This window comes from Nerophis ophidion, linkage group LG03 (assembly GCF_033978795.1).
Source record: "Nerophis ophidion isolate RoL-2023_Sa linkage group LG03, RoL_Noph_v1.0, whole genome shotgun sequence".
Lineage (NCBI taxonomy): Eukaryota > Metazoa > Chordata > Actinopteri > Syngnathiformes > Syngnathidae > Nerophis > Nerophis ophidion.
This window is the reverse complement of record NC_084613.1, coordinates 69,373,962-69,446,050: the sequence shown is the minus strand read 5'-3', so window position 1 is coordinate 69,446,050 and position 72,089 is coordinate 69,373,962. Positions and strand designations below refer to the sequence as shown.

General features: G+C 40.9%; 1 protein-coding gene across 2 annotated transcripts; it reads left to right on the top strand.

Moving 5' to 3' along the window:
• The first annotated feature begins 42,740 nt into the window (after window positions 1–42,740).
• Window positions 42,741–65,842, top strand: LOC133549981 (protein delta homolog 1). 2 transcript variants are annotated; one of them, XM_061895939.1, is made up of 7 exons: window positions 42,741–42,874; window positions 42,954–43,005; window positions 43,110–43,182; window positions 43,330–43,387; window positions 48,370–48,500; window positions 50,689–50,830; window positions 63,991–65,841. In XM_061895939.1, exons 3-7 carry the CDS (start codon window positions 43,125–43,127, stop codon window positions 64,784–64,786), a joined length of 1,185 nt encoding a protein of 394 aa, XP_061751923.1. In that variant the 5' UTR covers window positions 42,741–42,874; window positions 42,954–43,005; window positions 43,110–43,124; the 3' UTR covers window positions 64,787–65,841. The 2 variants fall into 2 exon arrangements, with proteins under 2 accessions (XP_061751923.1, XP_061751924.1); XM_061895940.1 differs by lacking the exon at window positions 42,954–43,005 and having other exon boundaries at window positions 42,754–42,874; window positions 63,991–65,842.
• Window positions 65,843–72,089: the final 6,247 nt, after the last annotated feature.

Below are 72,089 nucleotides of genomic sequence, written 5' to 3'. Positions count from 1 at the left end.
GGCCTTGGCAGTCAGCAGGGCAAGTCTGGACACAACACTGATAAAAGCGGCTTGCAATCTTCTGGATTGCTAGCTCTGCACCAATACAGAAATACCTCTTCAGCACAAATTGGCAATACTTTATAGCAGGGCACACCTACGCGGTGCCCGCGGGCACCAGGTAGCCCGTAAGGACCAGATGAGTCGCCCGCTGGCCTGTTCTAAAAAATAGCTCAAATAGCAGCACTTACCAGTGAGCGGCCTCTATTTTTTCAATTTTTATTCATTTATTAGCAAGCTGGTCTCGCTTTGGTCGACATTTTTAATTCTAAGAGAGACAAAACCCAAATAGAATTTGAAAATCCAAGAAAATATTTTAAAGACTTGGTCTTCACTTGTTTAAATAAATTCATTCATTTTTTTACTTTGCTTCTTATAAGTTTCAGAAAGACAATTTTAGAGAAATAAATACAACCTTAAAAATGATTTTAGGATTTTTAAACACATATACATTTTTATCTTTTCAATTCCTTCCTCTTCTTTCCTGACAATTTTAATCAATGTTCAAGTAAATGTATTTGTTTTATTGTAAAGAATGATACATCCATTTCAATTTAATTCTTCATTGTAGCTTCTGTTTTTTCGACGAAGAATATTTGTGAAAGATTTCTTCAAACTTATTATGATTAAAATTCCCAAAAAATATTTTGGCAAACCTAGAAAATCTGTAGAATTAAATTTAAATCTTATTTCAAAGTCTTTTGAATTTCTTTTAAAATTTTTGTTCTGGAAAATCTAGAAGAAATAATGATTTGTCTTTGTTAGAAATATAGCATGGTCCAATTTGTTATATATTCTAACAAAGTGCAGATTGGATTTTAACCAATTTAAAACATGTCATCAAAATTCTAAAATCAATTTTAATCAGGAAAAATTACTAATGATGTTCCATAAATAATTTTTTTAGTTTTTTCAAAAAGATTTGAATTAGCTAGTTTTTCTCTTCATTTTTTTGGGTTAAATTTTGAATTTTAAAGAGTCGAAATTAAAGATAAACTATGTTTCAAAATTTAATGTTAATTCTTTGGGTGTTTTCACCTCTTTTAAACCGTTCAGTTAGGTGTTTTTTTCATCATTTATTCTCAACAAAAAACCTTCCGTAAAAGGAACAAAAATGTACGACGGAATGACAGACAGAGATAACCTTTTGTATATATATATATATATATATATATGTGTATATATATATATGTGTATATATATATATATATATATATATATATATATATATATATATATATATATATATATATATATATATATATATATATATGTATATATATATATATATATATATATATATATATATAATTTTTTAAAGGTAAATTGAGCAAATTGGCTATTTCTGGCAATTTATTTAAGTGTGTATCAAACTGGTAGCCCTTCGCATTAATCAGTAACCAAGAAGTAGCCCTTAAATTCAAAAAGGTTGGTGACCCCTGCTTTATAGTAACGGCCCTTAAGCATAAAGTTATGATGATAATATATACATAATTATTCTAACAGTAACATTGTGGGTGAAACCTCCCAATCAAAGTATTACAAGAAATAAAATGCAGAAAAAAACCCTGTAACGTTAGAGGGAAAAAGGCACAGTATTTTTAGATTAAAAGTGTAGGTTTTTTCTGTTGCTCCCCCACGCTGCTTCTACTGCTCCGAAGACAGCAAGGACTTGACTCGGTGAAAGAAACAATGTTAGTATGCCTCCCCGCTCTTCTTGAACTGCTCTCGTGGATGGGTTGTGTCCGCCAGAGTCATTTCGTAACTTTAGATGCCGAGGACACATTTGCTAGCGATAGCTGTAGCGAGCTGACGAGACCAGCTTGTAGCAGCCCTAAGCGTCCTACAAGCCACAGTGAATAGATTTAGCCCTTTAGCTAGTCCTACACCCCAGTCTACCGCACACCACACCTTAGTCATAGGGGGACTCGATCACCCGAAACATAAAGTTTAGTAAACCAGCCATAATTAAGTGTATTCCCGGGGCCACATTACCTGATATTGAATCTAGTCAAAGGGAGCTGACTTGTAACAGGCCTACTAAGACTCACACCACGAGCTACGCGAACATAGTTGTACAAATCGGCTCCAATGACATAAGGATGAGACAAGTCAGAGATTATAAAGAGGAACAAAGGTATGATAAGTAATCTGGCTAGAAAAATGTCTAGGCATCAAGTTTTTGTTTCTGGCCCTCTGCTTGTGGGAGGCAATTATGAGAGGTACAGCAGATTAGTCTCGCTTAATAAGTGGCTGGCTAATTTTTGTAGAGAACAGGGACCAACGTTTACTGATAATTTGCCCTCTTGCTGAGGAAGGATGACCTTCACCCTAATTGGGAAGGCGCCATCATTCTTTCTAGAAATTAAGACAACTATTTGAGTCAAGCTTGACTAACTACACCAGAACAAGCTCGGACACAGGCAATTACAGTGTCTGTTAGTCCGGATGAGAAGTGAGTTAAGCTAGAACTGATCAGCGCCAGACTGGAAAATTCCTCCGCACATAGCATTTCTCATAGAATAATACATATGCCACATGATGTTTTTTCTGTAGGGACTGTGCCAGAGGTGAACATGCTTTCTACTCAGGTAGCAAATTGTGACGCGTTCAATCTATCGCAGCACCAAGCAAATAATCTCAAGATCCCTATCATAACAATTCCTAGATGTGATCAAAATTATTTATGGCGCACTACACAAAATTAGCGTAATGTTATTAAAGGCCTACTGAAACCCACTACTACCGACCACGCAGTCTGATAGTTTATATATCAATGATGAAATATTAACATTGCAACATATGCCAATAGTTGACTAAATTGCAATTTTAAATTTCCCGTGGAGTTTCTTGTTGAAAACGTCGCGGAATGATGACGCGTGCGCGTGACGTCACGGACTGTCAGGAAATATTAGCTCAGCACCAATTACGGCTAAAAGTCCTCTCTTTTTATCGCATAATTACACAGTCATTTGGAAATCTGTGTTGCTGAATCTTTTGCAATTTGTTCAATGAATAATGGAGACTATAAAGAACAATGCTGTTGGTGGAAAGCGGTGTATTGCAGCTGTCTTTTGCACCGAGTCACAGCCGGTGTTTCTTTGTTTTTAACACAGAGGGGTCAAGCGAACATGTTTCTCTACGTCAACCAGCATGTTTTTGGATGGGAAAATTGTGATATATATCTTACCAGAGACATCATTGGAATATTCGTCCTCCTGCAGTAGCTGTTTAAAAGGCAGCTGTGAGCTTGGCTCTTCGGCTTCTCTTTGAGACACCGCGTGTTCACCGGAGCCATCCTACCTCACTAAAAGACTATTAAAACAATAAGCAGATTAGTGATCTTCCATAATTATCCTAGTAAATGTGTCTAATTACATCTGAAACGCTCACACTGCCGCCGACCGGAGCCGTCGCTTTTTATTTTATTTTCTTTTTCTTTTTTTTTTTCTAGTCCTTCGCTATCAATATCATCATCCATTAATCTTTCATCCTCGCTCAAATTAATGGGGAAATTGTCCTTTTCTCGGTCCGAATAGCTCTTGCTGCTAGAGTCTCCCATTATAAACAATGTAAGGACGTGAAGAGCCCTCACCCTTGTGACGTCATCGTCTGTGACGTCCGGTAAAGGCGAGGCTTTTTTATCAGCACCAAAAGTTGCAAACTTTATCGTCGATGTTCTCTACTAAATCCTTTCAGCAAAAATATGGCATCCCCGTTTAAATAAGAAAATCTCATTTCAGTAGGCCTTTAATATAAGTACTACGGACACCGTTGACAAAAATGCCTCAAAACAGCCCACTACCTATAATATGGGCTATTTAAACATCAGATCATTGTCTCCCAAAACGTTATTAGTTAATGAAGTCATTAGAGACAACAATCTTAATGTCATTGGTCTCAGTTAAAGTTGGCTAAAACCAGATTAGTTTTTCCTGCTTAACGAGGCATCTCCTCCGAGCTTTAGGAGTGCACATATTACCCATCCTCTTAAAGGGGTTGAGTGGTTGCATTAATATCCAATGAAAACATTAACCTTACCACTAACCTAAGTAATAAATATAAATCATTTGAGGTACTTACTATGAGGTCTGTCACACTGCTACCTCTCTATCTGGCTGTTATCTACCGCCCACCTGGGACCTATTTGGACTTTAACAGTGAATTTCCAGAATTTGTCGCTGATCTAGTCATGCAGGCAGATAAAATAATAATAACAGAGGATTTTACTATTCATATGAATACCCCGTCAGCGCTTCAGACTATAATTAACAGCTGTGGTCTTACACAAAGGTAAATGAACCCACGCATCGCAACGGTAATACGATAGACCTAGTCGCCAGAAAAAAAGGGTGAAAATAGGGTTTTGGAAAACCAGGAATTCTGGAAAATCTTGGAAACTTTTTGAACTTGGAAAAATGATAGTTTGAATGAGCATTATAAGGGAAATATGTTCAAGGTGAAATAGTTTGAATCGGTTAAAACATTTGAAATTGGTGGACGTTTGAAAAATGGCCGATTCATTTTAAATGGAAAAAAATGTACCGAAATTCTGGGAAATCTGGGAATATTTGGAATTTGTCAAGGGAAAGCGCGCGATTCCCGAATAGGTTGAACAGTTTGAAGTTGGAACGGTTTGAATTGGATGTAAAATGTGGAAGGTAGACCGCGCAAAAATCTGGAGAAGAAGAAGAAGTAGAAAAACCGCTTTGGAGCATTCAGACAATATTTAAAGTTGCGAGTAAAAACAAAATGTTGTAACACCACTAGAAATACCTCATCATTTTATGAGAAGAGTCATGATTTTACAAGAAAAGGTAGTCATGTTACAAGTAAAAAAATTAATATTTGATTAGAAATGTTCTGTGTTTGCGGGATGCAAAGCTGTGCACATATTACCCGTCCTCTTAAAGGGGTTGAGGGGTTGCATTAATATCCAATGAAAACATTAACCTTACCGCTAACCTAAGTAATAAATATAAATAATTTGAGGTACTTACTAGGAAGTCTGTCACACCGCTACCTCTCTATCTGGCTGTTATCTACCGCCCACCTGGGACATATTTGGACTTTAACAGTGAATTTCCAGAATTTGTCGCTGATCTAGTCACGCAGGCAGATAAAATATCAATAACAGAGGATTTTGATATCCATATGAATACCCCGTCAGCGCTCCAGACTATAATTGACAGCTGAGGTCTTACACAAAAGTAAATGTACCCACGCATCGCAACGGTAATACGATAGATCTAGTCGCCAGAAAAAAGGGTGGAAATAGGGTTTTGGAAAACCAGGAATTCTGGAAAATCATGGAAACTTTTTGAACATGGAAAAATGATAGTTTGAAAGAGCAATATGAGGGAAATATGTTGAAGGTGAAATAGTTTGAATCGGTTAAAACATTTGGAATTGGTGGAAGTTTGAAAAATGGCCGATTCATTTTAAATTGAAAAAAATGTACCGGAAATTGGAATTCTGGGAAATCTGGGAATATTTGGAATTTGTCAAGGGAAAGCCAGCGATTCCCAAATAGGTTGAAAAGTTTGAAGTTGGAACGGTTGGAATCGGATGTAAAATGTGGAAGGTAGAGCGCGCCAAAATCTGGAGGAGAAGAAGAAGAAGTAGAAAAACCAAGTTTGAATGGTTTGGAGCATTCACACAATAATAAAGTTGCGAGTAAAAACTAAATGTTGTAACACCACTAGAAATACCTCATCATTTTATGAGAAAAGTCATGATTTTACAAGAGAAAGTAAAAAAATGTATATTTGATTAGAACTGTTCTGTGTTTGCGGGATGCAAAGCTGTGACATAAACTCAACTCTCATATGGATTGTTAGTTGTAAATATGGAATGAAAATGAATTATTTTATTTTGTTTTAATGACACAGACAAGACCAATGTAGAAAATTGCTTTAGTAAAGCCAAATAACACAAAAATAAGGACTGACACTGATGCATCACAGCGTATCAGATCGTTTATCTTCTCTTGAATGTGGTGACACACCTGTTCTGAACCAGCAGCACATTTCCTTCTTTAATTCAAGTCACGACTTTTGACAAATGGTGACTCCAGTCCCCTGCATTTGCATCGTAGCATTGTGCTGCTCTTGTGTTGTGTAACTGCCATCCTTTTCTCTGCGTCTGTTTTGTTAATGTCGTCGCAGTCGTTTGTTTTCCGCGGAATTTTTTAAATTGTGCCCTCGTTTGGTGACAGATGAGTGAAAAATAAGACAATTGGCCTAGAATTCCATTTCTGGGCGCATGTGGTTGGTATGGCAACGTGGCCCCAAAGGAATACAGAGGTTGTGTATCTAAAGCTTTGTGCAGACTGGTCCAAAAACAAGGCAGACAGTGAGATTGCTGAGGGGTTTGGGGAGGTGGTTTTGGGGTTTGCGCTTCAGGAGGACTTGGTGCGTAGTAAAAAAAAAAAAAAAATGAAAAACACAGCTTGATTGACAGGTCAGCACCAAGTACCACCGACATTGTACAAGGGTGAATCTCTTGTATTCTCTTATTTTTATTCACCGCTCAACACTGTGAACAAAAAAAAGTTGTACATAAGCCCTGAAAAACAATATAAAGCTAGCCAAACCCAGACCAGCATCTATTGCACTGTAAACAAAGCACAGATGGTTGACTCACTCAAAGACCCAGAAAGGTTGCATCCTCACTTAAATTTCAATCAATCAATCAGTCAATCAATCAATGTTTTTTTATATAGCTCTAGATCACAAGTGCCTCAAAGGGCTGCACAAACCACAACGGCATCCTGGGTAGGGCCCAAATAAAGGCAAGGAAAAACTCACCCCAGTGGGACATCGACAATGATGACTATGAGAAACCTTGGAGAGGACCTTAAATTTCAATGGTCAATTCAACGTCACAACTTGACTTTGTTTAAACGTCGTCAAAAAACACGTTGTGTTTGTGTTGTAAAATATTGGTTGGGAAATGAAACCCAGTATTGATTACACGTCGTCAAAAAGCACGTTTGGTTTGAGTTGATCAACGTCAGGACCCAATTCAACAAGTTCTCAACAATGTTTTAATGTCTTGTACCTGCTCGGTTACTTATCCCACACTAGGGTTAATTACGTTGTTGTAGTGCAGAAGAAAAAGGTAATGAAAACAACAACAAAAAAACATTGTAATAAATACTACATAGGGTAGAACAGGGGTTAGTGCATGAGTCTCACAATACAAAGGTCCTGGGTTCGATCCCCGGACTCGGGGTCTCTCTGTGCGGGTACTCCGGCTTTCTCCCACCTCCTAAGGCCATGTCTACACTAAGTCGTTTAACCCCTTAAACAAATAATTATTTAGCCTGAGCCCCGTTTCAGCCACACTGAACCAGCGTTCAAGGTCCCCCTCCTCGGACAAATTTTTACACGGCTAAGTGCACCGTGTATTTCTTGAATCTCCGGCACTTAGCTTTGTATGGACTAAATGATCATTTACAAAGTGAGTTGGGAGAGGAAGTGACGTCAGAAAGAACGCGTCACAGCCAGCTTCATATTAAAGCGTTTTTTCGTAACTCGGAGGTAAACACTGGAAATATGAAGGTGAGTCATCCAGACATGCCCGTGTTTCTCCTTTTGTTGTACAGACGCTTGTGGAAATCACATGTATACCTTTAAGAGAAAGCGATTGCAGCTATCTGGGATACAACACTTTTCAGATGGAAAGAGAACTTTCCAGCTGTGATTCTACTTAGCGAAACACTTCGTCCATTTGTCGAAGGAGAGTAAATGAGAATGCGGGCTCCCGTGGATGTGATTAAAAAAAAGTAGTGTGTGCTTTGTATTAACTGGTCATCGAGGGAAGACTCTATGGAAAACGGCAAATGCATTTGGACTGGCAAAATCAGTTATTGTCCGCCATGTATGTCTTGGACTCAACGTCTAGGTCCAGACTATATAAAGTTACCAAAAAGGAATGGGCAATAAAGGTGAAGGTAAAAGAGTGAGGAGTGTCCTGACCAGATATCTAGGTTCCCAGTTTGATTGTTGTAAAATGTTCTTTATCACATTGTTATCGTGTCTAATAAAGATTTGATTAATTTATGATGACTCAGGTGTGATTCACTACAGTGGGGCCCCACAGCACACTGGATTCCAGTTAATTGAAATACGACAACACTGGATATTGTTTAGATAAGTTAAATTTAAGAACTTGCACACAAAACAACACTGGAGGTGACTATGACGTGGCATTAAACGGTGGCATTTTTGTGTGTGGACACGGATAAGGTTAGGTGTGATTTACCCTGGAAAACCTTATCTGGCTTAATGTAAACGGGACCCAAGACATGCACCTGGGGATAGGTTGATTGGCAACACTAAATTGTCCCTAGTGTGTGAACGTGAGTGTGAATTTTGTCTGTGTCAGGAAGTGTTGGTGACAAACTCCAAGATGCAGAGATGGCAGGCTCGTTGCAGGAAAACATGACTTTTAACGTCAAAAATAAAATGCAGAAAAACAGGTATCAGGAACCAGGAAAAAGGCAAACTGGAAACAGCTCTTCCTCCTATCCAGGAGATAGAAAAAAGCCGCTGCCTGACCAGGGCTCAGAAAATCTGCAAAGACTCCTCCCACCCCCAGCGAGGACTGTTTTCACTGCTGGACTCTAGGAAGAGGTTCCGCACCCTCCGAAGCAGAACCTCCAGGTTCTGCAACAGCTTCTTCCCTCAGGCCGTAAGACTCTTGAACGCATCATAATTATCCCCTCAATTCCCCCCAAAATGGATTAATCCTCTGGAATAAAAAGACAATACAACATACAACCATAAACCTGGATGCATATGCAAAAGTGCAATATACTTATATGTAATGTAATCTATTTATTTATATCTGCACGTTATTGCTTTTTTAATGCTGCTCTACCATGAGCGAATGCAACACAATTTTGTTCTTATTTGTACTGTAAAGTTCAAATTTGAATGACAATAAAAAGGAAGTCTAAGTCTAAGAAACTGGAAACAACAAACAGGAAACAGCAAATAATAGTCCAGCAATGACTGGAGAGCGAGGCAGGAATAAATAGCCGTTGGCTGATTGACACCAGGTGTGGCGAGGCTGCCAATTAGCCGCAGGTGAGGAGAAACAGCGCTCAGGGAGACAAGCAGGAAACTGAACCAAAGTAAGAGCGCTGACAGGAAATAAAACACAAACACAGAGGAAAAACTTTAATAAAATAACCAAAGTGTTAATGACAAGCCTGACAGTCTGTCTATCTGTGTAGGCCCTGTGATGAGGTGGCGACTTGTCCAGGGTGTACGCCGCCTTCCGCCTGAATGCAGCTGAGATTGGCTCCAGCACCCCCGAGAGGGACAAACGGTAGAAAAATGAATGGATGGATAAATACTACATAGTGCGCACTTATATGTACAGCTAAATAACATCCATATTGCATACCAAGAAAAAAATGTAAGAGTAATCACATAAGTGTGTTGTAAAGTCCTATGGCTGTGGGTAGAAAGGACCTGCAAAAGTGCTCCTTCTTGCATTGTGGACGAAACAATGTAATACTGAAGGAGCTACTCGGGGCCTCCACAGTGTTGTGCATGCAGTGAGAGGGATTGGTCAGCATTCTTCTGTCAGCCACTTCACCAACGCTGTCTCATAGGCAGCCTTGGACGGGGTCAGCTCCCTTGATCAGTTTATTAAAGGCCTACTGAAATTAGATTTTATTATTTAAACGGGGATAGCAGGTCCATTCTGTGTCATACTTGATCATTTCGCGATATTACCATATTTTTGCTGAAAGGATTTAGTAAAGAACATCCACCTTAAAGTTTGCAACTTTCGGTGCTAAGAGAAAAGCCCTGCCTCTACTGGAAGTCGCAGACGATTACGTCACAAGTGTGGGGGCTCCTCACATATTCACATTGATTTCGTCACGTCTGTAAGTTTATGTTTTGGGTTTGGTCAGGTTATGTTTAGTTTTAAGTTCTTTCTCGGCACTTCCTGGTTTGTTTTCGTCTCCATGCCAACTCATTAGTTTTCACCTGTCATGTCACGTCCCTGTCCTCAGCCTCACACCTGTTTTCACTAATTATCATAGCTACTTAAGTCACTCTTTTTCTTGTCTTCATTCTGGGATCTTCACACACTCACACACGCTACCCATGCTGCACCTCCTTCACGCCCTCGTTTATCTGCTTCATGCCTTGCTACGCTGTTCATTTTGTCCAAGAAAGTCTTTGTTTATAGTTCATAGGCAATTTTTTTTGTGCGAAGTCCTTCAGTCTATGTCCATCATTTCATGCCATGGAGCAGGTGTTTTTGTTTCACGTTTGTGGTGTGTAGCCAAGTTTTGTACCTCCATTGTGAGCGTTTTTTGTTGTTTGTTTGTTTATTAAATAAATATCATGTACTCACGTCCACGCCTCGCTCGTGCTGATCCTCATCTGCGTCGAAGAAACAATCCAAGTCCAAGCCTAGTTGTGACAGATTTTTAATGGGATCCTCTAACAAAAAGTGCTATTCGGACCGATAAAACGACAGTTTCTCCATTAATTTGAGCGAGGACGAAAGATTTGTGTTTGATGATATTGATAGCGACGGACTAGAAAAAAAATAAAAAAACAAGTTAAAAAAAAAAGTGATTGCATTGGGACAGATTTAGATGTTTTTAGACACATTTACTCGGATAATTCTGGGAAATCCCTTATCTTTCTATTGTGTTGCTAGTGTTTTAGTGAGTTGAATAGTACCTGATAGTCGCAGGGGTGTGTCCACGGGTGTCTTGACGACAATATCTCAGGTGAGTCGACGGCAGCTGTATGGACGGCACCAGCTCAGCTTTTCTCCGGTAAGAAGCCACTTTTTAACCACAATTTTCTCACCGAAACCTGCTGGTTGAGAATTCGTCGTGATTCATGTTCGCTTGACCGCGCTCTGATCCATAGTAAAGTTTCACCGTGTGTTTGTGTGGCTAAAGGCTAAAGCTTCCCAACTCCATCTTTCTACTTTGACTTTTCCAATATTAATTGAACAAATTGCAAAAGATTCAGCATCACAGATGTCCAAAATACTGTGTAATTATGCGGTTAAAGCAGACAACTTTTAGCTGTGTGTGTGTGCAGCGCTCATACTTCCTAAAAACCTGTGACGTTCTGCGTACACGTCATCATTAAACGACGTTTTCAAGACAAAACTCCCGGGAAACTTAAAATTGCAATTTAGTAAACTAAAAAGCCTGTATCGGCATGTGTTGCAATGTTAATATTTCATCATTGATATATAAACTATCAGACTGCGTGGTGAGTAGTAGTGGGTTTCAGTAGGCCTTTAAGTCTATTCCTGCTCTGACTGCGCGGCCCCCACCCCGGCTAACGACGGCATAGAAACACCGCAGCTGGTGTTCAAGTTCAGGTGATTACGTGCACACCAGTGAAAGGAACCTGGGATGACTTCTCTGTATTCCTGCTGGCTCCCCTCCGACACACGTCCCACCGCTGCGGAGTCGTCCGAAAACGTCTGCAGATGTCAGCGGTTGGAATCATGCCTGAACTTAATGCACCAGTAGAGTGGGGAAAAAACTGCCACTATACACACTCATTATCAAGGGTTGGAATTGGCGGTTGAATCACCAAAAATTATTCCCGGGCGCAGCCACCGCTGCTGCTCACTGCTCTCCTCACCTCCCAGGGGGTGATCAAGGGTGATGGGTCAAATGCAGAGAATAATTTCGGCACACCTAGTGTGTGTGTGACAATCATTGGTACTTTAACTTTAACTTAACACCTCTGACACACAAGGACTAACAAAGTTTGCCAGTGAATAAATATGATCAGAATAATATCAATCTCAAAGAGATTCCCGAGCCATTTTGTTAAACATTGTGATGTGACGTGCGCAGGGGGAACCGCAGTTACCTACAAAAATTACAAACCTACTCACGACATAGTTCAGCAGTTCTCAACCTTTTTTCAGTGATGTACCCCCTGTGAACATTTTTTTAATTCAAGTACCCCCTAATCAGAGCAAAGCATTTTTGGTTGGAAAAAAAACAGATAAAGTAGTAAAATACAGCACTATGTCATCAGTTTCTGATTTATTAAATTGCACTTAAAATCTCTGGAAGCAATCCTGGACAGCCAGTTAAAATTCAAATATCCTCCAACAAGACACAAGGTTTGTCTTTTTTTGTATTTTAAGTGAATAACGAAATGTAAACTTGGTAGGTTGTAGGATACTAGGAGCTAACAGCTACACAACAGCTGAGCACGCAAAAACACACAAGCTAAAGCTATTTAATAAGTGTCCCTAATTAAACAATATCGCAGGGGCGGTTTAGCTCGGTTGGTAGAGTGGCCGTGCCAGAAACTGGAGGGTTGCAGGTTCGATTCCCGCTTCCGCCATCCTAGTCACTGCCGTTGTGTCCTTGGGCAAGACACTTTACCCACCTGCTCCCAGTGCCACCCACACTAGTTTAAATGTAACTTAGATATTGGGTTTCACTATGTAAAGCGCTTTGAGTCACTGGAGAAAAGCGCTATATAAATACAATTCAATTCACTTCACTTCACTTTTGTCATTGTAAACAAGTGCCAAATAATTATAGCTGTACAGCATATTACTTACGGATACAAAGTCTCAAAAGCAGAAAACGTACTAGAACGTATCAAGTAACAAACGTGTCCGGATCATTCAACTTACATCGTCACGGGCTTCACATAATGAATTGATGTGACCACTAGATGTCGCCAACAAACTAATTAACACTCCACTTCAAAATAAAAATCTGTCATAAGGCTAGTGTTTGTTTTCTGAGCAATTTCACTTGATCAAACCTTTTACAACAGGGGTCTCAAACATGCGGCCCGCGAGACGTTACTATGCAGCCCGCGCTTTGATATGACAATTTAATGTTGGTGCGGCCCGCGAGTTTAATATGAACGGCGCTTGCCAACGTCCCCAATTTTCCTGGGGGATCCCTGAATTTTATGGCACCAGTTCTCTCGAAGACCCTGTCAATTTTTACCAGATCATAAATATTCAAGAAGTGCCGTAATGGCATTATAGCGCCCCCTACATCCTGAACTGACAGCGTTGCATCTGGACATGTGAACAGCACGTGTGTTAATGTAAGATATATTTGATCAACAGCTACACAAGTCACACTAAGCGTGGCCGTAAAAACGCTTTTACCACTGTTACAAATATGTGCCAGACCGTGAACCCACACCAAACAAGAATGACAAACACTTTTCGGGAGAACATCTGCACCGTAATACAACGTAAACACACCAGAACAATTACCCAGAATCCCGTGCAGACCTAACTCTTCCGGGAAGTGCAGTCACGGCAGCCCTTAATAATGTCGGCCGGGTGAAAATTAGGAAAAATTCGGGAGAATTGGCTGCACCGGTAGATTGTCGGGTGGTGCACTGAAATTCAGGAGTCTCCCGGAAAAATCGTAAGGATTGGCAAGTATGTTGCTAGGGCGGGAAAACCATTCATAGAAGGGGAAATCATTAAAATGTGCATGTTGGATTTTTTAAGAAATCTTTTCGTGCGGCCCAGCCTCGCCCAGTATCTGCATCCAGTGGCCCCCAGGTAAATTGAGTTTGAGACCCCTGTTTTACAACATTTCACACTACAAAATCCAAATATTATGTATTATTAGTTGTGCTGATATCATATTGGGTTAATTACTGGATCGGCCGATACCTAAAGCTCCAATGTCAGTATCATATCGGAAGTGGGAAGTGTTGTATGAACAATGTCACACCGTGGTGAGAGAAGTCCTGTTTTGGGGTTGTCGGGCAAACTTCCTGTATTAGTTTGAAAATTCTAATCCTGCTGTGTCACTGGTCTGATGTCTCGCCTGATTGTGCCCACCTGTGTCACCCTCCCTCATGTGTATATAGTCCACGTCTTCCCCTGTCTTGTTGCCTGAGTATATTCTCTCGTCACGTACAGCCAGCCTTTGTCCACAGCCGCGAGCCAAGTTGATAATTATTGTCTTGCTTTATTTATTGATTTCTTTGTTCCCTCTGAGAGAGTGATTTTCGTTTGCTAAAGTTTTTCGATCAAGTCTTTTTGTGTCATTTTCATAGTGCCTCGTCTTCCTTTTTTCCTCCCTTTGGAGCGCTTTTAATTTGCAGGCTTCTCAGCACTTTATAACATACTTTCTGTTTATAGCTTCTCGACTCCTCTGCATGAATGATTTACCTTTTTTGTAGATAATCATAGATTGTTGTTTTTATTTTTTATTAGAGTCATGTATAGGGGCGGTATAGCTCGGTTGGTTGAGTGGCCGTGCCAGCAACTTGAGGGTTGCAGGTTCGATTCCCGCTTCCGCCATCCTAGTCACTGCCGTTGTGTCCTTGGGCAAGACACTTTACCCACGTGCTCCCAGTGCCACCCACACTGGTTTAAATGTAACTTAGATATTGGGTTTCACTATGTAAAGCGCTTTGAGTCACTAGAGAAAAGCGCTATATAAATATATAATTCAATTCAATTCATGTAGAACTTTGCTATTGCCTTTTTTCTCCCTATTGAGTGATTTTCCGTTCATTGCCTTACGCCCAATTCTACATACTGTATCCTTTGTTGCTCGAATGTATAAAAGAGATTTTGTAGCCACTTTGTTTTAATCACTCTTGCCAAGAGATATCAAAGAAAACTGTTATGATCCGCTGCCCGGATCATAGCATATTCTGGTTTTGTTCCGTTTCGGTATTATGTTATAATGATGTTTACCTTAGTTCCTGGTGGCACTTCCTGTTTGTTCTGTTACTATTGTCACGCATTAGTGTCACCTGCCTCTTGTTTTTGACTCACACCTGTTTGTATTTACGTTCCTTATACAAGCCTGCCTTTTCCGTTGACTCGTCCTCGCTTCCTAGTTTTGTTACATGTAACAAATGTCGACGCTGATTCCCTATTCTGGTAAACCTGCTTTTCTATTTGCTAACTTCCACGCTATGCTTATGGTTTTCTAGCTCCCATGCTAGTTCTGTTGGTTTTGCCTTTTGTGCCTCGGTCCAGTTTTTCTGTTCTTGGTCTGTTTTAAGTTTTAAATAAATCTATATTTCTTACCTTACGTTGTGTCCGAGCCCGAACTGCATCTCGAGAGAACGACCCGCATCACCATGCCCAGCATGCGTCACAAAAAACTTTCTAAATAAAGTCTGGTCACTTGTCACTCTTCTGCACCCGAGTCCCCATTCTCGGCAAGACCTAACAAACAAAAGACAAGACTAGAACATTTAACTTGATGGCAAAGACTACTTCCCGGCTATGAAACTGAAATGCTTGCAAATGAGATTGACAAGATACAACAACTGAACAGAAGCATTATCATTATCAATGTTAAATGTAAAATAAATCGATACAATTAGGTTAATTAACATATGTTAAACATACATTTTCCTGAAGGAATCAATAAAGTACTATCTATCTATCTATCTATCTTTCTATCTATCTATCTATCTATCTATCTATCTATGCATCCATCCATCCATCTATATATCTATATATCTAGCTATATATCCATCTAAACACTGACAATTGGTACCATTGAGAATCAGTACCGATTCCCACGTTCCTTGATTTGGTACCGTATGGTTGCTCATGTCAAGACGTGGAGGTTTTCGCAGCTTGCTGCAGGGTTTGTTCTCCCGTGATGCAAACGGACTACTCTGGACCAGGTGTGAAGGTAGGGACATTTTTAATTAATAAGTATAAAAATAGGAACAAACAAAAAGGCGCACGAGGCAAAAACACAACCTAGACAGGAAACAAAACTCACTAAACTGTGGCATGTATAAACAAAATTTATACGGCATGAGAATCGAGCAGCATGAACTATGGCATGCAAACTAGCAATGTCTCCAGGACGACAAACTGGCAAAACAGGCTAAAATAAGTCTCTTAATTAGAGCAGGTGTGTTTATTTTTTTACATGAGGCAGGTGAAACTAATGGGTCATCATGGTAACTAAAAAAGGGAGCGTAAACAGGAACTAAAAGAGTCCAAAACTAACAGAAAACAACAAACATGATCCAGACCACAGATCATGACAGCTCACAAGTTTTACTCACTTTTCTTGAGTATATTTTTGAGGTTTGGGATTGGGTGTGTAACGAAAATAGTTTTTCATAAAACAATAGTTTGTGTCTTGAAAAGCATCTTGTAAAGTAAACCAACCGCCAGGGAGGATGTCTTTACGCTCGAGTAGCGCATCAGCTGCCACTATTCCTGGCAATGCCCGGGTGATAAACGCAGACTGCGAGCTAGAATAAACTACCGAGCAACACGCACTAACTGGTGTAGGCTCCTAACATCGCTGCTCGTTTTTATGTCTGCGAGGCGGAACAATAACGTATTAGTCTCGAGGGGGCTCAATTTCAAGATTAAAAAAAAAAAAACGCTAATAAGAATAAAACCATTGGCTTCAAAGGAGAAGTGAAGTCTTGACACAAATAATTTATCAACCGAATGTTTGCAAGTGTGGCTCATCTTCTCCTTTTGAGACGTTTCCCATAATGCAGTGCAGTCAACAAGATTTACAGGTGTTTGTCTTCCATGCCCCCGAGCAACAACAGTGTGCTAATGTTCAGCCTGTGTTATTTAGTCCGCATATCATCACAAGTCATCGTTAACAGATCGCTGGAGTACATTTGATTATGGACCATTATTGACCACCCCTTATTATTTTTTCATTGATTCACCCACGGCAGCGATGAAAAGGCCCGACCCGCTGCGACGGCTCTTCCTGGGCGCGTCTAATTGAATATCACCTCTTCACTGGAAACTTGTGCCAAAGTTGACACCCGCCGCCTGTCTGCGACAGCTGACAAGCACCTCAGGGTCTTGATTATGAATTATTCACGTCAGCCCCACAGCTCAAAGGCAGCAAGAGTTGAGTCAGGCATGATTCAGCCTCACATGTCTGGCTGCTTCGCGAAAGGCGCTTTACGCCTGCGGTGACTTTCTTTCAAGATTTTATTACTGTGAAAAGTCAACTTCAGGTGTTGAAGAACTCTCGTTATTGCTTTCTCAGGGTCAAAATATATTATGATGGCACCAAAAGTTACCAAAAGTCAGACGAAGACCAGATCGTACGAAAAACGAACCGAAAACACCCACAAATATGAACAAAAAGTTTTACATGCGAAAAATATTGGAAAATACAAATACATGATGAAATTAAGAGGATATATGAACCTTTAACATCACTTATCTTTGGTGAAGCCACACACACACACACACACACACACACACACACACACACACACACACACACACACACACACACACACACACACACAAAGACACACAATCGCAACAGACACAGATTTATTTGCTTACAGACACACACATCTAATCGTAGAGACACAAATCACAACCTGGACGGACAGATGTTTTGTTTACAGACACACGAATCTAAACACAAACAAATAAATTGCAACACATACTCTCACACTTTGCGTTCACACACACAAATCGCAACACTGACAGATTTTTTTTTTTACAGACACACAAGTCTAAACACGGCCACACAAATTGCAGCATTAACAAATATATTTTTAGTTTACACACAAATCTAAAGACAAACACACACATTGCAATTGAAATACTTGCCATTATTACTTGTCTGACGGCTCCTGTGATAGTGTTTCTTCACTTGGCTCCTCTGTACTCAGTCATACATTAATCTGTGTGTGTGTGTGTGTGTGCATGTGCGTACACGCGTGTGTGTATATGTGTGTGTGTGTGTGTGTGTGTGTGTGTGACTGACATATTTTTTGGTTACATACATACAAATCTAAACACAAACACACAAATTGCAATACGTACTCACAGACTTTGCGTTCACACACACAAAAATCGCGACACCGACACATTATTTTTTTTACAGACACACAAATCTAAGCACAGACTCACACTTCACAACATGAATAGACATATTTTTTGTTTTCACACACACACACACACACACACACACACACACACACACACACACACACACACACACACACACACACACACACACACACAAAATTACAAACAAAGACACACAAATCGCAACACAGACAGATTTATTTGCTTACAGATACACACATCTAATCATAGACACACAAATTGCAACCTGGACGGACAGATGTTTTGTTTACAGACACACAAATCCAAACACAAACACATAAATTGCAACACATACTCTCACACTTTGCGTTCACACACACAAATCGCAACACTGACAGATTTTTTTTACAGACACACAAGTCTAAACACGGACACACAAATTGCAGCATGAACAAACATATTTTTTGTTTACACACACAAATCTAAACACAAACACACAAATTGCAATTGAAATACTTGCCATTATTACTTGTCTGACGGGTCCTGTGATAGTGTTTCTTCACTTGGCTCCTCTGTACTCAGTCATACATTAATCTGTGTGTGTGTGTGTGTGTGTGACTGACATATTTTTTGGTTACATACATACAAATCTAAACACAAACCCACAAATTGTAATGAGTACTCACAGACTTTGCGTTCACACACACACAAATCGCGACACCGACACAGATTTTTTTTTTTTACACACACACAAATCTAAACACAGACCCACACATCACAACATGAATAGACATATTTTTTGTTTACACAAACAAATCCAAACACAAACACACAAATTGCAATTGAAATACTTGCCATTATTTCTTTTCTGACGGCTCCTGTGATAGTCTTTCTTCACTTGGCTCCTCTGTACTCAGTCATGCATTAGTCTGTGTGCGCGTGTGTATGTGTGTGTGACGGACATATTTGGACAAACACAAACACACAGATTGCAACACGTAGTCACACACTTTGCGTTCACACACACACAAATCGCAACACCGACACAGATTTTCTTTTTTACAGACACAAATCTAATCACAGACGCACAAATCGCAACATGAACAGATATATTTTTTGTTTACACACAAATCCAAAGACAAACACACAAATTGCAATTTAAATACTTGCCATTAATACTTGTCTGACGGCTCCTGTAATAGTGTTTTTTCACTTGGCTCCTCTGTACTCAGTCATACATTAATCTCTTTCTCTCTCCCTCTCTCTCTCTCTCGCTCTCTCTCTCTCTCTATCTCTCTGTGTGAGTGTGTGTGTGCATGTGTTTGTGTGGGTGTGTGTGTGAGATTGACGATGGGGGAGGTGGGACGTCGGGGCATTGCTTTTAAGAATGTAAAGCACTTCGTGTTGCATTACTTTTATGTATGAAAAGCGCTTTATAGCTAAAGTTTGATTTGATATGTTTATGCCATAAACATATCAATATGACACAAAGTAACAGCATTTTAGGTAATAACTTCAAAGGTGAACGGTTGAACACAACATCTTCCTGCAACTCCATCAAGGTGGTGATTGTTGTTGCCGTGGCGGTGACCCTCTCGACAAATTTCCTACCCCTTCCTTGCCGACATGTTGCCAGCAGATAATGAAAGTGTCAGTGCTCCCTCAACTGTAACCAACATGATGAGCCCATTTTCCCACCCGTCGGATCCCATTTCCCATGATGCAATGGCACGAGCGAGAGCTCTCATTCCTGCAAGAATCAAGTCAGCCTGAGCAAATGCGTAACCTCCGAGCAAGTGAAATATTCTGAATTTGGCGGAAAAGAAGCTGACTCTTCTTTCCGAGGGGAGAAGAAGCAGGAATATTGATTTGCTCTTGAAAACAATCAAAGAGACTGAATCATGAGAGCTGCACTGACAGAAACCCACCAACAAAGAGACATAATAATATCCAATATGCATAACAGTGATAAGTACAGCCTGGTCTTGGTCCTCTCTGACAGTTACTCACTGTCTTTGACCAAAACAATATTTAACTGCAGAAAAAGGGCTGATGGTGTACCGGTACCATAATTATTTTGATACTTTCCGTTACTTTTTTAAATAAAGGGGACCACACAAAGTTGCATTTTTGGCTTTATTTTATCCCAAAAAATTAGAGTACATCAAACATGTTTTTTATTGCAAGTGTGTCCTTGAATAAAATTGATTGATTGATTGAGAAGTTTATGGACATCTTTCTTATGATCCGCTGCCTGGATCAAATTATGTTTAGGTTTTGGGTATTGTGTATTATTTGCTGCTAATGTTTACCTTTGTTCCTGGTTGTACTTCCTTGTTTGATCTTGTCTCCATAGTTACTGATTAGTTTCACCTGCCAGTTGTTTTTTGGACGCGCACCTGCCTCTTGATTACCGTCTTTATTTAAGCCTGCCTTTTCTGTTCATTCAGTCTTGCCTCCTAATTTGTGTTCGCACAACAATGACGACCTTGATCCTCGATTCGGTATTCCAGATTTGTACTTGCTAGCTTCCGCGCTAAACCTTTGTTTCTGTAGCTCTCATGCTAGTAGTTTTGTTTTTCCTTTTGTGCCTTGTGCAAGTTTTTCTGGTCATAGTCTGTTTTAATGTTAAATAAACCCTTGTTTCTTACCTTGACGCTGTGTTCGAGCCCTGAGAGAACGACCTGCTTCACCACGATGCCACGCAGTCGTTACAATCTTAAAGAATTTAATCCATTTAATGCTTTTAAAAAAGACAGATGGATGGCACAAAAAGACAAAAGGCTTGTTTCCATTGTGGTCCATGAAATATTCAACACTTTTGATACATTCAATAATAAAAGATATATAACCTGTAACATGTACAGTATATAAAAAAAAATATGTTAAAAAATGGATACATTATGTACATATACCCAGTATACATGTCAGGTGATTTGAAAAACAATATATACAAAAAAAGGGGAGGAGTCTATAGACACTATTTAAATGACACTATACCAAATAGTGAACATAAAAGACAACTTGTCTTTTATTGGTAAGCAAACTAACAAAGACTCCTATTTTAGTCTGCTGACATATGCAGTAAGATATTGTGTCATTGTCCATTCTATTATATTTGTCAAGATGATTAAGTAGTAGGAAAGGAATTATTAATCTACTTGTTCATTTACTGTTAATATCTGCTTATTTCTGTCTTTCATCATGTTCTGTCTACACTTCTGTTAAAATGTAATAATGATGTATTCTTCTGTTGTTTGATACTTTACTTTAGTTTTGGATGACACCACACATTTGGGTATCAGTCCGATACCAAGTTGTTACAGGATCATACATTGTCATATTCAAAGTCTTCATGTGTCCAGGGACATATTTCTAGAGTTTGTGAATATAATGTAAAAAACAAAACAAAAAAAAATGACAAAGAAGATAGATATTGATATTGACGTAATCATAGTAGTATATATATATATATATGTGTGTGTGTGTGTGTGTGTATATATATATATATATATATATATATATATATATATATACAGTATATATATATACAGTATATATATATATTGTGTATTGTATTCAACGCTTACATTTTTAGATTACCTTTAGGTGTGTCAATCGAGATTTTTTATTTGTTTTGTTTTGTTTTGTTATGTCAAAAAAAACTCTTTTAAATGGAAATAAACACAAAATATGCAATATTTCCATCTTCCTTCTATCCATTATACATTTACATCGATCACAGTGTTGGTCATCTTAACTTAAAAAAGTAATTACTGCAAGAGTAATTAGTTACCCAGTCAAGTAACTGTGACGTTAGTTTTAATTTTGTCATTTATTACGTTCGATATCTTTATGTATATATACATATATATATATATATATATATATATATATATATATATATATATATATATATATATATATATATATATATATATATATATATATATATATATATATATATATATATATGTATATACACACATATGTATATATAAATACATATTATATATATATACATATATATATATATATATATATATATAATATGTATTTATATATACATATGTGTGTATATACATATATATATATATATATATATATATATATATATATATATGTATGTATATACATATATATTTATATTTACATTTATAACTGTTTATAAAACGTATACTAATGAGTATTCATGGGATAAATAAAAACAAAGAAAATACATACAAAAAATGATAACAAACATTTATGATTATTTAGATGTTAAAAAAATTGATAATAATGTGTTGTGTGTGTGAAGTGACACACCATGCCCTGCAAACAGAGCACGTGCCAGATTTGGAATGAAACTATTTGGCTTCGAGCCATGGTTGTATTTGTTGACAATCTGGGGATTTGTTTAATCATATCTCAGCATGCTGATGGATCTTCTCCTGTTTCCTATCTACGTGCTGGGAATTTCAACCATGTCTGTGCCCACATTCCTTTGACCCCTCAATTCCCAGGGGGTTCGAAATAAATCATTTCAAACCCACATCTGAGTGCGCTTTTACGGCACGCTATTTATTTTGTTTTTGCACGGCTAATCTTTATGGATATTAGAAGTGAGACTCTTTTCATCATCGTGTTGAAGTGGAAATATCGACTCACCCGCTTCATGGAACTTCTGATTGCTAAGATATTTAAAACACGTTGCGCAAACAGGGGGAGACTGCATGTTAATTCTTATCATTTTCAAAAGTCATTAAAAGAGATGACATCCAGATTCCAAAGACAATTAGTACTTTATATGTGACATGTACACTATGTGTATTCGTACATCTCAGGCAGCATTCAAATCTAGCTCGATAGAGCATGGGTAAGAATATTAAAAAAAATACCCTTGTATAAGCTATTGTCCTCTGCGGTGGACATTTGTGTTTGGTCTCTTTCTTTTGTCAGAGTTACACATTTTGTACAAAAAAAGAAAAAAATAAATAAAAAAAGTAAAACAAATATTCAAACCCAAATGTCCACAGCAGAGGATAGTGGTTCTCAGGATGATATACTACACTACTAATAACACCGCAGAGGCCACCACAGTTTATATCTTTCTTTTATTTTTTATTCATAGCTGTAGTAGAAGTGGCTGGTTGTGTCAGCTCAGCTGCTTCAATGTCTTTCATGTCCTTTGTTTTCTTTGAAGTTTGATGTTTCCCTATTACACACATGTAAGAGGGATGTGTACTATGGCTATGAGTTGTTGTTTTTCCCTTGGCCTCAGTCTGGACCCCTCTCCAGAGGCCCAGGCTTAGACAGATTTTTTTATTTCATTTTAATCTTTTATTTTTTTCTCTCATTCCCCACACCCCCTTGTTTACCTGTATCTCACCTTTTTGTAAGAGGCGCCGGAAGTCGGCAGACCCGTCAGCAATCCTGTTCTGTCTCCCTGTAATGTTTGTCTGATCTTGAATGGGATTTTGCTGAATATAATAACTTTCCTGAAGGAACTCTTCTGAAGGAATAAAAAAAGTACTATCTATCTTTCTATCTATCTATCTATCTATCTATCTATCTATCTATCTATCTATCTAATTAGGGAGATCTCTCAAAGTAGTGTCCCGGAACCCCTGAAATTGTTTTGCTCCATTGCCATCAAAACCAAGACAATACAATGAACCATACAATACAATACAATCATGCTATTAGTGAGATCTCTCAAGGTAGTGTCCTGGAGTCCCTTTATTTTTGTTGTTGAATGTATGCTGGGCATTGAATATTGTGGAGTGTTTTTTTAATGAATGTTTTCATACAAAATGTTTTTTTTTAATTTTATTTCTGCTTGTATTTATTTTATTTGGGTTTTCTTGTTGTCTGTTTTTTTCTTCTGTGATATGGATCCCTTTGGGTCTGAAATAAAATTACTACTACTTTCATCATCCAAACCAAGGCAATATACTATCATGTTATTTGTGAGATTCCTCAAGGTAGAGTCTAGAACCCCTTATGTTTCTGTTCTATTTTCATCCAAACCAAAACAATATACTCAGGCCCCTTTCAAATTATTCGGGGGCCCCAGGCAAAGGGGGTCAATGGGGACCCTAAATCCCCCCTCCCCCCTCAAAAAAAAATTATAAATAAAAAAATTTGAAAAATCTTTGACTGACGCACATTACACACTCATTAAATGTTTTAATAAAACAGGAATGTTTTCTATAAAATTGTAAAACATGTATACATTCTATCAAGTGTAGTTAACATTAATACAAACCATAAAATCAACGTGTTAAAAAGATAAGAGAATAAAAAAATATATAAAATATGCAAATAACATTCCTAAAGTACAAAATATTTACAATTTAAACACAGAAAATAACACTGGTTTCTTAAATAGTCAATCAATCAAAGTTTATTCATATAGCCCTTAATCACAAGTGTCTCAAAGGGCTGCACACGCCACAACGACATCCTAGGCTCAAATCCCACATCAAGGCAAGAAAAAAACTCAACCCAATCGGCTACAATGAGATACAAATACCAATAGAAATAGCACTATTGATAATGACTAATAACAATAATTACCTCTATCATCAACAATGCAATTGCTGAAATGCAACAAAACATATATGTAATGATGACTAGAGATACAAAAGAAAGCAGATACATGGAGTGGAAGAAAGAGAAGCTAGCTATATTAATCTTGTAGATTGTTATAGTAACAATAGGTTAAGCTTTGTCAGTGTGCCATGTGTTACCCAGTTTCGCGTAGGGCAACCACGTTAATATATGTTTGATGAAACGTGATTATATGCACGAGTGAATGTATGTATATGTACATGTATATGTACAGAATGTGTATATGAATGTTTGTACAGTGAATGTATATGTACAGTATGTATATATATATGTATGTTTGTATAGTGAATGTATATGTACAGTATGTATATATATGTATCTTTGTATAGTGAATGTATATGTACAGTATGTATATATATATGTATGTTTGTATAGTGAATGTATATGTACAGTATGTATTTATATGTATGTTTGTATAGTGAATGTGCGTGTGGATGTACAAACTTTGAGTGTGCAGGTATGTACTGTATTTGTGTATGTATGTGGGAGCGTAGGTATCTATATGTGTGTATATATGAATAACGGTGTGTATGTGAGTATATATATATGTATTTGCATGTGCAATATTTTTGACTCCCAATTTGGTACATTTTTAACCGTATTTCGACGCGCAGTCAGTAAAAGTTCAGATTACGTCACGACGAGTGGCCGCGCGCAGACTCTTAAAGTTCCAAGAGTAAAGGAGGGTAAGGGTCCCTCGAGGGGGATTTCTGACAGTATCAATGACATTGAGCTAGAGTGTCATTGTCATTAATTAATTCCTCTGTCAGTGTCATTGGGCATATCAGCCTTTTGGCTGCTGGGAGGAGGCCCCCTAAGGGGGATTTCGATAGTGTCTTTGACATTGCTCTGATATTGTCATTGTATTTTACGGGAATACAATCATAAATTGTTGATGCTGTTTAATTAGAATACATGACTAGTCGCTGTCAGGGGCTCCCTTCCAGCCTTTTTTCTTCTTCTGAGAGATAGTGTAACAGAAAATAATTGAGAAGCAAGATATTGACATTACTTGGTTTTTCAAGCACGGGAACATAGAAAGTGAGTGTGAAGGACAGTGCTGAGAAGAAGAGAACGAAATCTCTTGAATTACAGAAATAGATCATCAAAACGGGCAGCACGGCGGAGCAGTGGTTAGTGACGTGCCTCACAATACGAAGGTCCTGACTAGTCCTGAGTTCAATCCCCGGATCTTTCTGTGTGGAGTTTGCATGTTCTCCCCGTGACTGCGTGGGTTCCCTCCGAGTACTCCGGCTTCCTCTCGCCTCCAAAGACATCCACCTGGGGATAGGTTGATTGGCAACACTAAATCGGCCCTATCGTGTGAATGTGAGTGTGAATGTTGTCTGTCTATCTGTGTTGGCCCTGCGATGAGGTGGCGACTTGTCCAGGGTGTACGCCGCCTTCTGCCCAAATGCAGCTGAGATAGGCTCCAGCACCCCCTGCGACCCCAAAAGGGACAAGCGGTAGAAAATGGATGGATGGATGGATCATCAAAACAGTCCAAGCCTGTCTCTGCTAGTCTGCACCATTATTGTGCAATATTATATAGTGTGCATGAAATGGTATATATTATTATTATTTCTTTATAAAACTACTGCATTTGTTCGCAGTATATTCTATTGCAGGGGTTCTTAATTATTTTTTTTCTACCTCGGGGCCTACCTTATCACTGCTTGGCCCCATAGAACTAAGGGGCCAAGCTCAACTCCTGAAAAACAACCCCATACTATAATTCCATCTCCACCAAATTTCACTTTTGGCCCAATGCAGTCCGAAATGTACCGTTCTCCTGGCAACCTCCAAAACCAAACTTGTCCATCAGATTGCCAGATGGAAAAGAGTGATTCATTACTCCAGCGAACGCGTCTCCACTGCTCTAGAGTCCAGTGGCGACGTGCTTTACGCCACTGCAACCGATTCTTTGCATTGGACTTGGTAATGTATGGCTTAGATATAGCTGACCGGCCATGGAAACCCCTCCATGACGCTCTCTGCATACTGTACCTGGGCTACTTGGAAGGTCACATGCAGTTTGGAGATCTGTAGCAACTGACTGCGCAGAAAGTCGGCGACTTCTTTGCACTATGCGCTTCCGCTGACCCCTCTCTGTCAGTTTACATGGACTACCACTTCGTGACGGAGTTGCTGTTGTTCCCAAACTGCTCCATTTTCTTATGATAAACGCGACAATTGATTTTGGAATATTTAGGAGCGAGGACTTTTCACGACTGGATTTGTTGCACGACTGGAAATCACTGAGCTCCTGAGAGCGACCCATTCTTTCACAAATGTTTGTAGGAACAGTCGCCGTGCCTAAGTGCTTGTGTGGAGGTCTTGCTCCTCAGGCGTTCCTTGGATCACCAAAGAAGGACATGACAGCCTCGGTCATATTTGCGAACAATGATTTATTTTGCAATAAATGTTCCTTTATGCTTTTCAGCCAATGTCTGCCGTGTTTGTCAATCTCACCAGTGAGCACTCAAATGGTTTTTCTTCAGTCTGTTTTCTCACTCATGCTCGTGCTCCGGCTGCCAAATCTCCAACCTTTAACAACCATCAACAACTCCCCTTCTCCTTCCCGACTGCTGCCTTTAACAGAGCGACAGGTGATCAGACAAAACACTCTCAGCTGTGTCATCTACACACCTTTTGCTTATCTCGAAGCCGGTCCTGGCACATCCCGCTTTGCTGCAGGTCCACCGGCCACGCCCCTCACAGCTTGATTTTATACACCTGTGGCCGGGCCAAGTGATTAGGACACCTGATTCTGATCATTTGGATGGGTGGCCAAATACTTTTGGCAATATAGTGTTGAAGTTTTTTCACACGTTCCCACCTGATGCCTACCTACCAATGATGACCTCCACCAGGCTGTGATGGCCATGCTCAGGTCACATTCACAGCAGATATAGAGCAGCCAGATGGACAGACGCCAAGAGAAATGCCAGATTCAAGCGCGGAGGGCAAGGAAATCAATCGATGGACGACTCTTTCAGTTTAATAAAGCACACAGGAGCCTGAGAAATCTGATGTAATCTTTGCGGCACCTCCGGCAGGGAACGGCCGTCATGTAACTGCCGGGCTTCGGCGCCCACTGTCTCAGGAGGTTACAATAAACGCACAAAGCAAATTGCACGGGGAGAGGAATGTGAGGATGTGGAATCCCCCCTTCATCAAATGTTGGGAAACGTTATCTGTTTCTGCTGCATTCACAGCTCCTGTGTCCTTTCAGAGGGGATTTTCTGTGCCTCTCTGGACAGCAATTTAATCGTGGAAAACAATAGATTTGTTTATTTACATGCAGGTAAGAATCCCCGCTGTGCTTTCAGTCTAGACCAGTGTTTTTCAACCTTTTTTGAGCCAAGGCACATTTTTTTCATTTAAAAATTTCTGAAGCACACCAACAGCAGAAAACATAAAAAAAAATTTTTAACTCCACAGCCGATATTGACAGTAAAAAAATCGTTCTTGCAAGTGTTGGATATGAATTCAAACCATAACCAAACATGCACCACCTGTCTCATCGCGCCGTGACTTATTTTGAGTTTTTTGGTGTTTTCTTGTGTGTAGTGTTTTAGTTCTTGTTTTGCGCTCTTATTTTGGTGGCCTTTCCTGTCGCAGTTTCGTGTCTTCCTTTGAGCACCTGCTTTGTAAAAAACAAATCGAGACTGTTGAAGTTGTTGCTATCCTTCTTTGTTGATTGTCATGTCATGTACGGATGTACTTTGTGGACGCCGTCTCTGCTCCACAAGCTGTAAGTTTTTGCTGTCGTCCAGCATTCTGTTTTTGTTTACTTTGCAGCCAGTTCCGTTTTAGTTTCGTTTTCCATGGCCGTCCCTAAGCTTCAATGCCTTTTCTTAGCAGCACTCACTTTTTTTAAACTTTTGGTTTAAGCGTTAGATACCTTTTTACCTTAACTGTGCCTCCCGCTGTCGTCTGCATATTGTGATCACGACAACAAACCATGTTCCCGACATCTACAAAGCAATCGGCTACCTGCTGCCACCTACTGATATGGAAGAGTATAACATGGTTAGCTCTAGAAAGTGTTGCGTTTGACCACTTATTCCTCCCAGGGGATTTAAAACAACTGGTCTCTCCCAAGTTCTTTCGATGACACATAAGCTGGTTGTAAATGAATCCCAAGCAGAGTTGCTTATTTTGATATTTTATTACCAAAGCTTTGGGAGACCAATCTAGATACAACCTTTCAATCGCATTGCCCAAATTGATCTAACATTCAAACGGGAAGACACTACTTCTTGAATACGCAACCATCCCCCACCGTCCCCAGATGGGACATATAGGTTCTTTGTTCAACTAAAGATAAGATATTTAGGGAGTACTCCAACTTCTTACATTCCAAAGCTTCAAGGCTAACACATAGTTTACTTGCGGGCAAACAGAAAGACAATACATGGAAGAACACTAGCTGTTTTAAAATATGACTATGACTATAAATAAATAACTCTAAAATATGGATATATGTAGATACCTATCTCCGTCAAAAGCACCAACATTCAACAACGGCATATTATTTGCGGATTATAACTACTTGTTTGCAATAAAAATTTTAACACAATTAGGTGAAATTACATAATCTTTCACGACACACCAGACTGTATCTCACGGTCCACTAGTGTGCCGCGGCACAGTGGTTGTAAAACACTGGTCTAGACGACCAGCCCACACAGCTTTACCTGTAAAACACTACAGTATGTACACAAGGGAATACAAACTGCTTCAAAGTATTGTTCAGTTGCAACTATCAACTCGAAACATTCAAATGGGCTCTACCGAGGATGTCGTTGTGGTTTGTGCAGCCCTTTGAGACACTTGTGATTTAGGGCTATATAAATAAACATTGATTGATTGATTGATTGATTGAAATGGATGTTGTTTTTGCCCCTCAGATCTCCACCATCATAATTAGTTATCGGTCCGATCTAGATACCTGCAGGGTTATGTCGTCCTTGAGAGCACTAAAGGAAGACTGTGGACAGCAATAAGTGGACTAAAAATAGACAAGGGCATTATTATGTATGGCAGGTACTGTAGGCACTGTGTATGCAATTTAAAACCCACGTCACCTAAGACTGAGGCACAGCTTGTCTCCTTGATAGCTTTTTAACGCCGCCCTCACAATTAATTAGCAATCTGATTTTTTTTCCCCCTTAATGTTTAATGCTATGACATAATTGGTTGTGTATCAGTGCTGTAGTTTTTTTTTAATTTGCGTTGATATATTACAATAATGACTTCAACTAATGACTTAAACCAGAGGTGTCAAACTTGTTTGCCTTGAGGGCCACATCGTAGTTATGGCTGCCCTCACAGGGCGGTTTCTAACAGTGAATAAATAATACATGACTATACTAATACAGGGGTCTTTTAGGTTTTCCAGGCCTAGGACTCCTCAACTGATAGAGAGAAGAAGCAGAGAGCCTCTACTTATACATCTTATATGGAATAATTATTCTATTTTACATGAAAGTAGTCTTAAAAGTACCCTTTCATGTGCAATACTGACAATATTCAAATAACAGTATTGCGTCGCTAATGGCCAGCTGGCAACTAGCCTGCTTATCACTAGCTAGCAACTAGTGCACTAACCAATACCTGACAATAAACGCTACAAATCCAAAGGTGTCAAAAGTATTGCTCGTGGTCCGGAACAGGTTTTATATGGCCCGCGTGATGAGTTTGCCAAGTATTAAAATGAGTTGCTTTTTTTTTTTTTAAACGAAATAAACTGCTGTTCTGAATGTGTCCACTGGATGTCACAATAGCAATTATGTTAGGCAAGCAAACGGTTTATACCGGGTCCAAGCAAGAGGTACACAGTAAAGAGAGACTTTGGATCCTCTTCCTCGACCCACATGAAACTTAAAAGCTGCCGTTTTATGTCTTCTGCTTCGAACACATCATTTGGCACCCTCGTTGCTTTCTGCTGTGAGCACAGCTGGCAATTCCTTGCCATGGCCCGGCAAGGCTGCAGGTGTTCAGCAATCAGCGCACCTGAGACTAATTAAGGCGAGCAGTGTAAAAACTAGCGGACCCAAAGATCCGGCGCCGGAACATAGTTCACTACCGCAGTAAGCATCCCGTTTCTGGCTTACCTCCTGCGTTCTTGATCTCTCTCTGTGTCTTCCCAGTTCCCGTGTCTGATGTACCTTGTGTCTTCCCGCAGTGCTTCCCGTGTCTCCCGTGATCGAGCTGTGTGCCTCGACTCCCCTTTGGACTTCGGACTGCCTCCCTCGATTCCTCGACCCCCTAATTTGACACGGACCTCGTTGCTTCGCTCGAGACCCCAACCACTTGCTTGCCCACGGACTGCCTTTTTGCCTTGCCCCTCTGGTCTGACGAAAGATTCACTCAACACCCATGGTAACATACAAGAGGTAATTCCACACTTAGTCAAACACGATACACACTCTTGGATTTCATCACAGTCCATTCCCTTGTTGTTTAAATAATGTTATTGTTTTGTTATTATTTATATATATCTGGTATGTATATAAATAAAACATAGAGCTTGACTAAGGCGCCTTTGTGGTGTGTGTCGTCTACTCCCCCAGTAGTACACAACATCTGTTGCCCCAAAAGGTCTCTGTCAAACACGAGAAAAGTGAACTTAAAACTTTTGCATAGTTTTTACCTCCGTTTCTTACGGTTTGTTGAGTTAGCACTTGATTGATACGTGAACATGACAAAGGAGGTATTTGATACCTATGAGAGTTTACATGTGTTTTTTGTTCCATCCCAGAAAGACTGACTTAAAAGTTTAAACCTGGCTTTGTAGATACACTGAGAAAAAGTCTAAGCTAATGGTGTTTTTGAAGCTGCACCAATTTCTTAAGAATTTTCAATAAACTTTTGAGTTTTCAGTCCAGAGGATTGCGATTTGAACGTTTTTAGAATGTGCTTGTTCTATTTTTGGCCAAAGTTAAACACAGAAAACAACCCGGAGTTGTCTTCATTTTTAAGTTATCATGCCATGATTTTACCATTCCGGCCCACTTGGGAATAGATTTTCCTCCATGCGGCCCCTGAGCTAAAATTACTTTGACACCCCTGGTCTAATCACTAGCTGGCACCTGGCGCAGTAATCACCAGCTGACAACTAAGGTGATAATCGTTAGCTAGTGAATAGTGATGTAGTTGCCACCTAACGATTAACGCCTTAGTTGCCAGCTAATCACCAGCTGGAAACTAGTGCTAACTGCTAGATAACAAATAGGGAGTTATTTATTAGTTGGTAACTAGAGCACTAATCGCTAGCTGACAACTATGGAGTTAGTTGTTTGCACACAACTAAAATGCAAATCGTTAGCTGCTAACTAGAGTACTAATTGCTAGCTGTCGCTGCCCTGTGCTTCTAATGTATGATGAAGAGCATCCTATCGTCACCGTAGTGTGTTGTTTATCTATTATGACCAAACTTTGTGCTGCGAACAACGAACTTACGCTCAAACATTTATTCTTCCCTCCCTGGATGCATCCAAACAGCTTTAGCCCCTGTCTTCTTCGTTGCGTTTACCTGAACGTTATTATTCAGCACCATCTGCTGGTCACATTCTGTATCACAGTCTGTTTAGCTGCATATTATGACATGTACTAACTCATATGTCACTCAAAAGTGCAGATTCCAACAATCAGAATCATTTTTATAGTTTGAAAAAAATCCAGCGAGCTGCACAGAAATGTTAATCATGTCGTATTATGCCAAGATAGCCCAGGTAACTGCTTTTTTTTTTTTTTTTTTTTTTTTTTTTTTTTTTTTTAGACCAGTGTCACGTGACTTCAAACATGACACCTCATCTGATTCTGAGACAGGGTCGATCCTTCAGCCTTAATTTACCAGAAGTGAGTCTTGCTCTTAGGTGGCGACTTGTCCAGGGTGTACACCTCCTTCTGCCCGATTGTAGCTGAGATAGGCACCAGCGCCCCCCGTGAGCCCAAAGGGAATAAGCGGTAGAAAATGGATGGATGGATGGAGTCTTGCATTTTGAAGCAGCATATTTTTCGACACTGAATTTTTCAGCACTGAATTTCTAGTCTCTGATTTGTTTTTTCATTGAATTTTCACAATATCCAAACGCAAAAAAATTCTGTTACATAGTTTCAGTCTAAAAATAAAAAAAAGCTTTCGTAATAAAGACACAAATTAACCTCCATAGAAGAGACTCTGACTGGTGTGCTCACCGTCAAATTTCACTCCTAATCAAAATAAAGATTTGTGAAAATAAATGACATGCATCCAAGTTAAAGTACCAATGATTGTCACACACACATTAAGTGTAACGAAATGATTCTCTGCATTTGACCCATCACCCTTGATCACCCCCTGGGAGGTGAGGAGAGCAGTGAGCAGCAGTAGTGGCCACTCCCAGGAATCATTTTTGGTGATTTAACCCCCAATTCCAACCCTTGATGCTGAGTGTCAAGCGGGGAGGTAATGGATCCCATTTTCATAGTCTTTGGTATGACTCTTATAGAGAAAAGCGCTATATAAATATAATTCACAATTCACTTCTTTGGTATGTCAAGTAAAACGTTCAAAAATGTTTCTGGATGACATTCTGACAACAAAATTGCATTAGTGTAAAAATATTGGGGTCTTTTCTTTAGCAAATTTTAATCATGCTAACATGAATTTATTAAATTTGGATTATGCTAATATTGGGGCTGCGAATCTTTGGGTATCCCACGATTCGATTCAATATCGATTCTTGGGGTCGCGATTCGATTATAAATCGATTCATTTCGATTCAACGCGATTCTCAATTCAAAAACGATATTTTTCCGATTCAAAACGATTCTGTATTCATTCAATACATAGGATTTCAGCAGGATCTACCCCAGTCTGCTGACATGCTGGCAGAGTAGTAGATTTTTTTTAAAAAGCTTTTATAATTGTAATGGACAATGTTTTATCAAGTGATTGCAACTTATTTTATCTTTGTGAAAACATTGGACACAGTGTGTTGTCAAGCATATGAGATGCGATGCGAGTGTAAGCCACTGTGACACTATTGTTCTTTTTTTACTTTTAATAAATGTCTAATGATAATGTAAATGAGGGATTTTTAATCACTGCTATGCTGAAATTATAACTAATATTGATACTGTTGTTGATAATATTCATTTTTGCTTCACTACTTTTGGTTTGTTCTGTGTCTTGTTTGTGTCTTCTTTCAATTGCTCTGTTTATTGCAGTTCTGAGTGTTGCTGGCTCAGGTTTGGTTTTGGAATTGAATTGCATTGTTATGGTGTTGCTGTGTATTGTTTCGTTGGATTGATTAAAAAAAAAACAACAACAAAAAAACGATTTAAAAAAAAAAAGAGAATCGATTCTGAATCGCACAGCGTATTCGAATCGATTTTTTCCCACACCCTTAGCTAATATGATTGTTATTATTCATGATCAATACAAATCCCAAAATATGATTCATCTGATTTTGAAAAATAATCATTTGACAGTCCTAGAAATAATATTTATGAATACAACTCTCAACCCATCCTTTTGCTGCGTTTGTAACATGTCATTGAGTATTGTTAATTGCTTGTTTCCTCTGACTTCCTGTCCCTGTCCTTGTTCCTATGCAGTGATTGAATTGTGAAACTAATGTGTATGAATCAACTTGTTTTAATTACTTCTCTGACTTTCTGTTCCTGAACAGTAATTCATTTGGGGAGCCAACGTGCATGAATTAACAACTCATTAATTGTCTAATGATATAGTGATTTTTTTTAAACTATTTTCCTTAGGAACAGTAAGCCCGACAATACACATAATCTGTTCCTGTTCCTGAACTGTAGTATAATTGTGAAATTGATATTTATAAATTAATATCCCTCATCTCTCCTGCTTGCTTCTTTGTCTTGTCTTAACTTTCTTGTTGCCTCTTTTTGCACTGCTCTCCAAATCTAAACATTGGAACTATTTAACTGGCCTGGACAAAATTGACAAGATCTTCAGTTTGGGCAAAACTGCTTGTCGTGACGAAGCGTTTGTTGCTGGACACATGACGGACTTTTGGGAGAAGAAGGAGTGCCGTGTGCCTGGCGACCCTTGCAGTCGAGGACGTGAAGATATCTACCTATTCAGAATTATGACAACAGGACATCTGCTGATTGGAGTATGCGTTGCTCTGGTTTGTCCACTAATTGGAAGTTGCTGGCAGTCTTCAAAGTACCTCAAAGCTGCCACAAATGACTGGAGTATGCGGGCAGAACTGTGGACATTTTTGTGATTTAGATAACATCAGACTGTCTGCCCCGCAGGATTTTGAGGACCATTCATAGACAATTTAGAGTGAAAAACATATTTTTTTTACACTCGCATACAAAACATTCTAACTTGGATTGTTTCCCTGACTTCAAGACTTTCCTGTAGGACAGTGCGGCGACGACACAACAAACTCCCTTCTTGTCTCTCATGGACTAGTGATTGCACGACATCAAGGCTGTGGAACAGACACTCGTTGCAGGCTTACACACACACATGCATCCACAAAAAAATATAGGCCACACACACGTATCCCACCCCCTATCCAACGCCCTTGACGCGATGGGCAGCGCCTGAAGAGCTGCAGCCTGCCACCGTGGCCCCCCACTCCCTCCCCACTGTTGGTAGATATCTGGAGATGTATGTTGTAATAGAAAAGTTTGTATGTATATGTGCTTTGCTATGGAGGGTTTTTTTTCCCACTCCCACTCTTAGGAGCCCAGTCTAGATTGTATATTTTTTTACTCATCCTTCCCCAGCGTTTACCTTTCTCCTATCTGCGTTCCTGTTTTGTAACCCTGTACACTGTTTGTCTGTCTAATCTTGAACGGGTTTGTGCTGAAAACAAAGTTTTGTTGTACTTGTGCAATGACAATAAACATCTACCTACCTACCATACTGACCGTACTGACTCCGGCTTATTAGTGATTCCTAAAGCCCAAAAAATGTCTGCGGGCTATGGAGCGTTTTCCGTTCGGGCTCCAGTACTCTGGAATGCCCTCCCGGTAACAGTTCGAGATGCTACCTCTATAGAAGCATTTAAGTCTCACCTTAAAACTCATCTGTCTTCTTTTCTTTTTTCTCCTATGTCCCCCTTTTGGAGGGGGTCCGGTCCGATGACCATGGATGAAGTACTGGCTGTCCAGAGTCGAGACCCAGGATGGACCGCTCGTCGGGACCCAGGATGGACCGCTCGCCTGTGTATCGGTTGGGGACATCTCTACGCTGCTGATCCGCCTCCGCTTGGGATGGTTTCCTGTGGACGGGACTCTTGCTGCTGTCTTGGATCCGCTTTGAACTGAACTCTCACGGCTGTGTTGGAGCCACTGTGGATTGAACTTTCACTGTATCATGTTAGACCCGCTCGACATCCTTTGCTTTCTGTCCCCTAGGGGGGGGTGGGGGGGGTTGCCCACATCTGAGGTCCTCTCCAAGGTTTGTCATAGTCAGCATTGTCACTGGCGTCCCACTGGATGTGAGTTCTCCTTGCCCACTGGGTGTGAGTTTTCCTTGCCCTTTTGTGGGTTCTTCCGAGGATGTCGTAGTCGTAATGGTTTGTACAGTCCTTTGAGACATTTGCAATTTAGGGCTATATAAATAAACATTGATTGATTGATACTGCTGTTTTTTTTTTTAATATTTCCTTATTATGTCTCTTGTCGGGCTTCCTGTTCCTGACAATTCTTTTTTTCTGTTCCAGAACAGTGATTTAATTTTGAAATTAATGTGCAAACATTTATTTATTGATCATAACTCTCATAGTGCTCTTTTTCGAGCGATATCCCGTGTGTGTGTATGTCTTGTTGGACTTTTTGTTCCTAATGTGCGCCTGTTCCTGTTCCTCAACAGTCATACAATTGGTAAGTCCATGTGTATGAATCAACGAGCCATTAAACTTCTGATAATATAGTGATGTTTTTCGACAATTTTCCTTAGCATGTGTATTGTCGGGATTCCTGTTACCTACTAGTCTCTGTTCCTGTTGCTGGACAGTGATGCAATTGGCAAGCCAATATGTATGAATGTATACATTGTTTATCATGGTGTTATTTGTATATTGTTGTGTATTTTCAATTAGGTTTAATTTGAGTGTGGATATTAGATGTGCCATAAAAGGACTACAGATGGAAATTAGCATGGTGCTAAATCAATTGTCATAGTGTTATTAATGGAGACTATTCCGTGGGGTCCGTTTTGTCGGCGTGCGTGTTCTGGGCCAGTTACTGTTCCTGTAGGAGGATTTAAGTGGGAAAATGAATGCGCATAGATTAACATACCAGGCGCAATGAACATAGTGCTCTTTTTCAAATGTTTTTCTCTGTAGGAGTATTGCTGGGCTTCCTGTTCCTTAACAGTGATTTAACTGGGAAGCAAATATGTATGAATCAATTAATCGCATAACGGTCTGGTAATATAGAGCTGTTCATGAAGCATATTCCTGTGTGTTTGTCTTGTCCGATTCCATGTCTTGGCAAGTCCCTGTTCCTGGAATGAATAGAGATGGCTATTTACGACCCCCCCCCCCCCCCGTCCCTTTAGAAACAGCTGTTGCCATGTAATCAGGGAAAGTCCAAATAAAAGAGGAGGCGTCCAATCTTTCATCAGGAGTGTGGGACGATACCGTACAAGGGTACAGAGTCTACGCATTTCTCCTCATTGAGCCAAATGTAATTCCGTCCCTGTTTAGGTCCTTGCTTTTTGTCTTGTTTAATAGATGTTATCAGTGTTTGAACCTGACAATAACAGTCGTAACTTCCGTCAACATGCTTCTATCTTCCTGGATTTGTAATGGTGGTTCAGGGTTTTGGGTGCAACACAACTGCACGTCTACTGGGGCGCCATTATTGCCCCTCCTAGTGGTGGAACACTATAACATTCATCACTTTCTTACACATGCTCCGATCTTCCTGAAATGTTTGATGGTGGATTGGGACTATGTGTGTGGCTTCACGGTGGCAGAGGGGTTAGTGCGTCTGCCTCACAATACGAAGTTCCTGCAGTCCTGGGTTCAAATCCAGGCTCGGGATCTTTCTGTGTGGAGTTTGCATGTTCTCCCCGTGAATGCGTGGGTTTCCTCCGGGTACTCCGGCTTCCTCCCACTTCCAAAGACATGCACCTGGGGATAGGTTGATTGGCAACACTAAATTGGCCCTAGTGTGTGAATGTGAGTGTGAATGTTGTCTGTCTATCTGTGTTGGCCCTGCGATGAGGTGGCAACTTGTCCAGGGTGTACCCTGCCTTCCGCCCGATTGTAGCTGAGATAGGCGCCAGCACCCCCCGCGACCCCAAAAGGGAATAAGCGGTAGGAAATGGATGGATGGATGGATGGATGGTTCAGGGTTTTGGGTGCAACACAACTGCACGTCTACTGGGGCGCTATTATTGCCCCTCCTAGTGGTGGAACACTAAAACATTCATCACTTTCTTACACATGCTCCGATCTTCCTGAAATTTTTGATGGTGGATTGGGGTGTTAGGTGGGATGCAACCTCATGACTACTTATCGCCCCCTTGTGGTGTAATACTATAACTATCTTAACTTTCTCCCACATAATCCAATCTTCCTGAAATGTTTGATGGTGGACTAGAGTGTTGGGTAGGACACAATAGTATGACTACTGCAGCTGTTTTATCACCCCCTGTGCTGAGGGAGTTGACGTCAAAGACACCAGGGGGTGGTATAGCTCTGTGTATTTTATTATATATATTACCATATATATAATAATCAAACAATAATAATAATAATGATAACTATGGAAAAGGAGTGTGAAACAAAATCCAAGATGGAGCGGTGTTAGACTATGTGTGTAGTTAGCTGCTGTGTATTACCGTGATGTTGGAGCGAAGGAACGAGGCAGTCCGTGGGGCAGGCAGGTGGTCCAAGACAGGAGAGGAGTGACGAGGTCCGTGTCCGGGCGAGGTTCAAGAATCAAGGAAGGCAGTCCAAAGTACACCGGGGAAAACAACGGAAGAATCACCAAGGGCAAAACTCGGGAGGACACTGAGGGAGGACAAACAAGGAAGTCAGGCACGGAGGGAAAATGCAGACGGAAAACAGAGAGCATCAAGCTAGAGTAGGCTTAGGGTACACCATTGAGAAACTAAGTTCCCGCCAGGATCCCTTGGGTCCACTGGTCCTTTATTCAGCTCCCTCTCATCTAGTCCAGGTGCGCTGATTGCAGATTTTTTCCTGTTGCGGCGCAGCGTAGGTGCGGTCCTCGCGGCAAGTGCGGGGGCGTGTCCTGTGGAGCTCACAGCGGAGCCTGTAGGTGCTCCCGCAGAGGAGGGAGAAGCAGACTGCGAGTGCGCCGTAACACCCTGGTGGTAAAAAACTATAACTTCCTCACACATGATCCGATCTTCCTGAAATTTTTGGTGGTGGGCCGGAGTTTGGGTGGATACTGTGGTGTCATTATTGCCACCTGGCGGTAAACAATTATAACTGTTATAACTTCCTTTCACATGCTCCGGTTTCCCTGAAATGTTTGATGGTGGGTCGACGTTTTGGGTGGGATGGATTGCATGACTACTGCGGCGCCTATATTGCCCCCTTGTGGTGAAAAATGACAACAGTTATAACTTCCTTACACATGCTCCGATCTTCCTGAAATTTTTGATTGCGGGTCAGGGTGTTAGGTGGGATGCAACTGCATGACCACTGTTATGTCTTATCTTATATAACTTCCTCGCACACAATCCAATCTTCCTGGAATGTTTGATGATGGACTAGAGTGTGGGGTAGGGCACATTATCATGACTACTGCAGCTCTTTTAACACCACCTGGTAGTAAAAAAAAAAACTAGCCTTAATAACTTCCTTACACATGTTATGATATTCCTGAAATTTTGGATAGTGGGCCGGGGTGTTGGGTAGGACACAATACTACTGTGGTGCCATTATTGCCACCTTGCGGTAACAAATTATAACAGTCATAACTTTCTTTCACATGCTCCAGTTTCCCTGAAATGTTTGATGGTGGGTCGACGTTTTGGGTTGGATGATTTGCATGACTACTGCGGCGCCTATACTGCCCCCTTGTGGTGAACAATGACAACAGTTAAAACTCACTTACACATGATCCTATTTTCTTTCACTACATGGTCTAGGGCCGAAGTATATCACTGATATGCTGCCACTATATAAGCCCTCTAGATCAGTGGTCCCAACCACCGGGCCGCTACCGGGCCGTGGCCCGATTGGTACCGGGCCGCAGAATAATTTTTTATGGAAAAAAAAATACATTGTTTTTATTTTTTTATTAAATCAACATAAAAAACACAATATACACTTACAATTAGTGCACCAACCACAAAAACCTCCCTTTTTCATGACAAAGATTGAAAAAAAAAAAAAAAGCCCCCCCCTCCCCCCACATACATAAATCCATCCATCCATCCATCTTCTTCCGCTTATCCGAAGTCGGGTCGCGGGGGCAGCAGCCTAAGCAGGGAAGCCCAGACTTCCCTCTCCCCAGCCACTTCGTCCAGCTCCTCCCGGGGGGATCCCGAGGCGTTCTCAGGCCAGCCGGGAGACATAGTCTTCCCAACGTGTCCTGGGTCTTCCCCGTGGCCTCCTACCGGTTTGACGTGCCCTAAACAACTCCCGAGGGAGGCGTTCGGGTGGCATCCTGACCAGATGCCCAAACCACCTCATCTGGCTCCTCTCGATGTGGAGGAGCAGCGGCTTTACTTTGAGTTCCTCCCGAATGACAGAGCTTCTCACCCTATCTCTAAGGGAGAGCCCCGCCACCCAACGGAGGAAACTCATTTCGGCCGCTTGTACCCGTGATCTTATCCTTTCGGTCATGACCCAAAGCTCATGACCATAGGTGAGGATGGGAACGTAGATCGACCGGTAAATTGAGAGCTTTGCCTTCTGGCTCAGCTCCTTCTTCACCACAAAGGATCGATACAACATCCGCACTACTGAAGACGGCGCACCGATCCGCCTGTCGATCTCACAATCCACTCTTCCCCCACTCGTGAACAAGACTCCCAGGTACTCGAACTCTTCCACTTCGGGCAGGGTCTCCTCCCCAACCCGGAGATGGCACTCCACCCTTTTCCTGGAGAGAACCATGGACTCGGACTTGGAGGTGCTGATTCTCATTCCGGTCGCTTCACACTCGGCTGCGAACCGATCCAGTGAGAGCTGAAGATCCCGGCCACATCATCTGCAAAAAGCAGAGACCTAATCCCGTGGCCACCAAACCGAAACCCCTCAACGCCTGGACTGCGCCTAGAAATTCTGTCCGTAAAAGTTATGAACAGAATCGGTTACAAAGGACAGCCTTGGCGGAGTCCAACCCTCACTGGAAACGTGTCCGACTTACTGCCGGCAATGCGGACCAATCGCTGACACTGATCGTACAGGGAGCGGACTTCCACAATAAGAGAGTCCGATACCACATATAAATAAATGATAAATGGGTTGTACTTGTATAGCGCTTTTCTACCTTCAAGGTACTCAAAGCGCTTTGACACTACTTCCACATGTACCCATTCACACACACATTCACACACTGATGGAGGGAGCTGCCATGCAAGGCGCTAACCAGCACCCATTAGAAGCAAGTGTGAAGTGTCTTGCTCAGGACACAACGGATGTGACGAGGTTGGTACTAGGCGGGAATTGAACCAAGGACCCTCGGGTTGCGCACAGCCACTCTAACACTGCCCCACGCCGTCCCCATTGTGACAGTTTGATCCCACCACTGCCACCATATGTCACACCCCGCCTCGGGTGAAGGTAATGTAACCTTTGCAAACCAGACTTCAAATCAAGGGTGGCAAGTCACGCAATTGGCAACAGTTTACAAACATTTATTTGAATCCCAAAAAGTGTCAAAAGGTGAACAAAACAGGAAGACAACGCACCAACAATCTCAGTAGTTGTTTGATGACGACCGAAACTCTTGGTCAGGACAGAGAACCTCCTCTGGCAGTGACAGGCAGCAGACTGCAGAAAAATGGCATTTCCCCCCACTTAAATAGCCCATAGCCCCGCCCACTAGCTGGGACCAATTTGACAGGGGAAATTAAGAAAACAGTTATTTTGTAAACTTAACCATAAATAACCATCAGATGTCTAAAAAGTATTCACATAGTACTTTTGCATTTTTAAAGCAGTCACTTTTGTCCACAGTGTATTCAGGTTTAGACAACACATCTTTCAAATGTCCAGTGTCCCTCAACAACACCCAGCTCCTGACAGTCATGGTTTGGCCCAAATTAGGCCTAATTGGTCAAAGCGGGGTGTGCTCACCTACATAAAGCCTTCAGCCCCACCCTGACTCTTTTAGCCAGACATGCAGAGCCATGGTGAGTGACAGCTTACAATTTGTTTGTTGAGCATGCTTTCCACTGACTAAAATAAAATGTGCATGGTTTGAGAGGAAGCCAAAGTTCAAACAGTGACAGTGTGGGGTCGAACTGTCACACCCATATTAAAATAAACATTAAATAGTAAACAATTTATTTTTATCTTTTCTTCAAAATAGATGTCGGTATCCACCGGGAAGAGCTAGACGAAGTGGCTGGGGAGAGGGAAGTCTGGGCTTCCCTGCTTAGGCTGCTGCCCCCATGACCCGACCTCATGTGAGCAGAAGAGAATGGATGGATTCAAAATACAAAGAGCTTACAATTTGTTTGTTGAGCACGCTTTCCACTGACTAAAATAAAATGTGCATGGTTTGAGAGGAAGCCAAAGTTCAAACAGTGACAGTGTGGAGTCAAACTGTCACACCCATATCAAAATAAACATTAAATAGTAAACAATTTATTTTTATCCATCCATCCATCCATGTCCTACCGCTTATTCCCTTTCGGGCTCGCGGGGGGCGCTGGCGCCTATCTCAGCTACAATCTTTTCTTCAAAATAGATGTCGGTATCCACCGGGAAGAGTTCTGGACGAAGTGGCTGGGGAGAGGGAAGTCTGGGCTTCCCTGCTTAGGCTGCTGCCCCCGCCACCGGACCTCATATAAGCAGAAGAGAATGGATGGATTCAAAATACAAACAGAGACCACTACAAATAAAAACACCAATACTCCGTCTCAAGACCTTGCAGTCCAAGGCATCACGGTGGGCCCTGATTGCACAAGTCCCCCACCCACTTAGCCATGGGGCGGGGGGGGGGGGGGGGGGGGGGTCACGCTGCCTCCCTCGCTCGCTGTTATGAGGTGGGAGGAGCTTGTTGCGCTGGGATGCTGCTCGATGCAGCAGTCCCGTCAAAGCCTCCAGTCCCCCCCTTTTGCGTCTCCATCCTCCCACCACCCGCGCTATCGCTTCCATCTGCGCGCTCCCGACTCCTGGCTCTCACAGCCCCGCCGCATCCATTAAAAATGACTCGGATCACCCGGAGACTTTGCGCCGGTGCCACATAGGTGAGATTCTATGATTTGGCTGAAGTGATGAGAGATGTGTTGGATTTTTTATTTTTTTATTTTATTTTATTTTTTTTAGAGAGGAAGTGGTTTATCCCTTTGTCTACACGCGGGCACGGTGTTCTTCCAAGGTGCACCACTTTAAAGCCAAATGGCCTAAAAGCATGCATGACAACTGTTGGATGAACGTGGTGTTTACCTTCAACTTTTATGACATTTCTTGTTTATTTTGCAGGGATTTTGCTCCAAAATGACTCCGCATCTCACCACGCTGCTCTTGAGTGTGGCTCTAACAGGCGTCGCCAGAGGTAATCAGATTACATTTGACATGCTTTTCGGACCAACTCCTGGATTTTGAATGCATTTTTGCCTGACTTTTGGCGCAAATCTATTAATACCGAGCTTAACAATACATCTTTTTGTTGTTTTGTTTTTTTTACCTTCCATCTCACAAGGATGCAGCTCTGGATGCAACAGTGAGAATGGATTTTGTGAGAAGACAGGGAAGTGCAGGTTAGTGATTTTATCGATCAGAAAGGTCACATCATGTCTTGTCAAAATCTCCCCAAACGTGTCCCAATTGTTTGTGCTACAAACAAATATGTAATGATTCATATAATCAGCCATATTAAACTATTATAGCAGGGGTGTCAAACTCAAATACAAAGTGGGCCAAAATTTAAAACTGAACAAAGCCGCGGGCCAAAGTTGAACAAATTAACCTTTTAATAGGGACCCAAACAAGTTTTGCAAGGATTATTGAACAAGCAAGGCTTAAATAGGGTAGCACGGTGGAACAGGGGTTAGTGCATCTGCCTCACAATATGAAGGTCCTGAGTAATCCTCGGGATCTTTCTGTGTGGAGTTGCATGTTCTCCCCGGGACTGCGTGGGTTCCCCTCCGGGTATTTGGGCTTCCTCCCATGGAACAGGCAGAGCTTATATAACGTAATAGTGCAAAATCAACTTTCAAAAAACATCAGTGTAAATAAAATTTAATTAAAAAAATGAATGCCTCTTTTCTATTTGCAGCCTTCTGAGGTTAATATCAACATTACCTTTCCCACAGGCTAATAAATTCAAAAATAAAATAAAAATGAGGTGGGCGGGGTTTGGTAGTAGCGCGGGGGTGTATATTGTAGCGTTCCGGAAGAGTTAGTGCTGCAAGGGGTTCTGGGTATTTGTTCTGTTGTGTTACAGTGCGGCTGTTCTCCTGAAATGTGTTTTGTCATTCTTGTTTGGTGTGGGTTCACAGTGTGGCGCATATTTGTAACAATGTTAAAGTTTTTTATACGGCCATCCTCAGTGTGACCTGTATGGCTGTTGACCAAGTATGTGTGTGTGAAAGCCGCATATATTATGTGACTTGGCCAGCACGCTGTTTATATCCTCCGCTTGAGATGGTCTCCTGTGGACGGGACTCTCGCTGCTGTCTTGGATCCGCTTGAACTGAACTCTCGCGGCTGTGTTGGAGCCACTATGGATTGAACTTTCACAGTATCATGTTAGACCCGCTCGACATCCATTGCTTTCGGTCCCCTAGAGGGGGGGGTTGCCCACATCTGAGGTCCTCTCCAAGGTTTCTCATAGTCAGCATTGTCACTGGTGTCCCACTGGATGTGAATTCTCCCTGCCCACTGGGTGTGAGTTTTCCTTGCCCTTTTGTGGGTTCTTCCGAGGATGTTGTAGTCGTAAAGGTTTGGGGGGACTGGTTATGAAGATTAACAGGTTAACAGCATGGTAATAATGTAAAACCCATAAAATAATAATTATAATAGACAAAGCACATTTTTGCAACACAAACTTCGTTTGGGGAGGTTTTAACGAGGGGTTTTGGGGGTCTGGTAATGAATCATAAAATGTTGATGATATAATAATTGGACAAAACAATATTTGCAACACAAACCGACACAAACGAATGGGACATGACTGTGGCACTGACTACTAACACGTTAATAACATAAAAACTATCCATCCATCCATGTTCTACCGCTTATCCGAGGTCGGGTCGCAGGGGCAGCAGCCTAAGCAGAGAAGCCCAGACTTCCCTCTCCCCAGCCATTTCGTCTAGCTCTTCCCGGGGGGTCCCGAGGCGTTCCCTGGCCAGTCGGGAGACATAGTCTTCCCAACGTGTCCTGGGTCTTCCCCGTATCCTCCTACCGGTTGGACGTGCCCTAAACACCTCCCTAGGGAGGCATTCGGGTGGCATCCTGACCAGATGCCCGAACCACCTCATCTGGTTCCTCTCGATGTGGAGGAGCAGCGGCTTTACTTTGAGCTCCTCTCGGATGACAGAGCTTCTCACCCTATCTCTAAGGGAGAGCCCCGCCACCCGGCGGAGGAAACTCATTTCGGCCGCTTGTACCCGTGATCTTATTCTTTCGGTCATGACCCAAAGCTCATGACCTTTGGTGAGGATGGGAACGTAGATCAACCGGTAAATTGAGAGCTTTGCCTTCCGGCTCAGCTCCTTCTTCAGCACAACGGATTGGTACAACGTCCGCATTACTGAAGACGCCGCACCGATCCGCCTGTCAACCTCACAATCCACTCTTCCCCCACTCGTGAACAAGACTCCCAGGTACTTGAACTCCTCCACTTAGGGCAGGGTCTCTTCACCAAACGTTAATCCATAATAATTATAATAGACAAAGAACATATTTGCAACACAAACGATTGGTACACGTTTTGGGGAGGTTTTGACATGGGGGAAAAGGGTGTGGAGGTGCGACGGGGTTTGGCAGGCAATGAATCATACAATGTTGATTATTTAATAGTCAGACAAAAAAATATTTGCAACACAAACCAATGGGACATGGTTGGTTCACTGACTATTTTTGTGTTAATAACACATTAATAACACGTTAATAACACGTTCATAACATGTTAATAACATAACTGTAAAACCATAACATCAAAAGTTTACACGCAACTTTTTTTTTTGGTTGGGGTGGGGCGCGTTTGGGGAGATTTTGACAAGCTATGGGAGCTGGATGGCATTATTAGTCAGACATGGTATTTTAGAATAACTTAACTTAAAGACCATGAAATGTCAAAAATGTCAAAAAGCACAAATGGAACAAGTTTTATTAAGATTTTGACAAGGTGGGGGAGTGGGAGGTGGGGGGGGGTATTTGTAATTGATTGGTCAGCTATTTTTAACTATTATATCAATTGAACGATAGATACATAGAGGATTCAAGGGTAAGTATTAAGAAAGTTAATCTTTCCAATTTCATTTACAAGCAAGGGTGTCAAACTCATTTTAGATCGGGGGCCACGTGGAGAAAAATCTACTCCCAAGTGGGACGGACTGGTAAAATCACGGCATGATAACTTAAAAATAAAGACAACTTCAGATCTTTGTTTAAAAATAGAACAAGCACATTCTGAAAATGTACAAATCAAAATGTTGTGTTTTTTTTTACACTTACATGTTGCGGTTAATATTATTCTATATTTATTTGTCGTTATTTAAATGTTCAGAATAAATGATGTGATAATGTTAATCCGTCAACTCATTGGTGTTCATTTTCAATCTATCAAGATGAATTACAGTATGTAATTAATTAGGGGTGTGGGAAAAAAATCGATTCGAATACGAATCGCGATTATCACATTGTGCGATTCATAATCGATTCTCATTTTAAAAAAAAATATTTTTTTTTTTCTTAATCAATCCAACAAACCACTACACAGCAATACCATAAGAATGCAATCCAATTCCAAAACCAAACCTGACCCAGCAACACTCAGAAGAACTGCAATAAACAGAGCAATTGAAAGAAGACACAAACACGACACAGAAAAAAACAAAAGTAGTGAAACAAAAATGAATATTATCAACAACGGTATCAATATTAGTTATAACTTCAGCATAGCAGTGATTAAAAATCCCTCATTGACATTATCATTAGACATTTATAAAAATAAAAAAAAAGAACAATAGTGTCACAGTGGCTTACACTTGCATCGCATCTCATAAGCTCGACAACACACTGTGTCCAATGTTTTCACAAAGATAAAACAAGTCATATTTTTGGTTCGTTCAATAGTTAAAACTGTGATGACTCTTTTTCGGCATGGTAATGCCGGTGTTGTTTTCCCAAGGATGCGTCGAAACAGAACACAGCAAAGGTAAGATATAATGTATTTATTAAATAATAAAAAGGCTAGGAACAAAAACACTGGTGTAAAGAGAATGCAAACAAAATACGCTAGTATGAGAACTAGGAAATACAGAATAATAAACTAAGCTGGCACGAAGGCACACAAAAAACAGAAAAAACAACTCCTCAGCATGTGAGCTGGAAATAAACAAATGGCTTAGCGTAAAAGCTAGCAAGAATGTACAAACGAGAAAGATGAGAGTCGTCACTGCTGCGCGTGGGCAAATTATGATCCGACAATGAGTGAACAGAAAAGCTGGTTTATAAAGGGTGGTGATAACAAGAAACAGGTGTGCAGGAACCGTGATTAGCAGGTGGACTGATGAGTAACCATAGTGATGGACAAAACGGGAAATGAACGGGTCAGACGGAGAATTAAAAAACAATGGAAAAATAAACAATAACATGTGAAGATCCGAGTAACGGATCGCAACCAAAACAAATTTACATTATAGCAATCAGTTGATCAAACATTGTCCTTTACAATTTTAAAAGCTTTTTAAAAAAATCTACTACTCTGCTTGCATGTCAGCAGACTAGGGTAGATTCTGCTGAAATCCTATGTATTGAATGAATACAGAATCGTTTTCAATCGGAAAAAATCCGTTTTTGAATCGAAAATCGCGTTGAATCAAAAAAATCGGTTTATAATCGAATCGCGACCCCAAGAATCGATATTGAATTGAATCGTGGGACACCCAGAGATTCGTAGCCCTATAATTAATGTAGTCTGATCATTTTCCTTGACTGATGTACTAACATCACATGGGTCATCATTGTCACCGACGTCCCACTGGGTGTGAGTTTTCCTTGCCCTTATTTGGGCCTACCGAGGATGTCGTAGTGGTTTGTGTTGTGGTTTGTGCAGCCCTTTGAGACACTAGTGATTTAGGGCTATATAAGTAAACATTGATTGATTGATTGATTATTTTGTACATATGTAGCATCATCTACAAAGATACAAATAATTGCTATTGCGACATCTAGTGGACACATTTAGAACAGCAGTGTCTTTCATTCAAAAATTTCAGGTTAATTTTTCTACTAAGCAAACCCATCCCGCAGGCTGGATAAAACCGGTTCGCGGGCCTGATCCGACTCCCGGGCCGTACGTTTGACACCCCTGATTTACAGAATGATTATTTTTTAGTAGACAAGTGCATAAAAAAGATGGATTTCCCTAGCTCTTTGTAACCATAAATAAAATAAAATCCAGTCCTAATAAAAGCATTATCCGCAGCATGCTGGCATTATGAGGCCGAGAGGAGCACAAAGCATTGTGGGTGGTGTATTAATAGTTAAGAATTCTACCCTTTGCTATTTACAGGTGCAAACCGGGCTGGCAAGGAGACGACTGCGAGCGCTGCATCCCCTTCCCGGGTTGCTCGCACGGCTCCTGCGAGAAAGCGTGGCAGTGTATCTGTCAGGAGGGCTGGGTGGGCAGCCTGTGTGACCAAGGTGAGCGCACACGGCCCCCGGAGGTGAGGCCGAGTGAGTCACCCAGCCCGCAGGGACACGTCTAATGTGCCGGGATTTATTTTCAGGCCTGGGAAATTGTTAAGGTCAAACCCCATTGTCATTAAAGGCCTACTGAAATGAGATTTTCTTATTTAAACGGGGATAGCAGGTCCATTCTATGTGTCATATTTGATCATTTCGCGATATTGCCATATTTTTGCTGAAAGGATTTAGTAGAGAACATCCACGATAAAGTTTGCAACTTTCGGTGCTAAGAGAAATGCCCTGCCTCTAACGGGAAGTCGCAGACGATGACGTCACATGTTTGAGGGCTCCTCACATATTCACATTGTTTTTAATGGGAGCCTCCAACAAAAAGTGCTATTCGGACTGAGAAAACAACAATTTCCTATTAATTTGAGGATGAAAGATTCGTGTTTGAGGATATTGATAGAGACGGAGTAGAAAAAAAAAAAAAAACGCGATTGCATTGGGACGGAGTCCGATGTTTTTACACACATTTATTAGGTTAATTCTGGCAAATCCCTTATCTTTCTATTGTGTTGCTAGTGTTTTAGTGAGTTTAATATTACCTGATAGTCAGAAGGGTGTCTCCACGGGTGTCTTGACGCCAATGTCTTAGGGGAGTCGACAGCAGCTATGGACGGCACAAGCTCAGCCTTTCTCCGGTAAGAACCGTCTTTTTAACCACAATTTTCTTACCGAAACCTGCTGGTTGACATCAATCAATCAATATATCAATCAACGTTTATTTATATCGCCCTAAAACACAAATGTCTCAAAGGACTGTACAAACCACTACGACTACGACATCCTCGGAAGAACCCACATAAGGGCAAGGAAAACACACACCCAGTGCGCAAAGAGAATTCACACCCAGTGGGACGCCAGTGACAATGATGACTATGAGAACCTTGGAGAGGACCTCAAATGTGGGCACCCCCCCTCTACGGGACCGAAAGCAATGGATGTCGAGGGGGTCTAACATGATACTGTTAAAGTTCAATCCATAGTGGCTCCAACACAGCCTCGAGAGTTCAGTTCAAAGCGGATCCAAGACAGCAGCGAGAGTCCCGTCCACAGGAAACCATCCCAAGCGGAGTCGGATCTGCATCGTAGAGATGTCCCCAACCGATACACAGCCGTGCGGTCCATCCTTGGTCCCGACGAGCGGTCCATCCTGGGTCTCGACTCTGGACAGCCAGTACTTCATCCATGGTCATAGGACCGGACCCCCTCCACAAGGGAGAGGGGGACAGAGGAGAAAAAGAAAAGAAGCGTCAGATCAACTGGTCTAAAAAGGAGGTCTATTTAAAGGCTAGAGTATACAAATGAGTTTTAAGGTGAGACTTAAATGCTTCTACTGAAGCATTTAAGTCATGTGGTCGGGATCCATGTTCTCTTGACCGCGCTCTGATCCATAGGAAAGTTTCACCTCCAGGAATTTTAAACGAGGAATCACCCTGTGTTTGTGTGGCTAAAGGCTAACGCTTTCCAACTCCATATTTCTACTGTGACTTCTCCAATGTTAATTGGACAAATTGCAAAAGATTCAGCAACACAGATGTCCAAAATACTGTATAATTATGCCGTTAAAGCAGACGACATTTAGCTGTGTGTGAGCGCAGCGCTCATACTTCCTAAAAACCTGTGATGTCTTGCGTGTACGTCATCATTACACGACGTTTCGAAGACGAAACTCTCGGGAAATTTAAAATTGTAATTTAGTAAACTAAAAAGGCCGTATTGCATGTGTTGCAATGTTAATATTTCATCATTGATATATAAACTATCAGACTGCGTGGTGGGTAGTAGTGGGTTTCAGTAGGCCTTTAAAGCTAGTTGCTTAAGACGTGATTAGCGACATAAAATGAGTCACTGGTTGATCTGGGGTGTGGGAGTGGGGGGGGTGGGGGGGGGGTGACGTTCTCACTTTTGCTGCCGCACCGAGGAAATGGAAAAGGCGAGGCAAAAAAAACGAGCCATATTGCCAAGCATGTGGGACGTAAGATCTAAAAACAGAATGCTTGTGTGTGTGTGTGTGTGTGTGTGTGTGTGTGTGTGTGTGTGTGTGTGTGTGTGTGTGTGTGTGTGTGTGTGTGTGTGTGTGTGTGTGTGTTTGTGTGTGTTGGTGTGTGTGTGTGTGTGTGTGTGTGTGTCAACGCAGATACTCGCCGGTGCTCATCCAGGCCTTGTTCTGGGAACGCCACATGCATAGAGACTGGAGAGGGGGGTTACCTGTGCATCTGTCCCTATGGATACATTGGGCCCACATGTCACCAGAAGAAGAACCTCTGTCACTCTAAAGGGTACACACACTTTTTTTTCCCCATTTTTTTACCTGTTTAATTCATTAGAAGCAAGAAAATATATATTAAGTGGAACACCCGCCAGTCTCTTTTGTTTTCCAACTAGTGGGGTATTGTGCAGTGGAACTTATATTTACAAACCCCTCGTTGTGTGAACGTTTCTATTTATGAAACCATAGACCGTGTAAAAATATGCTTTGGTGTACGACCATATCCACCTGTTGTGTGTCTACCAATCATTTTGTCCTCATTCAGTCAACACAGCAGCTACTGGGCTATGTTGTGTGCTTTTTCGAAAGTTTTTTTTTTCAGCCTTTTTAAAACAGTTTTCACGATTTTTTAGGTTGATATGTGTCCAACGAAACAATGTTTGAAACATTCAAGAAGTAGCTATAGCGTTGTCGACACTTCACACATAGATTAACTGATAAAATAAATCAGGGGTCCCCAAACTTTTTGACTCGGGTGCCGCATTGGGTTAAAACAATTTGGCCGGGGGCCGGACTGTATATGTACAGTGTATATATATATATATATATATATATATATATATATATATATATATATATATATCCATCCATTTTCAACCGCTTATTCCCTTTGGGGTTGTGCAGAGCTCGCTGGAGCCTATCTCAGCTACAATCGGGTGGAAGGCGGTGTACACCCTGGACAAGTTGCCACCTCATACTTATATATATATATATATATATATATATATATATATATATATATATATATATATATATATATATGTAAATTCCTTGCGCACCAATTGACTGAAAAAGCGCTTTCCGACACTGTGGCGCAAGTGCGATGATGTCAAGTTATCGATGGGAAAATGCATTTTTAGACAATATTATATGCCTGAGCGGCTAGGAGACACTGAAAGTAACAAGTGGTAGAAAATGATTTAGAAAGGACAGATGTTAAAAAAATAATAAAAGAAAAAGAAAATAATATACATATATATATATATACAGGACTGTCTCAGAAAATTTGAATATTGTGATAAAGTCCTTTTTTTCTGTAATGCAACTAAAAACATGAACATGTCATACATTCTGGATTCATTACACATCAACTGAAATATTGCAAGCTTTTTATTATTTTATTATTGCTGATTATGGCATACAGCTTAAGAAAACTCAAAAATCCTATCCCAAAAAATTAGAATATTTCCTCAGACCAAGTAAAAAAAAAAATGTATAACAGCAAAAACAAAATCAAACATTTGAAAATGTCAATTAATGCACTCAGTACTTGGTTGGGAATCTTTTTGCACAGATTACTGCATCAATACGGCGTGGCATTGAGGCAAGTGTCCTGTGGCATTGCTGAGGTGTTATGGATGCCCAGGATGCTTCAATAGCGGCCTTTAGCTCATAAGCATTATTGGGCTTGGCCTGCTGTCTATCAGCTTCTTCTTCACAATAACCCACAAATTCTCTATGAGGTTTAGGTCAGGGGAGTTGGCAGGCAAATGGAGGACAGTAACGCCATGGTCAGTACACCAGTGTGTGTGAGACAATCATTGGTACTTTAACTTTACTTTAAAGCAGTGGTTCTCAACCTCATTGGAGGTACTGAACCCCACAAGTTTCACATGCACATTCACCAAATCCTTTAGTTAAAAAAAATAAAATAAAATTAAATAAAAAAAATATATATATAAAATATTATATATATATATATATATATATAAATGTATTTGTTTTTATTTTATTTATTTTTTTTTATTTTAATTTGGGACTTCCCACGGGCCACATTTTGTACAATTAGTTACAGGACCCCTGAGATAAAGTGTATTTTTTTATATTTTATATTCCAAATAATTATTGCAACCCGGCTGTTAATGAAGGAGTTTTGGGAATTCAAACTTAGTGCACCACAGGGCTAGTAGTGACAGGGTGTGTTTGTGTGTGTGTGTGTGTGTCGGCAGGGTGGCTACGAAGGGGGACAGGCCAGCTAGTTGACTGAAAGACAAAGCACTTGACGACACTGCGGCACGAGTTTGAGTTTATTTCGAACATGCAAGCATACAACATGATACGTCACAATTTCCAGTTTCTCTTTTTAACATGTCCGAAAAGGAGTAGGAAGAAGCAGAGCTTATATAATCCTACCCCTTTTCTTTACATATGTTAAACCTTGGCGAGAATGAGGACTCAGGTGCAGAAGGGGACAATTGACACAGGCTTTATTTAACAGTTTTCTTTGAAATCTCTGTGAACAGAGTGATTAAGGCAAGGCGGCTATAGAATCTATGATAACAAAAGACAAATGGGCAAGACGCAATAAACAGAAAATCACTCCATAGGGAGGAAAAAGCCAATAGCAAAATTACACACGAATCTAATAACAAAAAGAACAACAATCTATGATTAGCAAAAAAAGTAAATCACTCACGCAGAGGAGACCAGAAACTCTAAACAGAAAGTACGCTATAAGAAGCTGAGATAACTACAAAGTAAAGCGCTCCATGAGGAGGGAAAAAAAAGTAAGGCAAAACACTGAAATAAACACACAAAATTCTAGACCAAAAACTTTAGCAAACAAAATCACTCTTTCTCAGAGGAAACAAAGAAATCAATAAACAAGGCAAGGCGATACTTAGCGAATGTGATTCAAGGCTGTGGACAAGGCTGTGGACACGTAACAAGACGAGATACTCTGGCACAAGACAAGAGGAGGACCAGACATTTATACACATGAGGGAGGGTGACACAGGTGGGCACAATCAGGCAATCGGGAGAGACATCAGACCAGTGAAACAGGAGGAAAAGCAAGTGACCTGAAACAAGAGGGAGAGTTAACCTTTCAAAATAAAACAGGAAATGACAAGACAACATGAAACCAGACAATACTTCACCCAGGTGTGACAACATAACAGTTGCTGAAACTTGTGTTCACTTCCTGTTCTCAATGTATTCACAATGTATACTCCACGAGCGCGATGATGTCATGTTATCGAAGAGAAAATGCATTTTTAGACAATATAATTTAGCTGAGCGGCAAGGAGACACCGAGAGTAACAAGCGGTAGAAAATGGATTAGAAAGGACATTTAAAAAAAAAAAAAAATCAAAAATATATATGTTTTTTAAACTTGGGACATCCCACGGACTGGATGTTGAACACTGGCGAACCAAATCCGTAGTTTGGGGAAACTGAGATAAAGTGTAATTTTGTATTTTTTATTCCTAATCATTGTTGCAACATGGCATTTAAAGTGAAGGAGTTTGGGGATTTCAAACTGTGAGTGCACCACAGGGCTCGTAGTGACAGTGTGTGTGTGCGTGCGTACGTGTGCGCGCGTGTGTGTGTGTGTGTGTGTTTGTGTTTGTGTTTTTGGCAGGGTGGCTGCAAAAGGGGACAGTTCAGTTTGTTGTTGATCCTTGCTTTGTTATAAACAAAAAGTTCCACCACCCCCTTGTTATAAATGATAAATGGGTTGTACTTGAATAGCGCTTTTCTACCTTCAAGGTACTCAAAGCACTTTGACATTACTTCCACATTTACCCATTCATACACACATTCACACACTGATGGAGGGAGCTGCCATGCAAGGCGCCAAACCAGCACCCATCAGGAGCAAGGGTGAAGTGTCTTGCTCAGGACACAACGGACGTGACGAGGTTGGTACTAGGTGGGATTTGAACCAGGGACGCTCGGGTTGCGCACGGCCACTCTCCCACTGCGCCACGCTGTCCCTAATTAAATTTGAAAGACGGTACTTTATAACACTTGATATGAATATTAAAATAATAAAATAATAATTAATAATACGTTATCGTGTCCGAAGTATACAAACCTTTACTAAAATATGGAATTCTGTCCAGCCTGTAACACATTATTTACGTTTACATTGCTTCTCATGGAGAAATTTGCTTCAATATCCAAACTTTTTTATTCTTGAACCCTATTCAAGAATCAATTAACATAAACATAACGTAAATGGAAGTTCCACTGCCTGCGATGAGGTGGCGACTTGTCCAGGGTGTAATCGCCTTCCGCCCAAATGCAGCTGAGATAGGCTCCAGCGACCCCAAAAGGGACAAGCGGTAGAAAATGGATGAAGTTCCACTGCATTAGCATCATTATTCATGCTCAATCAATACACATGTCTCCAGCCAGGTGGCAGCAGCGCTCAAACTAATCACCAACAGAAGAAGTACACAGGAACAGCAGAAAACAAAGCAGACGAAGGACGGATTGAAAAGTTTCTGAAAGATGCGGGTGTCAAAGGCAAGGACAACAAGTGACGATAATCGGAAATAAAGAAAAAAAAAACGACAGGAAATGCAAAGACACATACATAGTCTTTCGGTTTACCAAGAATACGGAAGTGAGGAAAGACAAAACAAATTAGGAGACGTTACACATCATTCATGTCAATAACCACTAGACTTTTTTCATCAGCAACTTATACAAACACTGTAATAATAAATAAAAAAATCTATGAATAAAATCAGTTATCGTCAATTTTCCTCCTTGTCATTACTTCTTGTCACGGACCCCAAAATGCAGAGCAGGCAGGCTTTGTCCAGGAAAACATGATTTAATGTCCATCAAATAAAGGAAAAAACATAAACCAGAAACCAGGAACAGCCAAACTGGAAAATGGGAAACATGATCCGGCAAACAGGAACTAGGAACAAAAAGACAGCATGCTGCAAACAACTACAGGTTCAACGACATGTATTAATGACAATAATCCAGCACAGATCGGATGAGAAGGCAGGTTCAAATAGCAGCTGACTGATTGACACCAGGTGTGGCCAGGTGCCAATCAGCCACAGCTGAAGGGACACAGCACTCAGGGAGACAAACAGGAAAAGGAACCAAAACAAGAGCGCTGACAGGAAATACTACACACACACAGAGGAAAAACAAAAACAAAAACAAACTGTCAGGGGCAAGCTTGACAGTAGCCCCCCTTCCCATAACGGATACCAGACGTTCTCGAACTCCCAGCCCCCGTCAAAAAAACAAAAACAGTCCAATGTCACGGGAGGGTGGAGGGAGCACAAGTAGGTGGGCCGCCAGGCCCAGTGTCCCCGCAACCAGCGGGGAAGAGTTAGGTGGCGACGGCGAGTTGAACGCCGCCGCAATTGGCGAGGCGGTTGCCCGTGAAACGACCACATCTGTGGCCGACAAGAGTATGGTGGTGCCCTCTGCTGGCCCCCCGGAGAGGATGGTGGTGGCGAACCCTGCTGGCCCACTGGAGAGGATGGTGGTGGCGGCTCCTGCTGGCCCACCGGAGAGGATGGTGGTGGCGTCTGCTGGCCCACCGGAGAGGATGGTGGTGGCGAACCCTGCTGGCCCACAGTAGAGGATGGTGGTGGCGGCTCCTGCTGGCCCACCGGAGAGGATTGTGGTGGCAGTGTCTGCTGGCCCACCGGAGAGGATGGTGGTGGCGGCGTCTGCTGGCCCACCGGAGTGCGTGGTGGCGTCTGCTTTCCCACCTTGGTGCGTGGTGGCGACTGTTGCAGACCCACTGGGGCAAGAAGTAGCTGTGCTTCCCCAGCCGCACAGCTACTCATAGCCCCCCCATCAAGGGACGGATCCCAGACGTCCCCAGATAGGCCCACAGATGAAAGGGATGGGTGAGAGAGGGCTTTAAATGAGGCTGGTTTTTTTCAATTCAGCCATCATCGCCAGAATCCTGCCAAGCCTCTCCGCCATCGAAATCTCTGCGGAGTTCGTGTTAGGCTGGATTATTCTGTCACAATGTGTTGGTGACGAACCCCAAGATGCAGATAAGGCAGCAGGCATTGTGCAGGAAAACATAATTTAATGTCCATGAAATAAAAGACAAAAAACACAAACCAGAAAATAGGAGGACGAACTAGAAACAGGGAACAGGGATCCAGCAAACAGGAACTAGGAACAAAAAAACAGTAAGCTGCAAACAGCTACAGAATATAGCTTACCGCTACCGCATACAGCTACACTGACATCGACACGACAGGTAGGAACGACAAGTATTAATGACAATAATCCAGCTCAGAGTGGAGGACAAAGCAGGTTTAAATAGCACCTGGCTGATTGACACCAGGTGTGGCCAGGTGCCAATCAGCCGCACCTGAGGGAAAGCAGCACTCAGGGAGACAATCAGGAAATAAGAGCACTGACAGGTTAATGACAGAGGAAAAACCAAAACAAAACTAAAATGCCAGGGACAAGCCTGACACTTCTGCCAAAGATTTGCTCAAATTAAATTATTATAACATTTTCCTTAGAACTCACCTCACACATCTGTGAGTACAAGCCATGCACCTCTTCCAGGTGGTTACGTAATCCTGATGTGGGTTTGTCTTTCAGTCAGTTAGCATAATAATTGAATATTATTATATTCAATTATTTTATTCAATTAGGGCTGCACACTCTTCAACATTGTCTTCTCTGTTGACCTGCAAGACAGACAGAAACGAAAAAATCCAACATCCTTCACTTTAGTGTCAGAGACAGTGAGTGTTTCGATTTGAATCTTGTTGAGATGATATGACCTTTGCTTGTATTCCATATTCAATCATGATTTTTTTTTTTTTTTTTTTGTCCTGTCCAGCTTCTCAGGCAAATCATATAGTTGATGTAGATACCCATATCGGCTGTTCAGATTCACTTTACAAAAAAAGAAGTGTAGGATACTTCTCTTGTTGCTTTATTTGTATTTGCCTTTATTAAATGTATTTATATTATCATTTGGTGCAGCCGGGCCGGAGTAGGAGGGGATTGAAAGAGAAAAAAAAGAAGACAGAGGGGTAAATTGTGGGGACAAGAGGGGGATAAGACAGAGAGACAAAACAATAACAACAACAAAAGAGCAACATCAGCAAACACAATATGTACAAATATGATGGTAAAAGTTCCATATTCATGATTAAAACCAGCTTATTCCACACGGCGTACTGGACTGTCAATGGTGTTGCATGTGCGGTGACATACAGTACATGTGCCTATGGGCAAACGACTCATCTATTCAGCTGCAATATTCAACATCTAAAATAAAATGTGGCAGGGGCCGTCATTTCTCCAAATGTAATTTCATTTGCTTTTATCCCCAGACAATGTATCTTGTCTCTGGGGAAATTTTCACTCAGCAGTGAATACATTCCCGGTGGGTTTTATGCAAAGATGCCTTTGCAGCTGCATGAATAATGTCACAAGGGAGTGCATCATGGCGTATGTTTAAATTAATTTTTTTAAATGACCCGAGACACTTCCCAAAGGGACACCATACAAATTAACCATGGTCAAGGGGTTTAATTACCTGACGATGTAGAAGTGTATCAGACAGGACAGGAAAAATACAGTCATAAATCAATAGGGCTCTTGCCTTAATACTTTGTCAGTCAATGGGAGGAATATTGGTTGACATATGAGACAAGTAGCGATTTGACGACGACTTTTGGGCTTTGGTTACTAAGTTAGATTGTCAAAATCAACTGGGTTCTTGTTTGGCAAGACAAAGTGGTTAGAGTGTCCGCCCTGAGATCGGTAAGTCGTGAGTTCAAACTCCGGCCGAGTCATACCAAAGACTATAAAAATGGGACCCATTGCCTCCCGACTTGGCACTCAGCATCAAGGTTTGGAATTGGGTGTTAAATCACCAAAAATGATTCCTGGGCGCGACCACTGCTGCTGCCCACTGCTCTCCTCACCTCACCTCCCAGTGGGTGATCAAGGGTGATGGGTCAAATGCAGAGAATAATTTCTCTACACCTAGTGTAACTTTAACTTTAAAGGGACCATAATAACAGCACAATCTATCTATTGCCTTGGAATGCCGTGCGTTTCCCACCTCGGCCTTCAGTGATGTCCGACTTCAAAAAAGACCTCTCAAAATAGCATAATTGATTTCACCACATGACCATTGATGGATAAATACTTTACAGAAACAAATTCATACACTACTGTCCATTGAAACACCTCAACAGTGTACAAAACGGGTTTATAAATGGCTTCTTGCCGCCATCGTGTGGGTTGCATGGATCTTTGAGGAATGACATCGCTGAGCAGGTTTGACTCGCTTTATTTTTCAATAACAGCTTGTCTTTTCGTCGGACCGCTTTTCAGCTGCTCCGTTCCTTCCTGCTCGCTCCTCCCTCGCTGTTTGATCGGCTGCGTCCTCGCTTTTGTCTTCGGCTCGCTCTTGGTCGTTGTCGCTCTTTCTCCTAGTTCTCCTACTTCTGCCCCGAGTGTTCTTCCTTCGCCCCTTTTATGCTGCAGCAGAAGACGATGGGATTTAGAACAGGTGTGTAGTTTACACTCCTGACTCGGCTGGCTGCAGCGCCGCTCCGAGTGCGCCCCGCCTCTCTGCTTCGCTGCATGCTCCGCCTTCTCGCCGCCATCTTGGGCCGGACCATCGTTTGTCCGAGCCTGCTGTCGGCTCGTCGGCTCCGTATCTCCACAGGGTTATTTTCTGGCGCATTTATCCATCCATCCATTTTCTACCGCTTATTCCCTTTTGGGGTCGCGGGGGGCGCTGGCGCCTATCTCAGCTACAATCGGGCGGAAGGTGGGGTAGGACTTTATAAATTAATTAAAACAAATCAGCAATTAAACATATCTTTTGTGGTACTGTCAAAATTAAAATGGCAAAAAACATATTAAAAGTGAAACAATTTAATATTTGAACTCACAATTAGTAGGACCTATTCAACGGCATACAAGCCAGTGGTGCCCCTCGTCGTCTGCTTATTTCAGTAGAAATGGCGAGCATTTCATCGCCAAAACAGTTGATCTAGCTTCCGGCGTTGGCCGACATCGTCTCACAAGATGTAGTTTCTCTTTAAATATCCTTCTTGAAAATGGCTTTGTAAATATATATCCTGGCCCTGCGATGAGGTGGCGACTTGTCCAGGGTGTACCCTGCCTTCCGCCCGATTGTAGCTGAGATAGGCGCCAGCGCCGCCCGCGACCCCGAAAGGGAATAAGCGGTAGAAAATGGATGGATGGATGGATATATATCCGCCACCTTATCAACGTTTTGTTCTCCTTCTCTGCTATCCCGATCTGGCAACGGCGCAACAATTCCTGCTTCCTGCTGAATTGAAACTCGTGATTGGATACTCACTTTGGAATGACAAGTGAGCATCCAATCACAGTCTCGTTAACATCAGGCTACTTGGATAGGCTACTGTCAAAAACTTGTGATCTGATTGGCTATCGCAACTGTCTATCACTGTATGTCCCCGTTCACTTACAGCGCATTGTTGATTCTGAAGGCCCCTGGCAGATTTGGTACAGCATGGCAACATAAGCTCGCTGAATTCTGATTGGATACAAACTAAAACTAACAACAACAGCATTGGAAGGAGCATAATATGACATGGAGAAAATATCAATACATTTAGATATTTAGGGGAAAGTAAATCAAAAATTACTTTTACATTTAAATATGATCATGATTTCAAAAAAAGTGTAAAAGGGGCGCTGGACACTACACCGGGGAACCTCACAAATAATCACTTCACTTTTACATAATCAAATTAAGCTTCCGTTAAAGAGGAAAGGTGACAAGGACCTTTGCCCTCGGCTATGTTTGAGTTTGAGTTTATTTCGACATGTTATGTCTGCTGTAGACTTAGACTAAAACATAGACTTCCTTTTTCTCATCATTCAAATTTGAACTTAACAGCACAGAATAAGAACGAAATGTTGTTACATAAGCTCATGGTAGTGCAGGATAATAAAAAAAAAGGAAATAAGGTGCATATATAATTAAATAAATATGTATAAATAATACATGAATATATACATATAATATAAATAAATATATATAAATATATGTAAATAAATTAATAGATTACTGTACAGATAAATATATTGCACTTTTTCACATGCGTCTACGTTATGGATGTATGTTATAATGTCTTTTTTTATTCCAGCGAGTTAATCCATTTTGGGGGGAGTTGAGGGGATAATTTAATTATGATGCGTTCAAGGGTCTTACGGACGGAGGGAAGAAGCTGTTACAGCACCTGGAGGTTCTGCTTCAGAGGCTGCGAAACCTCTTTCTAGAGTTCAGCAGTGAAACAGTCCTTGGTAGGGGGTGGGAGGAGTCTTTGCGGATTTTCTGAGCCCTGGTCAGGCAGCGGCTTTTTGCGATCTCCTTGATGGGAGGAAGAGGATTCCTGATGATCTTTTCCGACGTCCTCACCACTCTCTGGAGAGACTTCCAGTCTGAGGCATTGCAGGCTCCAGTCCAATATGGTTATTGGTCGGTGGTACAGTAACATCAACCTTTTTAATGCATCTGTCTGCTAAAAATAAATACATCTTGCTCTAACTTAAACTGAAAAGATAAGGGGGCACAGGACACTTCCCTGAGGAACTTCCTAAATAATTGCCCTTGCATCTACTTAACTACCGATCTGTCCATTTGTCTATCCATCTACAGCAGGGGTCGGGAACTTTTTTGGCTGAGAGAGCAATACAAGCCAAATATTTTCAAAATTATTTCCGTGAGAGCCATATGATATATTTTTTAAGACTGAATACAACTAAATGCGTGCGTTTTTAAGTAAGACCAACATTTTTAGAGTATAAGTCTCTTATTCTTTTTAATAACATTGTTATTTTGAAGCGAACCAAAAATAAATAAAATACCTCTTACCATTAAAGCGACTTCTTGAACAGTTGCGGTAGAAACCGGATGGATTGATTAAAATGCATGAAAATATTTTATATTTTGAACGTTATTTTTGACACTGTGATTACCAGCGGAATTATTCATTTCTTACCGTGTTAAGCAATGTCAGCTAAGATTTATCTGAGAGCCAGGTGCAGTCTTTAAAAAAGCCACATCTGGCTCTAGAGCCATAGGTTCCCTACCCGTAGTCTACAGCATATTGGTGCGTTACATTTGTAAAGGGAGGTCAGAATTTTCGAGTTCCTTGTCAGAATTTTCGCTGGCCCACCCCTTGAGGTCGGATTTTCGACTCGGAAAGTCAATGCATCCCCACTGTTTCAAAGATGGATCCGTTATTACCACTTCTAATTAGTTTTTCTCGCAGTAAATAAGTCAGGTGGATCAATAAAGTTTGTCTGGGTCCAAGTCGAAGACTATATACAATGTATTGTTGTACGTTTTTATATGGTTACGACACTGTAGTGTAAACAACATTTATTTTATGTGGTATATTTGCTTTACACCACTCGCAATAGCTTCTGTGTTTACTCTTCATACACCATGTTTGAAAGAGTGTATATTTTCCCATGATTTTTTATATTCACATAAGGCAAACAACAAAAAATCGCTTTTGTGAATGTGGCCATCTTGATATCCGATCTTGAAACTGGAACCCTCTCAACACGTCTTTGACGTCATTCTGAGCTCCAACTACCAACTTAAATGGAACGCGGTTATAAAACCGTCTGCATCCATTTATGCATCTATCCATCCATCCATCCATCCATCCATTCATCCATCCTTCCATTCATCCATCGAACTATTGAGGCATCCATCCATCTACTGTATGCATCTATCCATTCATTCATCCATCTATGCATCTGTCCTTGCATCCATACGTTCATCCAAATGGCAAAAACAAATAAAATAAAAATAATAAAAAGGGTCCAAGGGTGGTTCCCTGAGGAACCTCACAAATAAATACCTTTGAGTAAGATACTCAAATTGAGTTGTTTAAAAAAATCCTATCGTAATCCAGAAATTGATTGGTGTCAAGTCTTAAATCGGGAGTGTCAAACCTACGGCCCGAGGGCCGGATCAGGCCCGCGAACAGGTTTTTTTCCGGCCCGCGGGATGAGTACAATACTTTACCTGAAATTTATGAATGAAAGAAACTGCTGTTCTAAATATGTCCACTAGATGTCGCAATAGAAATTTTCGTATCTTTGTAGACGATGCAACATATGTACAAAATAAACTACATGATGTTAGTACATCAGTCAAGGCGCAGTGAAATAGTGGCCGTGCGCAACCCGAGGGTCCCTGGTTCACTCCCCACTTAGTACCAACCTCGTCACATCCGTTGTGTCCTGAGCAAGACACTTAACCCTTGCTCCTGATGGGTGCTGGTTAGCACCTTGCATGGCAGCTCCTTCCATCAGTGTGTGAATGTGTGTGTGAATGGGTGAATGTGGTAGCAGTGTCAAAGCGCTTTGAGTACCTTGAAGGTAGAAAAGCGCTATACAAGTACAACCCATTTATCATTTATTTATTTAAACCACATAAATAACATCTTGTATTTTGATTTTGATAAAAGAAAAACATGTATCCTGATGGATTGAAAATTAACACCAATGATTTGACTGTTGAATTATTTGTCACATAATTTATTCAGAAAATATAAATAAGGACAAATAAAAATGGAAAACCATTAACCGCAACGTGTAAGTGTTAGGGCTTCACGCTGGGAGAATGGTTAGCGCGTCTGCCTCACAATACGAAGGTCCTGAGTAGTCAGGGTTCAATCCCGGGCTCGGGATCTTTCTGTGTGGAGTTTGCATGTTCTCCCTGTAATGCGTGGGTTCCTTTTGGGTACTCCGGCTTCCTCCCACTTCCACGGACATGCACCTGGAGATAGGTTGATTGGCAACACTAAATTGGCCCTAGTGTGCGAATGTGAGTGTGAATGTTGTCTGTCTATCTGTGTTGGCCCTGCGATGAGGTGGCGACTTGTCCAGGGTGTAACCCGCCTTCCGCCCGATTGTAGCTGAGATAGGCACCAGCGCCCCCCGCAACCCCAAAAGGGAATTAGTGGTAGAAAATGGATGGATGGCTTTTACTGTTGAATTATTTGTCACATAATTTATTCAGAAAATATAAATAAGGACAAATAAAAATGGAAAACCATTAACCACAACATGTAAGTGTAAAAAAAACCCCAACAACATTATGATGTAGAAAAAGAAAGAAAACAATCTGAAGTTGTCTTTATTTTTAAGTTATCGTGCCATGATTTTACCAGCCTGGCCCACTTGGTAGTCGATTTCTCTCCATGTGGCCCCCGATCTTAAATGAGTTTGACACACCTGTCTCAAATGAAACCAACAAAGAAAAAAGAGAAGGGGCCCCAGGACACTACCCTGGGGAGCCTCATTAATCATTACGTTGAGCTTAAAAGACACTGCAGTGAGATCAAGGCTGTTTACTAGCAGGCACTATTTTCTCTACGCTGTTCTGTTCTTCAGCTCTCCTTGCCAGAACGGCGGCACTTGTAAGGACACGGACGACACCTCGGATGTCCGCACTTCCTGTTTATGTCCCCTGGGATTTTCCGGCGACTTCTGCGAGGAACGTGCCGACAGTTGCCGACCCAACCCGTGTCTGAACGGCGCCAACTGCACAAACAACGGCGGGGCTTCCACCTGTTCCTGCCCGCCGGGCTTCGCCGGTTTAACTTGTAATGACACGGCGGGCGCCTTGCCGTGCGGCGTCAAGCCCTGCGCCAACGGGGCCACGTGCGCCGAGCGACCCGGCGGAACCTTCCGGTGCGTTTGTCCCAGGTGGTTTTCAGGTCCGCTGTGTTCCCTGCAGCACAAACCCAAACCCAAGCCCAAACCGGCCGGCGCCAATCCCGTGGACCACAGGGTGTTTGCGCTAACCCCGCAGCATTACTCACTCCCTGCACACGCCTTCCACAAGCTCCTCCAACCGCCTGAGAGGGACCTGCTCAAGATCACTCTGAAAGAGACGGTCCACCATTCGGCGGGGGCCTTGTCCACGCACGGTCAGCTGGTCTGCTTCGGCATGCTGGCCCTGCTCACCTGCCTGGTCGTCCTGCTCACCACCGGCATCGTGCTGTTCGGCCGCTGCGAGGCCTGGATGGCTAACGCCAAGTACAGCAAGCTGGTACGGCGGCAGCGCGAGCACCTGCTGAGGGAGGTGGGCGGAGCCGGCCAGGAGGAGACGGAGCATTCGGTGAACATTATCCTGCCGGAGAAGATCAGACTGAATAGCTTTGGGAAGCATTACACCTCCATCTGAGGTCTTGAAGGAGACACCAGTGAATGTATCGTGTAAAAAGTAGCAGGAAAAGTAGATTGTGTACTTTTTCAAGTTTTACCAAACAGCAATGTGGTATTTCGTCATGTGACTATTATAACTCTGCTGCGAAATAGTCATTTAGTTATTATATGCAAACATTGTGAGTTTTCTTTATGTCGTGTTGAGGCGAAACTTGCAAAAGGACAGAGGTACGCCTGGTAATGGCGTCCAGTAAAAGATGTGTATTTACTGTACAACCATAACTAAACATTGTTGGGTTTTTCCAGCTCTACAGTCGCGATCTAAAAGTTGACATACACTTGTAAAGGACGTAATGTCATGGCTGTCTTGAGTTTCCATTAATTTCTACAACTCTTGTTTTTTTTGTAATGGAGTGATTGGAGCACATACCGTATTTCCTTGAATTGCCGCCGGGTATATACAGTGGGGCAAAAAAGTATTTAGTCAGCCACCGATTGTGCAAGTTCTCCCACTTAAAATGATGACAGAGGTCTATAATTTTCATCATAGGTACACTTCAACTGTGAGAGACAGAATGTGAAAAAAAAATCCAGGAATTCACATTGTAAGAATTTTAAAGAATTTATTTTGTAAATTATGGTGGAAAATAAGTATTTGGTCAACCATTCAAAGCTCTCACTGATGGAAGGAGGTTTTGGCTCAAAATCTCACGATACATGGTCCCATTCATTCTTTCCTTAACACGGATCAATCGTCCTGTCCCCTTAGCAGAAAAACAGCCCCAAAGCATGATGTTTCCACCCCCATGCTTCACAGTAGGTATGGTGTTCTTGGGATGCAACTCAGTATTCTTCTTCCTCCAAACACGACGAGTTGAGTTTATACCAAAACGGATACATGGATGATAGAGCAGATGATTGGGACAATGTCATGTGGTCAGATGAAACCAAAATAGAACTTTTTGGTATAAACTCAACTCGTCGTGTTTGGAGGAAGAAGAATACTGAGTTGTATCCCAAGAACACCACACCTACTGTGAAGCATGGGGGTGGAAATATCATGCTTTGGGGCTGTTTTTCTGCTAAGGGGACAAGACGATTGATCCGTGTTAAGGAAAGAATGAATGGGGCCATGTATCGTGAGATTTTGAGCCAAAACTTCCTTCCATCAGTGAGAGCTTTGAATGGTTTACCAAATACTTATTTTCCACCATAATTTACAAATAAAATTCCTACGATGTGAATTCCTGGATTTTTTTTTTCACATTCTGTCTCTCACAGTTGAAGTGTACCTATGATGAAAATTACAGACCTCTGTCATCATTTTAAGTGGGAGAACTTTCACAATCGGTGGCTGACTAAATACTTTTTTGCCCCACTGTAGTATGCGCCTGCCTTGAATAACTGCCGGGTCAAACTCGCTTCGCAAAATAATTAGCGCATGCTTAGTATTACCGCCGGGTCAAACTCGTGACGTCACAAGTGACACTTCCCCTGTCATCTTTTTCAAAATGGAGGAGGCTGATTTCAATACCAGTAATTTAGAATCACATAAAGGTAAGAATATTAAGACCTATTTAGTAGGATATAAAGTCCAAGCTATTGAATACGGGTTTGCTAAAAAGAACAGTAAGCAGCTATGTTTTATAATTATACCGTAGCTGCGTCTGTCAAATATGAGTCATTAAATGACTCCCGCCTCCTGGTGGTAGAGGGCGCTAGTGATCCTTCTTGCGACTAGTCGGCTTTAGAAGAAGTGACAATGAGTGACATGATATGTGCTGGGACAGATATGACGCGGAGGATGCACGACGTACCTTTTGGGATGTAACACCACTACTTCTATGCTGGCCATGTAAACAACCGGGCTGAAATAAAGCATGTTCCAGTCCTAAATACCCAGTGTATTATTTATACAATAACACTTCATGGTGGCAGCGGTGGGATAAAGACATCATTCACGGAGCAGAACAGGAGGGGGAGTTTCCCGAGGATAATTCTGTCGTCGCCCGCACTTGGGGAGCCAAGCTAACTGATAGCAGCGGTTTGATAGCAGTTTTCTAAACTGGACTTTCAATCGAAGCAGGAGGTAATAAAGGAAGATCCATATCGAAACAGAGAGACTTTTAAAACTGAAGAAAGATAAGGAAGAGTTATATAAACAAGTTATCAATGCTTTTGATCAGAAGGAGCTAGCATGGACTTCATTTATAAGTAAAGGTAAGACCAAAATATATTTTTTTTATTAAATGTGCTTTTCATGATGATATCCTTACATCACACTCAAATTTTTACTGCATGCCTTTGGTAAGTGCCGGAGTGAGAAGAGGTTTTAAAATAATTAGCACATGCTTGCCTTTACCACATGCCTTTGGTAAGCCCAGGAGTGATTAGAGGTTTTAAATGTTTAGCGCCACGGCGGCAATTCAAGGAAATACGGTACTTGTTGGCCACCAAAAAACATTCATGAAGTTTAGTTCTTTTATGAATTTATTATGGGTCTACTGAAAATGTGACCAAATCTGCTGGGTCAAAAGTATACATACAGCAATGATAATATTTGGTTACATGTCCCTTGGCAAGTTTCACTGCAATAAGGCGCTTTTGGTAGCCATCCACAAGCTTCTGGTTGAACTTTTGACCACTCCTCTTGACAAAATTGCTGCAGTTTAGCTAAATTTGTTGGTATTCTGACATGGACTTGTTTCTTCGGCATTGTCCACACATTTAAGTCCGGACTTTGGGAAGGCCATTCTAAAACTTTAATTTTAGCCTGATTTAGCCATTACTTTACCACTTTTGACATGTGTTTGGGGTCATTGTCCTGTTGGAACACCCAACTGCGCCCAAGACCCAACCTCCGGGCTGATTATTTTAGGTTGTCCTGAATAATTTGGAGGTAATCCTCCTTTTTCATTGTCCCATTTACTCTCTGTAAAGCACAAGTTCCATTGGCAGCAAAACAGGCCCAGAGCATAATATTACCACCACCATGCTTGACGGTGGGATTGGTGTTCCTGGGAGTAAAGGCCTCGCCTTTTCTCCTCCAAAATATTGCTGGATATTTTGGCCAAACAGCTAAATTTTTGTTACATGTCATGGTCAAAAATTCAACCAGAAGCTTGCCAGAAGCTTGTAGATGGCAACCAAGAGCACCTTATTGCAGTGAAACTTGCCAAGGGACATGTAACCAAATATTAACATTGCTGTATGTGTACTTTTAACCCAGCAGATTTGGTCACATTTTTAGTAGACCCATAATAAATTCATAAAAAAAACAAACTTCATGATTATTTTTTGGAGACCAACAAGTATATGCGCCAATCCCTCTTATAAAAAAAAACCAATAGTTGTAGAAAGTATTGGAAACTCAAGACAGCCATGACATTATGTTATTTACAAGTGTATGTAAACTTTTGATCGGGACTGTAGTTCCCATGCAAGTGCCAATAACAGGAAAAAGTGGCAATAAATTCACAGAATTTAACATTTTTTTGCATACTAATTAACTTGCAAAAAAGGAGAATAATGCTCATTTTTGATTGACACTATCCATTGTGGTGGTAGTTGTTGTATTTATTTTTACCAAGCATATATGTTGGCTTACATTGGATGTTATTAAAAAAAAATGTGCAGGTTCTATTTGTGGTTTGTGACTCAAATCTGCATTAAATTCACATTGCTTTATGTCAAACAAGGGATACATGACACTAACCTTGTTAAAAAAATCTCAGTCAGCCTGTAGGTGACTAGAGACAAATGCCACTGATAATGTGACAGTTGGCCGGCATTGTGGTGATGGTTCTTTCTCTCGAATGATGCAGTCGGACTTGGACACAGCGTAAAGGTAAGAAAGTATGATTTATTAATACTAACAAAACAAACTAAGAACAGACACACTTGCACAAGGCACGAAAGTCAAAACAAACAGAACTAGCATGGGAGCTAGAAAGAACAAAAAGTGCTTGCACGTGAGCTAGGGAACAAACAAGGAGTAGCGCGGAAGCTAACAAGTACAAAAAATATATTTTTACTACAATTGGGAAACAGCGTCGTCACCTATTGTACGGATCATAAACTAGAATGGGAGATCGAGTAACGAAAAAGGCAGGTTTAAATAAGGAGAGTCATCACGAGGCAGGTGCGCGTCAAAAACAAAAAGCAGGTGACACTGATGTGTACAAAACAAGCAGTGCCACCAGGAACTAAGGAAGTCAAATAACAGAACACGATACAAAGACGGAACAAAAACAGAATATGACATGATCCAAGTAGCGGATCATGACCGATTGGTTGCTTTTCCTCATATGTTTGCTGTTACCTGATGTCTTTTGTACATTTCAATAAATACACATTTTGTCATAGCGTCCAAAAGGGTCATCTACCTTTATCTCTCCACCATTTATTGATCAATCTGAAGCCAGTTCGACGTTCCACTCACATTCTGTCCACATGTGTCTAGTTGTTTTAAAAAAACAATAAGTCTTCTTTGGGCGCTCCTACTAATGCAGGATAAAAAACGATTTGTGGGTCCTAAATGTGCTGACGCTGTATGTCATGTGTGATTTGGTCACACGTTAAAATTTAATTAGAACTAGCTAAGGAATGTGAATATTTGCAAGGGAGGTCTTTTTCTGTGTTTGGTGCATTTCTCCCCAATTTTCTCCCCATAAGTGACGGGTTCATGTAATGACCATTGACCTGTACGCGCTTATTATAATCAATAAATAATATAAACAATATACAAAAATAGAATAAGGTTAAAAAATATATATATATATACAGTATATATATATATATATATATATATATATTTATATATATATATATATATATATATATATATACAGTATACTGTGATGAGGTGGCGACTTGTCCTGGGTGTACACCGCCTTCCGCCCGATTGTAGCTGAGATAGGCACCAGCGTCCCCCGCGACCACAAAGGGAATTAGCGGTAGAAAATGGATGGATGGATAAATAATATATTACAGTTCAAAAAAGAACTATATGCAACAGCATAAAAAACAATTCAAAATTGAAATATAAAATATATGCATATTCAAACTACATATTTATGTGAAAAAAAAAATAAAGAGAACAAAATACAAAATATGTGCAAGGGATGTCTTTTTCTTTGTTTGGTGCGTTTCTCCCCAATTTTCTCCCCATAAGTGACGGGTTCATGTAATGACCATTTACCTGTACGGACTTATTATAATCAATAAATAATACAAACAGTATACAAAAAAAAGAATAAGATTACAAAAATACATATATAAATAGTATATTACAGTTAAAAAAGAACTATATGCAACAGCATGAAAAAAATTCTAAATTAAAATATGAAATATATGCAAATTCAAACCAAATATTTATGTGAAAAAAATTAATAAAGAGAACAAGGTACACAAATACAATGATACATACTACGATAACATAAGGAAAATGACACATTTAAACAAATATATTCAATAGCATTAACTTTTTGAATTTTCAATTAATACATAGTCTACAGCAAGGATGCCAAAATTTGGGGTCCGGGGGGCCAAATTTGGCCCATTGTGTCATTTTCTTTCCCCCGCCCGAAGGGTGGCTACTAAATGTAATAATCAATCAATCAATCAATGTATTTTATTTCGGCAATCTTCACATAAAACAAAGAACAACAACAAGAAAAGAAAAAAAAAAAAAACAACACTCATTTGAGCAATGATTGAGCCGAAAGGGTGTAGGTTGAAGCAACGCTTATATAAACCTACCCCATCACAACAAGAACAAGGTTCAAAATATATAAAATCTAAAACATGCTTCACTTATATTACTTTTTTTTTTAAAACAATATATAAGCAACATATATGTAGCACACGTCTCATATACACAGTTTAACATTTAAATCAAACATATACATTTGTACACTGATATATATATATTATATATACACAATTTATTTAAATTCCATATAAAGTGGTAATATATACATTTTAATATAACCTATATGTATAATTATGAAATCATAAATTGTATTTATATACATATATATTATTGTCTTTCTAAAACAATGTTTGCTCTTCTTTCTTATATTTACTAATGATAAATGATACTTATTCATACTGACCTCTTTTAAGTTGCGCAATCATCGATGGAATGTCCGCAAGGCTACACCGTAAAAAAAAGTTGTTAGATGTTAGTGTAAACTGCTGGCTGCTCAGTCACCAGAAATTTACCGTAAAATCATCAGTGGGACCATTTTTCCATTTACAGTAATGCAGTGTCAGAACTGGGAACATCGCTGAGTTGCCAGAACTTTGCGGTAACAAGAACTGTGGTATTGTTTTTCAATACATAGTATTGCCACTGTGTAAAAACTGCCAGCTCAGTTAGCAGAATTTTTACTTAAAAACAACAGTGGTACGGTTTTTCAATATACAGTACTTAGTTTAGTTTAGTTTAGTCTTTATTTGAAGGGACAATGCACAGAAACATTAAGCTCAAAGACAGATATATTCTGCACCAGATTACAGCTAAATAGCTCATTTAGGATAGGATAGGATAGGTCTTTATTGTCATTGCACAAGTACAACAAAACTGTGTTTTCAGCACAAACCTGTTCAAGATTAGACAGTCTACTAAATGTAGTGTCATTTACACATTCTGACCGCAAGATGTCACTAAACCCCGCCTTGAAGAACCTTAAACTGACGTTGTTGATAATAACCAGCAGGTGGCGAAATTACAAGGGGAATTTCAGTTTTTAAATGAGGGCTTCCAAATATAGGAGTATAACATTAGGGTGAAGGTCTCAAGTCACAGTCTTGGTATTTTTTGATTGATTAAAAACAATAGAATGAAAACGAATAATAAAATCATAATATATGTGCTGTTATAATCATACTAATTGTTATATATAAATGGGTTGTACTTGTATAGCGCTTTTCTACCTTCAAGGTACTCAAAACGCTTTGACACTACTTCCACATATTATATATATATATATATATATATATATATATATATATATATATATATATATATATATATATATATATATATATAATCATTTAAAGCATGCAATGAATTTTTGAAGAAATAATTGGTTGGAATTTACTCATCTTTCTACTAAATGTAGTGTCATTTATGTTCCGACCAGAAGGTGTCACTAAAACACCCTTTGAAGAATTGAATATCTATCCATCCATTTCCTACCGCTTATTCCCTTTGGGGGGCTTCACGGTGGCAGAGGGGTTAGTGCGTCTGCCTCACAATACGAAGGTTCTGAGTAGTCCTGGGTTCAATCCCGGGCCCGGGATCTTTCTGTGTGGAG

What these genes read in the sequence shown, in the direction of transcription:
- LOC133549981 (XM_061895940.1), top strand. Translation starts at nt 43,125, where the DNA reads ATGACTCCGCATCTCACCACGCTGCTCTTGAGTGTGGCTCTAACAGGC. An exon ending in TCTAACAGGCGTCGCCAGAG is followed by an intron (nt 43,183 to 43,329) that starts GTAATCAGATTA and finishes CCATCTCACAAG; the next exon opens with GATGCAGCTCTGGATGCAAC. An exon ending in AACCTCTGTCACTCTAAAGG is followed by an intron (nt 50,831 to 63,990) that starts GTACACACACTT and finishes TCTGTTCTTCAG; the next exon opens with CTCTCCTTGCCAGAACGGCG.